This window comes from Coenobita brevimanus, chromosome 102 (genome assembly GCF_032717465.1).
Source record: "Coenobita brevimanus isolate Jiangsu-jjx chromosome 102, ASM3271746v2, whole genome shotgun sequence".
In the NCBI taxonomy this organism is placed as follows: Eukaryota; Metazoa; Arthropoda; class Malacostraca; order Decapoda; family Coenobitidae; genus Coenobita; species Coenobita brevimanus.
This window is the reverse complement of record NC_137055.1, coordinates 37,000,003-37,061,707: the sequence shown is the minus strand read 5'-3', so window position 1 is coordinate 37,061,707 and position 61,705 is coordinate 37,000,003. Positions and strand designations below refer to the sequence as shown.

The 61,705-nt window shown below is 40.9% G+C and overlaps 2 protein-coding genes across 2 annotated transcripts; one reads left to right on the top strand and one right to left on the bottom strand.

The window, feature by feature from the left end:
* The first annotated feature begins 5,447 nt into the window (after nt 1–5,447).
* Nucleotides 5,448–36,289, top strand: rempA (intraflagellar transport protein rempA). Its single transcript, XM_080284741.1, has 25 exons — nt 5,448–5,594; nt 7,447–7,674; nt 8,072–8,214; nt 8,686–8,828; nt 9,776–9,951; nt 10,834–11,026; nt 11,330–11,475; nt 12,326–12,424; nt 14,072–14,261; nt 15,788–16,007; nt 16,860–17,144; nt 18,161–18,323; nt 19,247–19,396; nt 19,674–19,828; nt 24,767–24,944; nt 27,209–27,374; nt 28,343–28,463; nt 29,603–29,767; nt 30,176–30,303; nt 30,593–30,891; nt 32,565–32,750; nt 33,414–33,632; nt 33,869–34,026; nt 34,371–34,554; nt 36,083–36,289. The coding sequence occupies exons 1-25, from the start codon at nt 5,448–5,450 to the stop codon at nt 36,287–36,289; spliced, it is 4,449 nt and encodes a 1,482-aa protein (XP_080140867.1).
* Nucleotides 36,290–52,657: 16,368 nt separating this feature from the next.
* LOC145415308 (uncharacterized) lies at nt 52,658–57,089 on the bottom strand. Its single transcript, XM_080284580.1, has 5 exons — nt 57,080–57,089; nt 56,213–56,382; nt 55,779–56,015; nt 54,536–54,642; nt 52,658–53,623 (listed from the first exon to the last, which is right to left on the bottom strand). The coding sequence occupies exons 2-5, from the start codon at nt 56,364–56,366 to the stop codon at nt 53,588–53,590; spliced, it is 534 nt and encodes a 177-aa protein (XP_080140706.1). The 5' UTR covers nt 56,367–56,382; nt 57,080–57,089; the 3' UTR covers nt 52,658–53,587.
* Between the last annotated feature and the right edge of the window lie 4,616 nt (nt 57,090–61,705).

The window sequence follows — 61,705 nt, the reverse complement described above, 5'->3', positions numbered from 1 at the left end:
AAGTAAAATGGAAAAAAGAATAGGAAAATAAAAGAAAATGGAATTAGTTAGAAGGGTAACAAATATAAGTAGGAAAAAAATAAAAGAAAACGTAATTAGTAAGAAGGGTAACTTGAATATAAATACGTACGTCAAAGGAAAAAAAAATAAGGGACCATTTTAATATGCACCCTATTATCCAGGCGGAGGCCCCCGCTTCACGCCGCGCTGCCCCCGCCCTTTGACTGACCGACGACGATAACTTTAATTAAAACTTAATCAAACTACGACGAAAATAGAGAGGAAAAACACGGGCCGAAACTTGCGCTCGTTTCATGACTGAGAGGACCGAGTAATTAGATTCCCGCGTAATCTACCGGGGCGGTCCTGATGGCTGGGGGGAAGAGAGGGGAGAGGGAGAAAGAACAGGTGAGGGGAGAGAAGGGAGGGAAAGGGGAAGGGAGGGGAAAGGGGGGAGAGGGAGAAAGAACAGGTGAAAGGAGAGGGAAGGGAGGGGAAAGAGGGTAGAGAGAGAGGGGAAGGGAGGGGAAAGAGGGTAGAGAGAGAGGGGAAGGGAGGGGAAAGGGGGGAGAGGGAGAAAGAACAGGTGAGGGGAGATAAGGGAGGGAGAGGGGAAGGGAGGGGAAAGGGGGGAGAGGGAGAAAGAACAGGTGAAAGGAGAGGGAAGGGAGGGGAAAGAGGGTAGAGAGAGAGGAAGGGAGGGGAAAGGGGGAAGAGGGAGAGGGGAAAGGGGGGAGAGGGAGAAAGAACAGGTGAAATGAGAGGGAAGGGAGGGGAAAGGGGGGAAAGGAGAGGAAAGGGAGGACAGGAAGAAAGAACAGGTGAAAGGAGAGGGAAGGGGGGGGAGAGGGAGAAAACAAGTGATGGGAGAGTAGGGGGGGGGAAATACTGAGAGGGAATAGACGGAGATATGGATGAGGGGGAGGGGGAGGGGGAGAGGGGAAAGAATAGGTTAGGGAGATGAGCGGATAGGAGACTGGGAGGAGTGTGGGGAGAAGAATATGTCGGGGAGAGGGGAGGGAGGGGAAGAGGAAGGGGAAATGTATGAGGCAGAGGGGAAAGTGGGGAAGAGAGAGAGAAAACAGTTGAAGGAGGATGGAAGGGAGGGGGAGGAAATAAATGAGAGAGGGGGGGTGAGGAATAGGTTGGGGGGATGAGCTCATAGGAGAATGTGAGGGAGAGGGGAGGGAAGGGGAAATAATGGGAGAGAGAGAGGGGGGAGGAGGGGGGAAAACGGTTGCGGAGATTGTGGATGGGAGGGGGGAAAATCGGAGAGAGAGAGAGGGAGAGAGAGAAAGAGAGGAAAGAATATGTGAGAGGGATGAGGAGTAAGAGAGAGGGTAGAATGTGAGGGGGAGGAGAAGGGGAGAGATTGGAAAGAATATAGTGAGGGAGAGACGAGGGAAAGTTTAAATAAAGGGAAGGGGGGAGGGGAAAGATTAGGTGAGGGAGAAGGGGAAAGAATGGGTGAAAAGAAGGGGAAAGAGGAAAAGGGTGAAAGAATATGTGAAGGGGAGGAGAAAGAGGGGAAATGAATAGGTGAGGGGTAGAGGAAAGGGGAAAAGAATAGGTGAGGGGGAGAGGAAAGAGGAAAAGAATAGGTGAGGGGTAGAGGAAAGGGAATAGAATAGGTGAGGGGGAGAGGAAAGAGGAAAAGAATAGGTGAGGGGGAGAGAAAAGAGGAAAAGAATAGGTGAGGGGAAGAGGAAGGAGGAAAGGAATAGGTGAGGGGGAGAGGAAATAGGAAAAGAATAGGTGAGGGGGAGAGGAAAGGGAATAGAATAGGTGAGGGGGAGAGGAAAGAGGAAAAGAATAGGTGAGGGGGAGAGGAAAGGGAATAGAATAGGTGAGGGGGAGAGGAAAGAGGAAAAGAATAGGTGAGGGGGAGAGGAAAGGGAATAGAATAGGTGAGGGGTAGAGGAAAGGGAATAGAATAGGTGAGGGGGAGAGGAAAGGGAATAGAATAGGTGAGGGGGAGAGGAAAGAGGAAAAGAATAGGTGAGGGGGAGAGGAAAGGGAATAGAATAGGTGAGGGGGAGAGGAAAGAGGAAAAGAATAGGTGAGGGGGAGAGGAAAGAGGAAAAGAATAGGTGAGGGGTAGAGGAAAGGGAATAGAATAGGTGAGGGGGAGAGGAAAGAGGAAAAGAATAGGTGAGGGGGAGAGGAAAGGGAATAGAATAGGTGAGGGGGAGAGGAAAGAGGAAAAGAATAGGTGAGGGGGAGAGGAAAGAGGGGAAAAAAGTTGAAGGGGAGGGAAAAGAGGGGAAAAGAATAGGTAAGGGGGAAGGAAGTGCGAGAGGGAAAAGAGATGAGGGGAGGGGAAAGGGGAAAATAGGTGAGAAGGAGAGGGGAGAATGAGTGGGTTAGGGGAAAGAATAACTGTGGAAAGGGGAAAATGCATGAGAGGGATGTGGGAAGGTGGATGGGGAGTGTGATAGGCGAAATAATAGAAAAGAGGGGAGAGGAAGAGGGGGTGGGGAAACGGGGAAGAGGGAGGGAAAGGCGAAAGGAAGGAAATGGGGATATGGAGACACAGGAGAGGGGCTGGGATGAGAAGAGAGGAAGGGAAGGAGACAAACATGGCTGAGGAAGTGAGGAGGGAGAGAAGAGAGACATAAGAAAGGGAGGGAAGTGGAGGGGAAAGAATGGGTGAGGAGAAGGAAGAACGGGGAAGAAAGAAACGGTGGGAGAGGGGAAAGAATAGAGGAAGGAGAGGGGAAAAGGGATGGATGAGGGGTAAGAAATGGATGGGGAGTGGGAGGGTTGGATAGGAGAGAGGGGAATGAATGGGTGGGGTGGAGGGGAGATAGGGAGGAATGAGGAAGGGAGAAATTACAGAGAGGGGGAGGAGGAGCACGGGAAAAATTTTGAGGGAGAAAAAGAGGTGAAAGGGAGAAAGGAGGGAGGTAAAGAGAAGAAAAGAAGGAGAGAGCAGTGAAAGAATTGGTACGATGATGAAAGAGGGAAGAGTAAAGAGAGGAAGAGAGTGGGAGAGGTATGAAGAGGAAGAAGCAAGGAGACGTAGAAGTAGAGACGGAATGGAGGAGGGGAATAGAAGGGGAGGAATGGGAGGGAGAAGAAGAGAGGGGAAGGATGGGGGAAGGGGGAGGGGGAGGGGGAAGAGGAAAAATGGGAGATCAAGGGTGGATCTAACATTTACTAAAAGGATAGACACAGCTCTCTCTCTCTCTCTCTCTCTCTCTCTCTCTCTCTCTCTCTCTCTCTCTCTCTCTCAACCCCGGAAACGCAATCTCCAGGTAAATTTAATCACCATAGAAGATATTTTCATCATGGAGGGGTTACATGCTTCTGGCCTTGGGTTCCTTCTTCCTTGCATTAAAAAAATAGAATCATTCACCTCTACTGTACAGTCCAAGAGTATTTTCTTTAGATACATAAAATCGTCTGGAGGCAGCTAGAATGGTCCAAAAATAAAAATCCACCTAAATAAAGGAATTGAGGATCCTGTTTATTACCTTATTACTCTTACGTTAATTACTTCTGCTCCCTAACATGTTCCTTAGCGATTTATTTTCAGATATGGCTGGTTAATATCCTTCTGCATGTTATTTAAGTGGAGTAGGGCGATATTTAAAGGATTCATGTAATACAGAAGAGGACAGTAAGGTGTAATAAACAAAATAAATTGCTTAGAGAATATTGACCATGGAGTATTTATTTATTTTTTCTTACTTTTTCCTTCCGTCAGCGTGAACAAAAATAAGCCACAGGTGAAACGTGAAAAGGAGGAATTTTGGGCCATATTCATAAAGGATCATAAACCCTTCTGCCCGAGGAGGTAATTTCCTTTCCATTCTTATCCCCAGACGATTTTATTCGTCTTGGTAGAGGCCTTTCCAACTGGAGGGGTATGGCTCTGGATTTCATTATTTGAGTATAAGGAGGCTTTCCTAACTTAACCAGTTTTTACAACACCAGAGTCCCCAGTGCAGCAAAAACAATAATAATAATAATAATAAATAATAATAATAATAATAATAATAATAATAACTCCACAGAATGTAGAGCTCAGTGATAATCATGTCCATGAGGTTAACCTAAAGAGCATAAAACTGGACGTGTTTTTTTCATACCTCTAATTATTTGTGTGTGTGTGTGTGTGTGTGTGTGTGTGTGTACATTTACTCGAAAAAGTGTACACGTGCGCCTTCCTGGGTGAAAAGGTAGGAAAGAATCGAGACTGTGCAATATGTCAAGGTTACTGTCTGAAGACCTTACACTCACTCCTGGCTCTCCATCTCCAACCCTCTCCTTCCACCTCCGTGGTTCCACCTCCCTTCCAGCCATTTCTCTTTCCTCTTACTTTCCACCTGCTGTATTTATCTCTCCTCCATTTTACTCGGTCTACTTTCATCTACTGCCACTGAACCACCTGCCTTTCGCGTTTTCGTCCTTCACGTCTTTTTATTTTATTTTTTTTTCTTTCTGTATGTTGCAAGTTCCATTCCCACGAACATCAGTGGTTTGTGTTTTTAATTTTTCATCATCGTAATTATCAGGAGAATAAAGTTAATGTACTCCAAAGTGTAATATGAATATATTTACGATATTAGGCAACTACTCGAGCGACCAAAAAACAGCTGGCAACTGTTGTGTTTACATGTGCGTTGCCATAACTACCGGCAAACGCATTTAGTAGAAGCTGTACATTATATCATATGTTCGTTAGTTTGATACGGCATGGAATATTAAGTTGTCGATTAACTGGCCTTGAAATAAAACCATCAAAATAATTTATTGAACATGATGATACCTAGAAACCACTTGACGTAGTTTAATGTGTATGGAAATGTTGTTATATGTGCCAATAATCAGTTATATTCGACTTTCGGACAATTTTCTTAGATAGAATGTGTATTTGAGATTTTACAATTTCTGTAAGTTTTTCAAATGAATTAAAAAGCCATGTATGAAGAAAAAATATTCTTGTGGATATTTACGACTGACATTCCACCAAAACAAAACTCTGTTGTGGTGTAGTTTGGGACAATACTTGTAGTGCTGTTCTTAATTTTACTGTCTGATACGTGAATTTACACCGTAGGAGCTTGGTGGGAACATTATGGATATTTAAAGAATCACAGCTACGTTATTAACCCGACTGTCTTTCTGTACATTCTTGGAAATGTCTTTATGTGTAACGTCGGGACTTGCATCCTTTGAGTAAGGTACCATAATTATACTTTGTCAGAATACATATTTATATATAATATTTTGGGTTGATATTCATAGAAATAGACTGACATTAAAGGAAAGGTCTTCATCATTTTCTCCATTATTATTTTTCATGTAAAATATAGTCTACGAGTCGTTCCTTTTCATCCAACACATCATTGGTTAAAAATTGGTACAAAAATTTTTGCCATTATCTAATAAGACACAGACAGGTAGGCTACTAATATAAAATACTGCATTGCAGGTGAAAGATGTCACTGTACTTTGATTGTATAGTTGACAGTCCCCACACCAGTGCCATCAACACCCAGGTGGCCTGGCACCCTCAAGCAACATGCCTGGCAGTGGCTGCCTACAGTGAGGAAAAAGGAGGAGCAGTCAACGTCTACACAGGAGAGGTAGTATTTTATGTGGATATATTACTATATGGCATTTTGTCAAGAAGGCTATTAGGGTCCATGATAAGATACGGTAACTTGTAAAGGGCATACCAGTACAAAACTTACTAATCACTGCACTGGCCGAGATTCAAACATGGACCTGTGTCCTCCACATGTGAACGTGTTGCAGTTGAACCTAAGAGAGATTCCCCACATTGCCTCTGGTAGTGCAGGCTTATATAGACCCCATTACAAACTGTGTGGCAGACTCTATAATAAATACCAGCCCATCCTAAGTCAGTTTGGTGAGGTATGACCTGTCTCTCCTGTATGATAATGACTGATCCTGCAGTGGTTCAGACATATACCGGTACAGGCTGTCATGATGACTGTTAATTGTATACAGTACCATAAGGTGCCCTTGTGGCACGGTAGGAAGAAGTTTTGGGTCAAAGGAGAGCATGTGCTAATAAACCATAAATTCAATCCAAATGGTAGCCAGAGGATTTTATATAAATGCTGCCAGGGATGTAGGATGGTCTTCTACAGGATAATTAGTCTGGACTACAGCCAGGGATGTAGGATGGTCTTTTACAGGATAATTAGTCTAGACTATAGTAGCCTAGCCTTGGGCCCTCCTGGTCACATGGTCCTCTGGGACTCACAGGAGGAATGCTAGTAAAGGCATGGTTATTTGTTGTTATAGGACTTTAAAGCACTGACTGCTTGAGATTTGCCACTGAAGAATTTAATCATCTGGCATAAGCCAGAATTCAGTACATAGGTATGACAGTACCAGTGAAAGGGTTAAAGTTAATGTCACATATCATTGTTTCATAAAGTAATTTTTGATATGTTAAGCTATTTGAAATGTGTGCAGAGCAGTAAATAGATACAATATTATTATTGTCTCCTTCAGCATTTCAGGTCAGGTATTTAGATAATTAGAGGTAAATTTCTTAATCCCATCAGTCTTTAGGTGCATGTAAGAATTTTATTCTGGCTCACATCAGATTTGACAAGCCCTTATCAGTGAAAGGATTAACTATGTAACCATAGTCCGATCGTGTGAACATCGTAAAATACTCTACAGTACTGTGCAGTAGCTGATCACTAAGTTTTTAAATATTGTTTGATTCAAAGAGTTTTCTTATATACAGTGGCAGGGTGAAAAGGTTAAGCAAGGAGCTGTTGATGTTGATTATTACTAATATTTTGACTATGAGAGGTCAGTCTTAATCTGTTGAAAAGTCATCTAGGTTTGGCAAGAGTAGCCTATTATTCCAAATGACATAATCATTGTGATGGTGTTCATACAAGTTATGCTGTATTCTGTCAGCCATTTTCTCACTCACAGAGGATGAAATGTGACTGCAAGCTTGGTAATTGGCCACATAGTCATCACTCTTAGGCACAAAACATTCAGCCACAAGTACAGTACAGTCACTTAGTGATCCTTTGTCTGAGTGATTGTACGTAGAGTCAGAGTTCAAGCGAAGACACTCCCATTGTTACAGATCACATTAAACATCTCAGTTTTCTTTTTTTCCAACAGCCATCAGTAACTGTTTGAAAGTAATTAGCTGTTTTTGTCAGATTAGCTTCCACTCCATAGAAAACAGCAGCCATACTATGACCAACACCAGTATGGGGATTCTTCAAGAGGAAACATATGGTGTCATTTTGAGATAAGATACAGTATTACAGTACAGTACTAAGTTTTTGAAAGTTAGTAAATGATAGACTGTTGCAAAAATATAATCCTACTTTCCATGTGTGCAGCATTCTTCATAACTTGAATTAATTAAGAAAAGTATCATAGTATAGCATTCAGTTATTTGTGAGCTAATGGTGTATCACATAATTCCAGGGCAAGTTGTGTGATGAAGTTGAGATCCCTCCTCACCCTACAGCACAAGTCACTTCAGTCACTTGGCATCCCAGCAAGAGGATATTGGCAGTTGGCTGGGAATCTGGGGAACTTTTCTTATGGAATGACCATGAACATGAACTTCATGAAATACAGAGTCTTCATCGTGCTCCTATATCCATCCTTATGTTTAGTTCTGCTGGAACTAGACTTGTATCAGCGGATGGAGTAAGTTTTTATTGATATTCTCTTATTTTTATTTATTACTATTTTGCTAGCTACCTGTGAAGGTTATGATAGAATTAAAATAAGTTGTGGAAAGAGAGTTGGAGATGGTGATTAATGTTGAAAACTGGACTACTGTAGATTTATTCATCAACCCTGTCCAATTTCCTACAAGTAATTGAGGTGTTCATTCAAGTGACTGAGACTCATTTAGATATACCCTTAATATTAACCCACATAATATTATAACTGAATATGTTTGGGATATAGATGTGGTGAGTTACAGTATTAACATGTGAGTCTTGAAATGGGATATACTGTAGTAGCTCTTGCAATACCTATTCATAGTTATAGGGAATATTTATGAAGTTTTGCTTTTCATTTGTTTTTTCTGTTGCAGTCAGGTGCCACCGTTGGGTGGCGTGTTGACAACTCAGGTAATCTGCAAACAGTGTTTACCCATGAGCTGAAAGATCCACTGGTGCAGGTGGTGTATAGAGTCACCACCAGCACCGACAAGAATATACCCACACTTGATATCAAGTAAGTCTTGGATATGTGCTGTGAGCAGAAAACCTAAGTTACCTAACCCAAACACTCCCTCAAACTTAGACCAATAGGGGCCACCTTTTTTATGCCTTTCTTTAGTATTATCATTCCTCAGTAAAGCATGGAAATGTTGCTGATTTACCAGTTCCCTTATCTTGCAGAACCAGCTGTATAGAAAAGTTTAATATAGTATGTCTTGACACTACAGTGAAGAAATACACTATTTGCTCACTTTCCTCCTCCTCCTCCTCCTCCTCCTCCTTTCTTTCTTTCTTTCCTCCAGACACTTCGCTTTGGTGTCATTTGTAATGATGATTAATGATGGCTATATCTGACATGCCCAGTGTGTAAAATCTCTCATGAGCTAAATGGAAACATCTGGTGGTAGCAGGAATGAAATACAGAAGATGGCACAACACTGAAGAAGCTAAGCAAGTAAGCAACATAATTTTCCATTTATCTCAGTGGTCTGGCACGAGCAGCAGTGAGTGGGGATGAGCGAGCACTGGATATCTTCAGTTCCTGGAGACCACGGACAGGCCACAAGCGCTTGAGTCTGGCTTCTGGTGGCAAAGACAACCTCAGCTTCTTCTTAGGGTCATCTACTGGTGAGAGGCTGCACTCTGTGTGAAAGACATCTTTGTGCTGAAGTGGTGTTGTGAGTGTTGAAAGAGAGAGAGAGTGATTGATTGATTGTTTGATTGATTGATTGATTAATTCAGTCTGACCTGGAGAGGAGTCAGACTGTAAGTATTGTATCCTCACAGTAAATACTGTTTCCTTATGTTGATAGAAGTAATCCATTTCAATAATCTCAACACTGTGAAACAAGCAAAAGACCATACACTGTTTTCTGTAATGTGCTTGCTCAGATATGGCTCCACAGTCTTAATTAGTATTTAGAAATTTGTACAGGAAATACAGCCTATGCAATGTACCATGTATACAATGATTTTTGTACGTTTCCCGCATAATGTACAATTCTTCACTGATATATACCGGTATATTACTGACTTTTTCTACTTATTTTGCTAAGATTCCAAAGATTCTATGGTAATGAGAATTAAGAGACTTACCACGATCACCACACAATCTCTTTTCCATAACAGAATAAGGTGATAAAGGCAGTTTGTGAAAGGTAGCTGTCAATATACAAACCTTAAAATGAATATATTACTGAACTATTTAAGATACAAACCTTAAAATGAATATATTACTGTACTATTTAAGATACAAACCTTAAAATGAATATATTACTGTACTATTTAAGATACAAACCTTAAAATGAATATATTACTGTACTACTTATGGCAGTGGACAGATGTTTTTTTTCCTCATTTGTGTGTGAAACTTACAACATGTAATGGTGTATGTAAGTGTATGTGTTTACATTTGTGTTGTGTGTTTGTTTATATTTGTATTTGTAACTATACATTATTTGTTTTTGTATGGTAGGTATTCGATATGTAATGGTGTATGTATGTGTTTACATTTGTGTTGTTTGCTTGTTTAAGTGTGTATTTGTAACTATACAGTATTTAATTTTGTACGATAGGTGTACTTTACCACGTGAGTGAGAATGGAAGCTGTGTTGAGGTGCTGCAGGCTGATGGAGGCATCAAGCGGCTGCTTCACCATCAGTCACGTAACCTCCTCGTGGTCATAACGGAAGGCATGGTGCTCGGCCAATTTTCTGTTGCCCAGGATGGCTCAGTTACAGAAGTTAATAAGGTGAGTCACTCAAAAGATATAACACAATTAGTCCTCTTCCAATATTAGGGTGATGTTTTTTTTTTTTTACCTCATGTGCAACAAATATCATATTGGACAAAGTTAAATTCGGTGTACCTGTTAACTGCATCCTTGGAACCTAACAAGAATGGTTGATTGTGTTAATTGTCTTGGTATGAATGATTGGTTTGGACTAAAGCAGTGAATCAGACTTAAATGTGAATTTGAACATCCTTGCCAGGTAAAGACAGCTGCTGAAAATTATGAATATATGTATTTTTTCTGTACTGTACCTGTTGAGTGAAAATAACCTTTTTACTTTTATACAAATTGATACTGTATATGTTGCAAGTTTATAACATGGATTAGAAAAGTACCACCACTTTATTGGCAATACATTGTGCCTGCACATAATCATGTGCTACACGGGCATCTGGTAGCGCTCATGACTGGAATGTCACTCAACCATATTGCAGAACTTCCGCCTATCAGAATTCTTTCATTCCCTGAACTGCATCTCCTGGAACTCGCTTCCCCAGAGTTGTTTTCCTCCAAATTTCAACCTACAACTGTTCAAGTCTAACTGTTACAGATATTTTATGAACAGAGGACACCAGTAATCTGGTGTATGGATTTTTTTTTTTTCCCCCATTTGTTTTTCCTTCCTCTGTTCTGTTATTTAAAAAAATGAAGAAAAGAAAAAAAAATGTTAATTCGTGATAATTTTTAAAAAGTTTTATTTCATAAGTTTGTCTTCAGTGTACCATTAGTAAAATTATCTATAATTAGCCAAAATAAAAAGCAAAGTGGTTACTTTGTAGCAAACTGTAAAATTATTAATGTTTAAATTAGTTTATCCTTAAAGTGAAGTGACTATTTCAGGTAAAATTGAGTGGAAGAACAACAGATATTCAGGTGACATGGGCAGGTGCTGGGTTACTGGCTGTGGCAACAGGAGACAGTTCAGTGCGACTCTGGAATCTGGACTCTGGAGATAACTATGTGCTCAGCTTAAATGGCCCCAGCTACCGAGACCAAGAGTACATCATGTGTCTCAGCTATTCACAGAATAAACGTAAGTGACCTACCGATACAAAAAGAATATTTCGTGTCTCAGCTTGTATCTCACGTGCTTCAGCTATTGGCAAAAGAAATGCAAGTGGTTTTGAGTTACTGAGACCAAGGGTTTGCTGGCCCATGTCTCGGCTGTATGGGAATACAGTATATGGTAATTCTTTCAGATGGACAATTCATGGCTCTGTGAAACCAAAACACTTTAATGTTCATGTTAGTTACCATGTGATTCTGTTAAGGAACATACCAAGTAACCTGACTGTATGACATAAGCATTAAGTTTCATTGGATTTGTACTTTGCAGAAATCCTGTGTGCAGGAACCAGCCTAGGCAGTGTAGCCATGTGGAAGTATGAGCAGAGTCCCCCAAAAGAAGAGGAATATATCAGGGACCCAGAGAGGGATTGGAAACTTCAGAATCCCACCGTCATCTCTGGTGCAGTCAAGCAGGTCTGTCCCATGTACTGTTTGGCATTTAGTGATTACAGTAAATTGATTTTTGAATTTTCCTCAATATATGCAGTGTAAGCATGTTGTTATATTTTCACATTAAGGAAAAAATTGTACATTGTTTATGTGAGAAATGTAAAGCTTTACAGTAGGTGAAACTTAAGTAATTAAGGGAAATAACAGAGCTGCAAAGGACACAGTTGCAAAATAGGAGGTGAGCGACCAGCTACGAATTGAATGCACTGGTAATTTGATGGATAGAGAAAGACTGAGGTGGTTTGGACAAGTAGAAACAATGGAGCATAATGAAAATTAGGTAAATTGATCATAGAGTGTGAACACAGAAAAAATCCAGATCTGCGAAAGCAGTGAGAGATCACGAGGCACACCCGAGAAGACATGGTATGAAGGCCAGAAAAATTAAAAAGGACTTTAGGGTTAAAGGATTAAATAGAGATGTTGCCAAAAATTGTGGCTCATAAAGAGTCATAAACAGGTGAACAATGTTGATGCATGCAAGCATGTACAAGGTATTGAACAATGAAATCTTTAATTCAGTAATATAGATTTTATTAGGAAGTGGAGTTCCTTAAAAATAATTGTCAACATAGACAACAGAGTGGCAACCCAGAGATATTAAGAGGAAGAGGCAGGCAGAGAACAAGACTGTGTGATGAAATCCATAAATATGGTAGACTGCAATGGAATAAGCTGATAATCATTATGTTAAAGGAGAAAACATTGGGAGAATTCTTTGTTATGTGGTGGATTGATGTGATCTGAAGGTGATGATAATGAATAAGTGCCACAGTGTTTTTGAATGCTCTATACATATTTTTTACTATTCCAGGTGACATGGGGCACCACTCAAAACTTGTTGGCTGTAAATACTGTTCGGGATGTGTACATACTGAATGAACAACACATGGTGGCCAGCTACAAGGACCAGGCATGTTGATATTTGTTTTGTTTTGTGACTGTTGATTACCTTATCTGTATGAACCCTTAGAAGTAATTTCATTGACATTTCATTGCAGAGTTGTTAAGTTATCTTAGGAAGAGACTATGCAAGACTGTGTTTATTGAATGTAAATCCTGATGTGCAGCTGACCCATAATTTTGATATGCCCACTTCCTACAAATACATGTACTGGTATGTATAATTAAAACTTTAGCTTGTATACATTCTCATGTGGAATAAAAATAAACCAGAGAAAGTAATTTTGATAACACTTACATATATGAAGGTAAGAGCATCATCATCATTCCAACATCTACGTTAAGTGAATGGCTGAGTCACCACCATCTACCACCAGCTAATCACATGTACAATCAGTAAAGTAAATAATGTGTGGAAGTTTGTCCTGGATGAACTTTTTTAATGTGTTTCAATTTGTCTCATAATTCCTGGAAAACAGAATTCATATAGGCTGGATGAATCACTCTTGCGTGATAATCAAAGACGGTGAATAAAACCCACACTTGTAGACGAAGAATATAATTACAAAACAGTTTCGGTGGACACTGCCACCATCTTCAGTGGTCAAGATAGTGAGAGGGAATGACATATTAACTATACAAGAGTTCCTTTTTATGCGTGTGTGTGTGTGTGGAAGGGGGGGTAAAGGTGGGGTGGGGTAGATTGTAAGCGGGGATAAACCCCAGGGGGGACATTACCGGGCAGTTCAGGTGTAATTCCTATCTGTGTCTTAGCAGGAAGGGACATTTCCACTAGGGACCTTGTATTATTGGATCTAGGTATGTACAAGCTAGATCCAATAATGAGGTCCCTAGTGGAAATGTCCCTTCCTGCTAAGACACAGGTAGGGTCAGATAGGAATTACACCTGACCTGCCCGGTAATGTCCCCCCTGGGGTTTATCCCCGCTTACAATCTACCCCACCCCACCGTTACCCCCCCGTCCACACACACACACGCATAAAAAGGAACTCTTGTATAGTCAATATGTCATTCCCTCTCACTATCTTGACCACTGAAGATGGTGGCAGTGTCCACCGAAACTGTTTGGTAATTATATTCTTCGTCTACAAGTGTGGGTTTTATTCACCGAATTCATATACATATTGCATGATGAATTTGATTGAATGAAAGAATAGGAAACAGTGGATGACTGATATGCACACACTGAAATTTTTTTATTGTGGGGTTGCAATAGTTTGAACCGAGCTTCGACCCTCATCTTGTGTAAATGAAGACAGAGACGTTGAAGAGGCTTGAATTCAGGCTGAAACTTGTATCCTCTCAAGAAAGTTATTTCAGTATACCTCCATATGAATAGTAAAAGGTACTGTGAAACAAGACACAGTAGGAAATAGAGCTTATTCATTGAAATCAGATAAACCTAGAAGTACTTCAAATTGTTTCATCCTTTTTTTCAGGATGTAAAGTACTTGAGAGTAACACATATTTTTATGATTGTACCAGATTTCAGTGATGCTGATGTAGTTAGTGAAGCTGACTGTAGATTACTTTTCTATGGGAAGCAACTTGTAGCCAGAGGCAGAAATGCAAGATTGTCCTTTTCCTTTAGAATAAGAACAGAAGATTAATAATACTTTTTTGTTCATGATACCAGGTGTCAGTTGTTCAGGTGTCACCCACGCAGTTATCGGTAGATGTCTTTTCTGGGGGAAACCACTTGGAACTGAGGGCAGAGATCCAAGTACGGGGTGTCCACAACACTTTGGATCACCTTCTGCTCTGGAACATGAAGAAGATGGTTGTTTATGAGATCACTTCTGATGCTACACGCCTAAGAGTTATAGGTTCGTAGTTTTGTAACCCCTTCTGTTGGAGATCTTTCTTATGCCAAATAAAATTTGGAAGTAGCAGGAATAGAGTAAAATAGGAGAAGGCCAAGAAAACAACATGACTGGATGTATTGTAGTCAATGAAAATGTGATAAAACTAGGTATGGAAACTGAGGAGGCAAAAAAATCAACAAACAGTAAAATGGATGAATGCATTAGAAATGGAAATAGACATAATAAGAGTTTGGCTTTTTTTTTTTTTTTTTTTTTAAGTTGACAGAATGACTTTGTCCCACAAGTTTTTATGAAGTGGCTCAATCGGTAGAGAGGTGGCTTGCGGTCCTACCGGACCCAGGTTCAAATCCCCGCTGGTGCAGGGAACAGTTTAAGGATTTGAATTTCATTACGGCAGAGTTTACCGATCTACCAGAAGACCCGCCGACATGTTGTAAAAATACCCCCGCTAATACCAATACACCAGTCCTGTATGAGACAGCCCTAGCATGTATTCAATATGGACGGTGGGTGTTAGCGCCGAAGTGGTGACATGTAGAGGTGTACGATATGTAGGAGGACTACTGGGCCTTGGGAGCAGGCTGAGAAGCCTATGCCCAGAGTCGAGCACAAAAAAAAAAAAAAAAAAAAAAAAAAAAAAAATCATCTAAATTCATTCATTCATCAACCAATCATACGTTGCCCCATGAGGAGCGTAGGAGCCCGGAGCTAGGCAAGTTGGTCCTGGTACTTAAGATGAAAGTGACCAGCCTCACTCATCCCTGAGTGGCATTATGTGAGCAATAAACCCCAACCACCCCTTTGATATAAACCTGCACAGGCTCAATCCAATTGGAATGCCGTAATTACCCACTAAACCACCAGGCGCCAAAATTTGGTTATATGGTTACCACCCATGTAGGAAATGGTTTCCTGGTGTACAGGAATACATTTGGCTCGTTACTCAGTGTAGAGTCACCCACAGGCAGAAGTAAGAGGAAAGAATGAAGGAAAGAAAGACAGGAGAGGGAGTGTAAAATCACCCGTTGGCAGAAGAATGAGGAAAGAATGAAGGAAAAAAAGACAGAAGAAGATGGAAGGAAAGAAGGTTGGAGGAGAGGAAAGGGCAGACACCCGAGAGCAGCACTACATCGAGTGAGTAGATGGTGAGTACCCCCACCTACCACATTAAAAGAAAAAAAAATGTGGATAGTTTTTGCATGTAGGGTGGAGTGAAGATTTTGTCGATTTAAATGATGATAGGATGCTTTTGTGGTCCATTGTGCTGGGAACTTTGGTGATAGTTTTACTTCTGTGCTTTCTCTTTTCAGTTTCTAGATCCTACACACCTGATTGTTTAGTGGCATTTCAGTGATGATCATAATGATGATGATGATTATAATTTTATGATCATATCTCTGTAGTACTTGTGGAATTTTAAGAATATTTAATGGGAAATTTCAGTATATTAATTATATTTTGCAATCCCAGCCATATTCTGAGGCTTGGTGACATTCCTGATGGGCATTTAACTTATTCCTCTACAGCATCTTTTGCATGCGACGCTGAGAGTGCAGTAATTCATGAGGGCAGCATATATGCCATAGAAAATGGAACTGTACAGGTGCGGTCATTCCAAGGCACTGTGAAGCAGACCCTTAGCTTCCCAGAGAGTGAGGGTCAGCCTATTACACTCGATGTCTGTGGAAATTTCTTGGTGACTGGAACTCTTCAGGGAGTTGTTAGACTCTGGGACCTGTCAAGGAGGTAAGTGAGACAGGATATTGTAAGGAAATTGTACTTGGAGCTGTCTACATCACCTAATTAATATTGGTTGTGAAGTGAAAAAACTAGGCTCTTTCTTACCCTGCCTGATGTTTCATTCATCATTCATCATCTAACCCAGTGTTGCCCCATGAGGCGTGTAGGAGCCCGGGGCTAGGCGAGTTGGTCCTGACATTTAAGATGTGATTGACCAGCCTCATGCATCCCTGAGTGGCATTGCATGAGCAGTAAACCCCAACCACCCTTAGATATAAACCTGCACCAGCTCAATTCGATTGAAGTGCCATAATTACGTAGTAAACCACCAGGCACCATAATTTGGTTATATGGTTACCATCTAACGTAAATGGTTTCCAGGTGTACAGGAAACCATTTGGCATGTCACTTAGTGTAGTGTTACCTGTAGACAGAAGGAAGAGGAAGGAAGGAAAACGGTAGGAAGGGAGGAAAGGGCTGGCACCTGAGGACAGCACTACATTGAGTAAGTGGATGGTGAGCGCCCCCACCTACCATGATGGTAATGTGGGGGAAATTGAGTTAGAATATTGTTTATGATGTTCTCTGAACATTGTATTATTAAAACTGGTCATGACATAACATGGACAAGCCTCCAATTTTGTTACGATAAATCCTGAAGCACATGACGATGTCAGAACATGCCTGATTTTTCTTTATCGTCGGTGACTACACTCTGTAATGTGAGATTCAGGCTTAGCATATCTGACAGTTACAGATGTTCTGTGAATAACCATAAGTGATTAGGGGGTTGCTTATTTCTTTGCATACTCAGTTTTAATTATACAGCAATAAGATTAATTCTGTGATTTGATGCAGAGAAGCCAAGGCACACACACAGGGGAAGCAACTAAGTGACTCCATCAAGGACTTCGGTGAGATCATATCAGCTCGATGCAACTCAGCTGGCACCCGTGTCTCCCTCTCTGTAGCCCAGACCTCCTTGATGCCTGACCCCAAGCTGTATATCTGGGATGCAGAAAATGATTCAATTACCTATTTTAATTTTGCTTCTGGTCGCTGTGAGGATGATGATGTGGATGGATCTGCGCCACCAAATTCTGCAGAAAGCTCCAGTTCTAAGGATGGTGATCTAAATCATAGGTGAGAGAGAATGTTTAATTAAATGAGATGGGGGGATGGAGTGGAGAGGTATATGAGAGAGAGGGGTGTGAGTTGGGAGCAGGGCAGTGAAATGGTGGGGGACAGGGCAACATGGAGGCAATTTGTTTGTGGCCACCCCGCATGGGATGAAGGCGTCTGGCAATAGATAGATAGATTTTTATTAACTTAAGATGCCTATTTTTTCATGTAGTAGTCTGATAGTTTTGCTGGCCTAAGTGCTGGGTGAGGGGATGTATGACCTACCGTTATAGTATTTTACAGGATGCCATTGGTAAATGAGGTCTCCTTTTATCTTCCAGTTCTTTGTGCTGTATCCAACCTTTTCCATTTATTAGTGGAAAGTAAGGGTAAAATGGTGGTGGTGACAGTATAAGTTACTGTGGTCCCACATCCATCTGAACTTAAACCCAATGGACTGCAGGCTGCATCTGTCCCCCTCCCCCCCTTTTTTGCTTTTTATTTTTAGGGGAGAGGGAGTTGAGTGGCATTTGTATAAGCAGTTATTTCAATATTGTTGCCCATAAGTTCAGGATCAGAAATAAGTAGATTTTTGAAGTAACAAGACTTGAGGTAAAAATTAATTACTGTTTTGATTACAATTTTTTTTTCCCCTGAAGTCATGAGAAGCCACTCAAACATGAAGTTAAAGTACACTATGCATTATTTTTTCATGGTGTCACAGCAGATTTTTAATATGTATTATGTAATTAAGGAATGGATACACTTTGGTATATTTAGCATTTATAAATTGTCATGTGTAAGAGTGAATTAACATATTTTTGCTGTCTTAGGAGTGAGTTATTGTATGTATAATCCTGATACTCTGTTATGTAAGGTATTTCTTTGAATTGCACACAAAAGCATACTCTATTAATTAGCCATATGCAGAGGTGAATCGTTAAGGAAAAGGTGCCATGGAACCTTAAGCCCAGAGAAATTGGCCTATTGTAAATTGCTATTATACTCGAGGGTTGTGTTTTCCCATATCTGCACAGGGCTAAGAGAGAGACAGCGAGGGAGGTGGGAGGTCGTTTTGTGATGACCCATATGTGGGATGCCGATGACCCGCGCTTGCTGGTGTGTGAGGCTAAATCACTCCATATATCCAAGAAGAATAGTGCTAACCACTACCTCTCTTCTAACAACAAGGAAGAAAGAGTAAGTTATTAGTATGTGGACCATAAATTTAAAGTTGATTATATTACCTAGCAGCTACAATACTGTAACATTCAGCCCTGAGACTTTTTTTTAAAATTTATCTTACTTTTTCCAGATGATTCTCGTCAGTTTAAGAGAGCACTCCAGTAGTGAAGGGGTTGATAAAGGGGCATCCAACCCCATCAACTTGAAAAGTCTCTTCTGAGTTCAATAAAATCCTTCAGATGTTAGCAAGAGTGAAATGAGAAAGACATCATAATACATTAGTGAGGAAATTGACACCCTGTTGTAATGTCTGATTGGGCTGGTTGACTGATGAAACATTGGCAAAGAATAAAATCTAAGTTAATGGTCTGGAAGGTTAGATTGAGAAAAAGATCAGAGAGTGGAGAAAAGAACGGTGAATATTATAGGGCTGAATAAAAGGGTGTATAAATGTAAACAGAGTCTGCATTATCAGTAGGTCTCTCTCTCTCTCTCTCTCTCTCTCTCTCTCTCTCTCTCTCTCTCTCTCTCTCTCTCTCTCTCTCTTTCTCTCTCTTCCTTTTTTCTTTTCATCCTTTTAGGCTCTTAAGTCCACAGTAAATTAAAGAAAAATTGCCTTTTCAAAGTTTTGCCATTGAAGTTGATTTGCCAGTTCCCTTTAGTTTACAGTACCAGTTGAATGTAAGTAATTGTGATACTATAGAACTAATCCATTTCTTATAATGGAGATTGCCTTTATTATCACTGTTATTTATTTCCAAGGGGTGGTTGGAGTTTATTGCTCACTTAATGCTCCTCTGGGATGAGTGAGGCTAGTTTCATCTTAAGTGTCAGGACCAGCTTGCCTAGCCCCGGGCTCCTATGCTTCTTATGGGGCAACACTGGATTAGGTGATGAATGAATGAATCACTGTTATATCATTGTACTTCCTGTTGCAGCCATACGTTATGCTGGTTTCTCTGTTTGTGAGTGCTGATCATGGCATCATAGTCCAGGACTCCTTCCCTCTCTCTCCAACCTTCACTAGGCTTATGGGGGTACAGGTCCCATATTTCTACCTCCTCAATGCCCACAATCCAGAGAAAAAGGTAATATTGACATGTCTGTTCAAACTACTGCTCAGTAGCACAGTGTTAGTACAAACAGTTCTATGAAAAAGTTGTAGAATCATAGCATTGTGTTTTTCTGCCAGTAAGATATATGAAATAAACTGCAAAAGAATGAAAATCCGGGCCAGGTTAAGGCAAAAGAACTATCATTATGGGAGTGGATGTTACTGTTTTTTGCCATTCCATGTCTGAAAAGCATATAGTTAGATAGGTAGATAACTAAATAGCCTTTCTTAATTTATATCTAACCTTACAGACAGAGGGAAAGTTGGTGACACAGAGGGTGATGCGTGACTTTGTTGGGTTGGAGAACTGTGATAAACCCACCAAGGATGCTATGCTTAACTTCTCATTCTACCTCTCCATTGGCAATATGGATGACGCATTTAAGGCCATAAAAGCTATTAAAAGGTATTATTTTACGGGGGGAGTTATTTCTTTCATTTTTCGCTGTCAGCCAGATATAACAAAGTCTTCAAGTAGCCTCCCTTTGCCTACAGATTTGTAGTCCAGTTTTCCCATTATTAGCTTCAGAAAATGACACACACCATCTATCCTGTGTAAAGCTAGCTTGAATTGGTTAAATTTTAACATGTTTCCACATACAGTACCTTATATTAAATACATAAACTGGTTGTTTTGTATGACATCATCTGGTTTCATTACCTCTTGAAGCTAAGGAAGGCCTGTTTATTGTCTTGATTTTTCATGTATGCTTCAGATTATTAGATCTCATTATTGTTCATTATTTATGTACTTAAAATTGATGTATGATCTTCAGTATCAGCTGTCCATTTTATCTTCAGTAACATTATTATGAATACCTGTAATAGTGTACTAGTTTTATGTGTACAGTCATCCCTGTGCAGTACTATCCGGAAGCCCACTTTCCGGACACCCCACTTACCGGACATTTTGGTCCCAGGATTCAATATTCCTAAAATTGCCCAAAAAGCGCAAAAATTTTAAAAAAAATCCGACATTTTTCCCCCGGAATTTGAACTCAGCGTGCCCGGCCCGGACAAGCTGTGTTTTGGTGCATAGTTCCGCCGCCGTCCGATAGAATGCCCCTGCATCCTCCCCACTTACCGGCCATCTCTTGTTGTGAGTGCACGCTCATCATCATGGCCGTCCATGGCTGACTTCTCGTCGAAGAACAAACGCAACATGGAGAGGAAGATGATGTTTACTCCCCGGTATGCTGAAGTTGACTGTTCCATGTTGATTTGGTATCGACAGCAACATGCTGCTGGTGTGCTGGTGCGTGGCACGGAGCTGAATTCTGCTGCTGAGAAGCTCGCAAGGCTTCACGACGCCCCAGACTTCAAGGCATCCGAGGGTTGGCTCTTCGCGTTCAAGTTATGACATGGCCTTATCAACTGTAAGTCTCATGGCGAAACTTTGGATGCCAACGAGGATGAAGTAGAGGAGTTTCGGCACAAGGTGAAGGGCTTGATCGACAGGGAGGGCCTCACTCTCGGTCAAGTCTACAACGCTGACGAAACTGGTTTATTCTATCGTTCTTTGCCAACAAACACTCTAGCCGACAAGACGGAGAAGCATGTACTTGGCCGCAAGCTCTGCAAGCTTTGTGTTGTGCCAATGCTCACGGCATGCACTGGCTCAAGCCCGTTATTGTTGGCCGTGCAAAGCTGCCTCGGTGTCTTCGTGGGGTGATGGATGTCCTTCTTGTCGTTTGGTACCATTCTGTGAAGGCATGGTTCACTGTCCAGATCTTCAAAGACTGGTTCCACGGCCATTTCATCAAGGAGGTCATCAATTACCAGGCGAAGACACCGGGAATCCCGCGCGACCAGGTAAAGACCCTCCTTCTCTTGGATAATGCACCTGCTCACCTGTGCGACAAGGACTTGGTGGCTGAGAATGGGCACATTAGGTGCATGTTTATGCCACCAATTACGACTGCTCTCTTCCAACCAATGGACCAAAGAGTGATCGTGGCAACGAAGAGGCTACCGAAGGAAGTTTTTGGACGAGGTGATAGTTGTCCTTGAGGACGAGGACGAGCGCAGGGAGGAATGGGACACTCGAGACCAGCGGACTTTGGAAAACATTCGCCACTACAACATTAAGTCTGCAATCTACAACTGGGCCAGTGCATGGAAGGAAGTCCCTGTCAAGACTCTAGAAAATGGTTGGTCTTGTCTGCTTCTTGTAACTGATGTGGAGAACGATTTCCTAGGTTTTGATGTGGACGATTTCCATGCATGTCTACATGCACATGGCGACGATGTTGATGTGGACAAAGTACGTGAGTGGTTGGACGACGATGAGGGCGATCCTGGGTATCAGACCATGTCTGATATTGAGATCGCATCTGCAGTTGCAGATGTTAGTACCCAACTTGAAGATTCCAACAAGGACGATGACGATGATGCGGACTCCTCTCAGCGTGACACTACTCCAGCCATCCCCAAGCTGAGCGCACTCCGGGAACACATAGATTTCGTTCTCGACTACCTGGAACACCCGGACTGCAATAGGGAGATGGGGCCCTTGGGACTTGTGGAGGAAGTGCGCGCTTTCAGGCAGCGCATCATTAATCGTCAGAATCGTCGTTCCTTGCATCAATCAACCACTGACAGCTTTTTCAGACCTGTGACCCCCGCTGTGCCCAGCCCTTGCTCCAGACCATTGCATCCCCAAGACAAGCCCTCATCCTCCAAGCCACAGCCCAGCACATCAGGCACGGTGGAGTCACCACTGGACTTGAGTTTGCGCCTCTCTTCAGAGTCGTCTGCAATGGGTAGTCCATCACCATGTCCCAGTGACACACCCCTAGGCCACCTGCATCAGCTACTCTCAGACTCTGACAGTGAATAAACAGCAAAAACTCGCCACTAGACCACACGGGAATTTACAGTGTTGTGCAGTGAAAAAAGCAGTGTGCAGTGTTAAGAAATTAGAATTATGAGTGCAAAGATTTAAGTGCAGAGTCCAACACTGATTTTATTGACATTCAGTGGAGTGCAAATTAGACTAGAGTGTGTAGTGTTAAGAAAATGGATTTATGAGTGCAAAGACTTAAGTGCAGAGTGCAACACTTGTTAAGGTACAATGGAGCACAAATTAGACTAGAGTGTGTAGTGTTAAGCAAATGGATTTATGAGTGCAAATGACTAAGTTCAGTGCAAGACTTCATGTACAGTGTACTGCAGGTGCTTCAGGTACTCCTTTTTACTGTCAGAGTCTGAGAGGAGCTGGATTATTCATCGAGATGGCCAGGGACTTGTTGTAAGTACCCAGAATGTGTCATACTGTACTGTACTGTATTTTCCATACTTACCTCTCAAACCTCATTTCACTGTTTTATGTCCCTTCTTGGTGTGAATAGGGTCATAGATGCTATGCATGTCCAGTAGGGAGGTGTTTTTCTGAGTTAGGCTAGGTTAGGGTCCATAAGTAACCAGTCCAGGAGCCAGGGACTTCTTGTAAGTACCCAGAATGTTTAATATTGTATTTACTCACCTCCAAAACCTCATTCTCTGGTTCTTTTGCATTTATTTCATTTTTTTATGTCCCTTATTGGTGTGAATTGGGTCTTAAACAGGTGCTATGCATGTCCAGTAGGGAGTTGTATAGGCGTTTTTCTGAGTCAGGGTAGGTTAGGGTCCATAAGTACAAGTCCAGGAGGCTAGGGCCCACTATCCGGACGGGACCACTTTCCGGACTTGCCTTTGGCTCTGTTACAGCAGATAGTGGAGGGATTACTGTATTTGTGTTATTTCATTTAGCAATATCATGTGCATCCTTGCTTATATGATCATGATCATCACAGAACCATTGTATAGTGAGACAGTTTTGGAAACATATCAAGGATGTGTGTAAAGCAGCTGTTTTATATGTACAGTAAAAGTCCATTAATCCGAATGGCAGTGGACCAAGAATCATTCAAATTATCAGTTTTTTTGGATTTTTGGGTGGGACCCCTAAGACACTTAATTTCATGTTCAAACTGAAATTTTACTGAATGGATCACTTTTCATTCATTCATAATACAATATGGAACATATTAATATTATGTACATTATTACACAAATTTTTTACTTAATAATGTATTACTGAAGACATGAACTGTAATTGGTAAATTAAGAGATGTTATGAGTTGTTTAACTCACCAGTAATGCATAGTGTTGAAAACAGCAGCTGTAGGCAGGTAAATCCAATTAGAGGTTGTAAGTACAGGGTTAATAATAATATACACGTATTATTTGGACATGTGGAGAGAATGGAGAATGAAAGACTAACTAAGAGGGTGTATGTAGGTGAGGTGGAGGGAGGGAGAGGGAGGGGTAGACCGAGGATGAGGTGGAGGGATGGAGTTGAGAGGTATATGAGGGAGGGGGGGGTGAGTTGGGGGGAGGGGAGTCAAATGGTGGGTGACAGAGTGACTTGGAGGCGTTTTGTCTGCGGCCACCCTTTGCGGGATTAGGGCGTCGGGCTATAGATAGATAGATAGATAGACATATTGTAAAAACACAATTCGCCGTCAAAATATGGACGATTCCCCGTCGTTTATTTACATGTCAGTTTATTTAGCAAGTACACTAGTTTTTGAATACTTGTACCTCTTCAAAGTCGTCTTAAAATATACCCAGGATATTGTAGTGCCAATGGAAATTAATGAAGACGGCTATGGGTGGCGTTAGATTATAATTCAAAGTCAACTACAGCAAGGTAGAAACAAGTTAATTATTGTTTAAAAGTGCAGCATATAAATGATATCCAAAGCCTTCACTATTGAATGAACATAGACTTTGATTGATCCCCTTGAAAATTAGTTATTAAAGTATTAATTAATCAGTACAAATTATATTTATAGAATGACGGGGAATCGTCCAGGGTGCAAATTGTCCTGACAGCGAATTGTCTTGTTATTGTTGTGACGGTGAATTGTCCCAAAACCATCAGTGGATTTACCTGCCTGGTTGCTCATGCACTTCAGCCAGTCACGGATATCAGCCTGCCTGAGAGCCTGCGCACATATCTTGTAGAACTTGTTACGCAAGCTGTAGAAATTGATCGCCTCAGCCCCATTGTAATGATTATTTTGTTCGATGAAATGCACCAGTTTATCATAGTATACAGAAGCTTCCATCCATGAAACTTCCATGACCGCACTGCTCGGCACTTTGGCGCATTTGGCGCCCAGTTTGAATCTTTTACTTTTGGAATTTTTGTCAGCCTTCATTAAAAATTCGGATTATTGGGATTTTTGGATTATCAGTGTTCGGATTAATGGACTTTTACTGTATTTATATTCTTGTATTATTGATGCACCCTTGCCTCTGATAGCATCATTATAAATCTGTTATCTTTCCTATTTAGTGAGACAGTGTGGGAAAACATGGCCAGGATGTGTGTCAAAACTAAGCGTCTGGATGTAGCCACCCTGTGCCTGGGCCACATGGGTCATGCCCGAGGTGCTAGGGCCTTACGATACGCCATGAAAGAGCCGCAGTTGGATGCACGAGTGGCAATGTTGGCACTACAGCTAGGCATGTTGGTAAGGATATTGACAACTCACCTGAAAGTGCTGCTTTGATGGAGCTCTAGGTTTATCTGAATATGAACCTTGTTGACTGCAGGCTGAAGTTAACTTTCTCCTGCCCACCATCCTCTTTTTGGGGGATAGGGAGGAAGTAGAGAAACATTTGCATAGTTAGGCAGCAGAAGCACCTTGGTACTGTATATTATTGCCACCTTGTGAAGGCATTCCTCATAAGCACCATAAGAGTACTGATGCTTGTTATTGAACCCCTTCTGTATAATGACATTTTTATATTTTGTTCTAGCAATTTATTTTATTCATCTCATGGTTGTTTACGAGTCTTATTTGCCATTAAAGTAAGAAATGAGCATCTTGTTTGCTGGTAGCCCCTAAATAATGAATCAGAGACTTATGCATAATTTAACCCCATCACAATAAGAAGTGTGCTAAGGGAACAAATATTATCTGGCACTAGTATGGATAACCTATACTGGTGACTGCCTCAAACCCCATTGTTAAAATAGAACTGCAAAAGGAGTATTACAATGTATATTATCACTTGGTTATGAAATTTTGGTTCGTTTGTTCATTCATTTCTGAAGGCTCCAATATGCATGCATGCATTGGCCTTGGTCACCTAATGGCAGCTGTCCATGCTGCTCAATCTCTGGTAGCTTCCCCATTCAGTCCCTTATCACCGAGGTCATACTCAATGACCTTGTCCCAGGTCTTTTTCGGCCTACTTCTCGCAACCCTACCCCTAATACTAACACTTCTCACTTTCTGCACCCAGTTATCATTCCCCATCCTCTCCACATGCCCAAACCTCTCAATCTACCTCTCCTCATTACAACACCAATACACTCCAGTCCCATCCTACCCCTCATCTCTTCCATTGTAAACCTAGCCCCACCAGACCTTGCACTCAGGGATGCACAGCACATCCACCCAGTCATTGTCATTTCTGTACATTTGAGCCTGCAAATATCCTCTTCCTTTACTACCCAGATCTCACTACCATACATCATTACACTCCTAACACATGCTGCATACAAAGTACCTTAGCACGGAGGGAAAGCCCTTTCAGTGTCAGGAGAGGCAGCAGCTCCCTGAACTTCTTCCAGCCACTCCTCACTCTAACCACAGAGCCAGCTCCAGCCCCACCTCCAGCACATAACATGTCTCCTAGATAACAAAACTCTTCCACACACTCAAGCGAATCACCAGCAGGTTCAATCCTTTCACGTCGGACAATCTCTGCATGCTCTCCCCGACTCACCACACACGTGAAATCTGCATTATCTCGTAGTCTACATCCAATACCACTACATCTGTTATGCACCCACTTATCACAAACACTGCACAAGATGGACTTACTTCCCATGCCCTTGTGGTAAATTGCACATGGCCACTCTCCCTCTTCTTTGACAGTACCGCCTCCAGCCCTAGATTTTTTTTTTTTTTTTTTTTTTTTTTTACAGAACAGAGGAAGGAAAAATGAATTTAAAAAAAAAAATCCATACACCAGATTACTGGCATCGTCCATTCATGAAATACCATTGCTTTTGTTTTAGCTGTATTTACTTTTAAGCCCTTGTTCCCCATACCATCTCTCCACTTCCTACATAAATATGAAAATTCAGTTTTGAACCAGTGGAAATGGATAAGTTCTGTGAAGGATTTGGAGCAAGGATGTTGACTGATGGGTAGAAGAGTGTGTGTTTAGGTTGTATTGTTACATATAGAGAATGGATCTGGCTAAGATAAAGAAAAAGATGCAGTACAGTATGTGGAAGTGAGGGTGGAAGTAGTTTGAGGCACTGAAGGTTAAGAAGACGTGAGAGTGGGGGGGGGGGGACAGTGTTAAAGAAGTAAAAGTCTTGACAAAGAATACAGCTGAAAGTACAAAGTATGAAAGGATATGCAAATGACATAGGTTGCACCCCATTTTAAACTAGACAGTTTGTGTACCATAATAGCTCAGCCTCATACATGTTACAAAGATCAGAGATGAAATTACATGTATATGGTACTGTACTGTATAGCTTGTGGAATGCAGTCAAGCATTTTGAATGTGTGAATGATGAGTGGCTAAATAGATACATGATATGGTCCATTTTGTTGGACATTATGTTGACACCTCTGACTTTTGTGTTTTGTCTGTTTCATGATCCTACTCATGGTGTGGAGATAGTGGGAAATTTGGTTAGGGTAATGGTATTGATTTTGTCTGAGTTACTAGGAACTTGCATCAGTTATAGATATTTGTTATTTGGCAGAGTGAAGCTGAGCAACTGTATCGAGGCTGTGGCCGTTATGATCTGCTCAACCGATTGCATCAGGATGGAGGCTTGTGGTCCCGGGCGCTTGAGGTTGCAGAGAATAATGACAGAATACACCTTCGCTCCACACACTACAATTATGCAAAGCATCTTGAAAGCAAAGGTAAAGTAGTTTATAGGCCACCTTGCTGTATGTTTGTGTATCACCAGTAGCTACATGATGTTTTGTACTATTATTCTTTTTGTGAGCATTACCATATAACCAAATTTTGGCGCCTGGTGGTTTAGTGGGTAATTATTGTGCTCCAGTCGATTTGAGCCGGTGAAGGTTTATATCCAAGGGGTGATTGGGGTTTATTGCACACATAATGCCACTCAGGGATGAGTGAGGTTGGTCACTCTCATCTTAAATGTCAGGACCAACTGCCTAGCCCCGGGCTTCTACGCTCCTCATGGGGCAATGTAGGATTGGATGATGGATGGATGGATGCTTTATTGTATAGTAGATAGTACTAGCAGTTCAGTTTAGTATTGTATTCTTAGTATTCAGTTCTTGTTGTTGAGCCACCCTGGTCATTCTAGCTCAACAGACCCATCAGCCTCAGGCAAGTAATTGACCCTGCAGAGCTGTCCCATGCAGTGAACTGATGTTCCCTTGTGGCAGACAGTGCTATGCCAAAGTGAGGCATGGGGAAGAGTGTGTAGGTTTTGCTCCCAGATGGATGCATCATTTGCATCTCCCCATCCATTTAGCAGGGGCACCATAGTGGGCCCCACATTGCCATTGTTTGGGTATATGTTTTGGTTACAATCCAGTGTTGTAAATGATTTCTTGGGTTACAGGAAACCATTAGGCTTGTCTGTCAGTGTAGAGCCAGCTGAAGTGGAAAGAAAGTGACCAGAAGAATGGGAGAAGTAGAAAGTTTGGAGGGCAGGCACAGAAAAAGAATGATAAAGGTGAAGGAAGAAGTGGGCAAAACTGCGTTAGGTGAATGGATGATGGTTGTCACCACTAACCTGTTATGTATTTAGTGGTTACCTAAAGCATAATTAACTACACATTAATGGTTGTTAGGATAAATTATGGACATCTGAAAACCATTGACAAATTTTTACTGCATTTGTTTACAGGTGACTTCACTGGAGCAATAAGCCATTATGAAAAATCTGACACTCATCGATTTGAAGTACCTCGGATGTTGTTTGATGACCTTCCTGCTCTGGAGGATTATATTATGCACACAAAGGATAAGTAAGCTTATTCAGTTATACTTTATTACTAAGCACCACAGTACAGGCAGTTTTCAGCATGAGAGATGTTTTTATTTATTTATACAGTATTTTGGAACTGTACAGCGAGGTTGGATGGTGAGGAATTGGAAAATGTGAGTACATTTAAGTACTTGGGTAGTGTGATGAGTAAGGATGGAGGTTTGGAGGATGAAGCGCTTGAAAGGGTACAGTAGGGAAGAAAGGTTGCTGGTTCTTTGAAAGCAGTGATAAGAAACAGGGAAGTGAGCATGGAAGTGAAAAAGTTACTACATGACAGTATTGTGATACCAACTCTAACGTATGGAAGTGAAGCTTGGACGTTGTTGGAAGGACACAAGTCAAGAGTGAGAGCAGTGGAAATGAGTTATTTAAGAGGAGCCTGTGGAGTCACATGGAGAGACAGGGTGACGAATGAGGATATAAAGGAGCGTTGTGGTGTGGATGTGGATGTGATAGGAAGCGTTATGAGGAACACACTGAGGTGGTATGGCCATGTGGAGAGGATGGAGGGTGAAAGACTGACGAAGAGAGTGTATGTGAGTGAGGTGGAGGGGGGAAGAGGGAGGGGGGGGCCGAGGATGAGATGCAGGGATGGGGTGGAGAGGTATATGAGAGAGGGGGGTGTGAGTTGGGAGGAGGGGAGTGAAATGGCGGGGACAGGGCGACTTGGAGGCGATTTGTTTGTGGCCACCCCAAACGGGATTGAGGCGTCTGGCAATAGATATATATAGAAGTTATGTGGAATTTGGTAAATCAGCTTTGTAGGTACGAATAGATTGTAAGTGGGTAGTCTTCCTGTAACTTGCATTGGGCTTCAGAGTAATATGTTAGAAAGATGACTCATGAGGAGGACTTGATGTAGAGCTGTGGAAATTAATCCATAATGTATGGTAGATAAAATTATTGCATAGAAACTAGAATTTTGTCTTGGCAAAGCCTGCTCCTTCATGTTCACCAGCTGTTTCACAACCCTGTTCTTCTTTGGCAGCTAGCACATTTGAAGCACTACGTTCTTATTTTATGCATCTTCAGTCAAAGTCATGTGTACCACCTCTGTTTAATAACTTATATGGTCTGAGGAAGTATATGGTGTAAACTTGAGCATCACATTTTATTCAGATCTCTGAGGCGATGGTGGGCCCAATATTTGGAGTCTACAGGAGAGATGGAAACTGCTCTACAATTTTATGAAGCTGCCCAGGACCACTTGTCACTGGTGAGAGTGTATTGCTACTGCAACAACCTCCAGAAGGCTGCTGACATTGCTAATGAAACTGGTGATAGGTAAGAGGAGACCAGTGTTTTGTGATTAGTGGAGGAAGGAATTTGTAAATATAACTGGAGAAAAGTAATGTTTTATAGTAATAAAACATAGAGAGTGAAGGAGGCTGACATTCATAGGCCAAAGCATATAGAGAAAAGAATGGGTAGTAGGATGCGCATTGCTTCCGTGCATGACAGAATTGCAAAGAGCAGAACTGCTAGTGAGCAGCTGAGAGGTCAGCATTGGTGATGATTTGATGGATAATGGAGGAAAAAAACATTAGGGGATTAAACCGAGAATACAGCATGCTAACAGAAAATCCATTTGTTGTGCATTGTACTTCTTGCTAAAACACAAGCACAACCTTTCTTTTGTCACACCAAAGTGAACCTACGCAATTCTGATCCACTGTACTGTTTTTTCAACAGGGCTGCTTGTTATCACTTAGCACGGCAGTATGAGAATGTAGCACAAGTAAAGGAAGCAATACATTTCTTCACAAGAGCTCAAGCGTATGGAAATGCTATCAGAATCTGCAAGGAGAATGGCTATGAAGGTAATTGATACATTGATTTATTATGTGAATGAATATAGTATACAACAGTCCCAGCTTTTTCATACCAACCTTTTTTTCTCACCCTTGAATTCCAAATGGATTGAACAAATTTTCTCAGTAAGCAGATAGATTCCATGAAGCATTTTTGTGGTAAAGCACCGGGATCTGCAAGAGTACAGTTACTGGAAATTACTGCAGTGCTTTAACACCCATTCTTATATTACCCCCTTCAAGATTAAGCTGCAATAGCCCAATCCATTTTCTTCACCAACCTTTGTGTTGTTTACAGACCAGCTGCTGAATCTCGCCTTAGTAGCGGGACCTCAGGAGCAGCTAGATGCAGCCAGATACTTCTCAGTTTCTGAACGTCGCCAGCTTCCCAAGGCTGTTATGTTGTATCATAAGGCAGGATTTCTGTCCAAGGCTGTTGATCTGGCCTTCAAGTCTGGCCAGATCAGTGCTGTTGGACAGATTGCCGGAGACCTTGATGAAACTGCAGACCCAGCACTCATCCAGAGATGTGCTCAGTACTTCATATCCAATGGGCAGTATGATCGTGCTGTCTCACTCCTTATCACTGGGAAGCAGGTTTGTACTGCAGTTTCGGTTATGTTTTGTATTTGTAGAAGTTAACAGAATTGTGATGGTTCTTTAAGATGGTGAATTGTTTTAACTGATCAGTTTTCAGAACTCCTTGTCTGTCTTCCTTGTTTGTGTGTGTGTGGGGGGGAGGGGATGGAATGAGAGTTTTACATGTTGTGCAAGTGTGTGTTTTTGGCTCAGTTTGATGTCAGTGTCTCCGGCGAGGAAGAATAGGAGGGCTTGATCGGCTGGAACATCTTCTGACCCTCTGAAAAAATGAAGATATGTACATCAGGAGTAAGGCTTTGTTCCAACACTGCAGCCCACCATCCCCTTTTTGGGGAGATTGGGAATGGGTTCAGGGGCAGTTGATTAACGGGGCAGCACTAGTCACCATGATAACCATACCTGGTATACAGTAATCAGGTAATGGACACCAGGGGGTTTCATAAGATAAGTTGTTCCAAGCAAATGTGGCCCAAAAGGATTAGAATGGAGTAGGGGTTTATTGCTATCATAACATTACTCAGGAGCAAGTGACTGATCACCCTTGCCACATGTGCCTATCTTTAGACTACTACACTCCTGATTTCAGGGACAGTAGAGGATTGCATGATGTATGGATGGATGGATATTCAGTGGTGACCAAATAAGAGAAGATAATTTAGTGAGAAAGCTTATTCTGTTTATTGGGATATATTATTTTGGTACTTTTAATGCATGAAATTACACATATATTGAGTCATGTGTTCAGTATTGAGGGTACTGTAATTTATGGTTAATGTGGACTGATTGCAATAATTATCTTTATCTGAATCAGTTCTGAGCCACACAAAGTGTTCATGGTTTCTAAGAAACAAGTTTTCAGTTCAGTAATACCACGCCATAAGGTCTCCCCCTCTATGCGATACGGTGCCTTTGCCATGTAAAAAAATTAACGCCCTTCCCTGCCTATCGATGGCTAGTCCCAGGTTATCCATTTTTATTTATTTATTTTTTTAAAATGATTTTGATGATATTTTAGAGAATTTTTGTGTTCAGGTTCATTTATAAACTGTTGTAGACTTTCATTAATATTTTTTAGTCATAGTTCGGGTGAACTTTGTCATTTTTGGGTACAATTTACTAAGTTTGATTTTTTCCTAATTTGTTTTGAAGATTCTCACATTTTATTTTTGGGTTTAGGTGAGTTATAATCTGCTTTTAGGTTTAGTTTAGCTTGTTTTAAAGCTATCTGGCTGTTTTGGTGAGCCAGAAACTTGGTTTGGGGCTCATTTTGGTGCATTTTAGAGTTGGTTGGGGGAGGATCCCAAGGCTTCCAAACGCATCCCCATCGTGTACTATACTTTCTGTATTGACATCCCTGGTAACCGATTCCCTGGCCCAGCAATGGGTTTTCCCAAGTGCATCTCGTCATTATAATCGGGATTCCCTGCATGTGTGCAGTGATGTGAGATGTATAAAGGAATAGCTATCCTACTTGATCCATGAGCTTGCCTGATATGGAGTAGTTAATGCAGTCACACGTGTTGCGGCCTGATAAAGCAATTCCCACCTATTACATCTGATACTGTTATAGTTTGTACTTGTAAATATTATTCTTTCAGTTTAGTAAGCACGAAACTGTCAAACAAGACACACTTAAGTACACTCGTATTTTACGCATTTTTTCCTTTCAGTACTTTGATGCTCTGGACCTGTGTGTTGAGCATAATGTATGGGTGACAGAGGAACTTGCAGAAAGATTCACACTGCCTAAAGATGAAGAGGCTCGTAACCAGATCCTAGAGAAGGTTGCAGAGTGTGCCTATGCTCAGGAGAACTACAAACTGGCTACTAAGAAGTTTACTCAGGCTGGAAATAAGGTTTGTGTTATAACTTTTATATAATGAGACAGCCATCATCAACTTTATATTCAGTTCACATTTTATGTTAAGTTTCAGCATCCAAAACCTGTTTTGCATAATCTGAGAATGGGTCATAAATTATAGAGCTTAGAAAGGGAATTTAACACCAAGATAGGGAGATATAGAGCTTAAAAAGATAATTGTACAGTACACCAATAAGGGGAGATACAGAGCCTCACAAGGGAATACAGCATGAAGAAAGAGAGATGTGAAGCCAAGAAAGGGAGTTTGACCCTTGATCCTACCACAAGTGCTAGCCTCCTAGGCTCTTTAACTTATCTGAAACAAGAATGAATAGAGAAGAGAGCCTCCCTCCAATATCCCTTACTTAGCGGGTATGTGTCATAGGAGCTGCAAGATTGCTTGCATTGAAAGGTAGATCATCAGATTGAAAGGATCTTAGAATATTTTTGGTATCTACTGTACTGTGCATATCATAACTCAAATCAGATTAAGTACTAGTATGTTTTATTTTTAAACCACTTTGTATTCTAAATTTTTTTCTGGTTAATAAATTATTTGTCTATATTTGTCTGTCTCTGTTAATGAACTGTATCTAACAGTGTCCTTGTATATCTATCATCTGTCTATCTATGTATCTAATTTTTTTTTCTAATTCAGGTCAAGGCCATGAAGTGTCTGCTCAAATCAGGGGACACTGAACGCATTGTGTACTTCGCAAATGTGTGTCGGCAGCGAGAAATCTACATTATGGCGGCAAATTACCTCCAGAGTTTGGACTGGCGCAAGGAACCAGATATTATGCGGAATATTATCCAGTTTTACTCCAGAGCTAAGGCAATGGGTCTCCTGGCTGGCTTCTATGATGCTTGTGCTCAGGTCAATATCTTTTCATTCTTATGCAGGAAGTCATTGTTTTAAATCAAGGATTTGTCCCAGAATATTTCAACTTGCATGTAATATACTGTACTGGTCAACAGTATAATGTAAACTGGGGAGAAATGGCATATCAGCATTGTAGATTGGAATCTTTCATGATGTTCTATAAAATGATACCAATCTAGATCCAGTGTTACAGTCATGACAGCATTACTGAAAGATGCTTATATTTTTAGGTGGAGATAGACGAATTTCAAAATTACGAGAAGGCCATGAGTGCACTTAACGAAGCTTACAAAGCAGTGACCTCTAGCAATGAGGTTGAGGCCCAGGAGAAGCTTCCAGCACTGGAGTACAAACTTGAAAAGGTTAAGCAGTTCATTAATATCAAGAGGTAAGTCAATAGTATATGTAGAATTTATAAATATTTGCTTTTTCTATTTGCTCAGTCACTGCCACTTCAGAGAACAACAGCAGTCTGTCCTGTTTTCCCATATTGATTTGGGGTGAGGAGATCTAAAACTACAAGGTTGCTTTTAGCTTGGCTGTTGGGATGAAGGGATCAGAGGTTTGTCAGTCTATCACTTCCACTTCATTTATTTATAGTTTCCTCATCTGAAACTTGACATGTATATGGGTAGTATTCTTTTTCCCTTTTCCTCGCATACACACATTATTCCATATCTGTAGAATTCTGTAGACGAATAGAACAGGCCTTAATTTTTTCTTCATTTTCAGGATGTTTGACGCAGATGGAGATTCAGCTATTAGGGACCTACAAGAGATGTTGACTGATGCCAACATAGAGGTTGCAGTGAGACAGGGAGACATATATGCTGTCATAATAGAATACTATGCTGCTAAAGGTAACTTCCAGTCTGCTTTGGCAGCCCTACAACAGATGAAAAATAAGTTACCAAAGGTGAGTACAGGTATAATTTCCAGTTCCTGATGAATATCTGACCAAAAATTGTTCGTAATATGATACAGTCCTTTAGTTTTAAGTAATATATATATTTTTTTTACTATACCCCAGTTTATTATTTCCTCTTTAACTGTGTGTTTTTCCATTAATTTATGGATTCTGAGCCATTATTCAGTGTTATATGTCTTTACGAGGAATGAGGTCACTTTCTAGTTAATGAATGTCCATATGGGGACTGGTGTTAGGATGCTGCTGCTGCTGTAGCTCTGCTCCTGTAGTCTGAAGTGTATTTCTTATTATCATCATTTTGATGATAATATGACCTTCCTGAGAACCCCTGACAGGATGGCCATGACAGAACTTCATCCATGCTGCTGTATCCTGTTGCACTTTAGACCTTCATGGTCAATCCTTTTCATCCTCTTTTTCCCTCACAGGTTTGCTGCTCCACTCTTCTTCCATACTACATATCGTCTTCCTCTTTCAGCATTACCCATAATCTCATTTTGGAAAACTGTTATACTATGTGTGTCCAGTCTTTGAATATGCCTTTACCATCTTCATATATTTTACTTTTTTCATTTGATATTTCCACATCCTACTCCTGTAACCCTTTCATTTGTTTCAAAACATTTCTGAATTTCACTTCTTGCTTGTACTGTCTATCCTGCTTATGTCTACAGTAGTTCTAGAAAAGATGGTTGTTAAGGGCTTGCCCCTATCACTCTCAGGTATTCTGAATGAGACTTGACACCTCACTTCTGTCATCAGACTAAGTAATGTTTGTTAATCAAGGATGGTTTGTATAATATTTGTGTGGGAGAAAAAAACATAGCAGCCAGTAAAAGATGTATGTGTATGTATAAAGTAATGTATACAGCTATCAGCATCATAAATTGCTTGGGCAGCATAAGCAACACCCATAGATCCAAGTATGGTGTAATCAAGAAATTTCTGTCACTAACTTACCATATAAAAATGCCAGACATAACACACTTTCATGCAGAATTCATTCCACCATCCTACTCTCTGTAGTACTAACTTTTTTTTAGTTACTCATCTCCACTGAAATGATCTCTTTGCCCTCACACTGCATTATATGGTGTTAGCAAGGATAGAATTTTAGAGATGTCATCATACTGAAAGTACTGATATAGACAATGTCTAACCTTGTCAGTCTTTTGATCTCACTTGACTTGAATTAAATGATCTGATAGTAGCAAAAATAAAGTAAATGATGAAATACCATTGTCCTGAAGTATTTTACAATGTTGATTCATTTGATTGTATATAATTCTCTGGGGTGCTGGAAAGAGATGCCTTCACACAGTGGCACAAGTATAACCATGTAACTATATCGTTCAGTTATATGAAAAGATGTCGCTTGACTTCATCTCCATCGTCTGCAAGGAAGAGTATGAGCTGCAGGAAAGGGGCGGCTTCAGTGTACAGCCCATTAGGTTTACATGCAGATGAGCCTGGGACCACAACAACAGTATAATTCTCTGATCGTCATTTTCCCTAGGCCAACCCAAGTTACTATGTGGATGGGCAGACACTGCAAGCCATTTCAAGGGCAACGGGTATGAGCTTTGGTGGGGTGGAAAATGGGATACAAGATGAGGGAGGAAGTGAGGAAGAGGAGGAAGAAGAGGTTGTAGAAGAAGAGGAAGAGGTGAGACCACAGCCACCTCCCTATGCAGCACTAAATGGATCAGCCAAGTTCTTTTAGGTTTGTACTGTATGTGATATTGGATATTCTTGCCGGTTAGAGAAATATCGTAGCATCTCTTCCTTGCCAGTTTATTTCTGCATATGGCACACAAATATTCTCATATAGGTTGTATACACAGTCTCTGTTGACATTAGAAAGACATCAATAACATGCAGCAGAATAGTTGGGTGTAGTATGCAGATATGTCACAAAGGAAAATGCTAGATAGCCTACTAAGCAAATGAGAATATGATCTATTTTCATCATCTGTCGCAATAAATGGTTGTATTTATTTTTTATTAATAGTATTTTCCCATCAGTTCACATCTCTGCTACATGAAGCTCCCTTATAAATATTGCATACCAGGATTTTTTTTTTTTTTTTTTTTATAAATGCCAGAATACAAAGTGAAAAATAGTTTTTTTGATACCAGAAAATATTTTTTAAATCCATCAGTTTATAATAATTTTAAAATGAAGTACCTGTACACATAAGTATGATGCACAGTAGCCTACATTAATAATATATAGTAAGAAGTATTAAGTACTGTACTTTAATTACGTATAATATATACTGCTGTTCTTTGCTAGCCAGCCAAGGTCATGTAATCATACAAGCATCAGTTTTAACACGATGAACTTCAGACCTAGCATGGTTTTACTGTTGTGACCTCTCTTTAACAGAGACACTTAATTGCATAATGTCATTCAGAGAGAACCTCGTGAATTTGAAACCAATAGAGTAACTTATTACAGTGTCAGAACAGTGGATGGAAAACTGAGTCAGGGTGGTGATAATAAGGTTAATTCTGTAGTGTCCGTCCATACACAGTACTGTGATCTGAAGTGCAGCAGTAGACTTCCATTTTAATAATCCTAATATAGTTGATATAAAGGACAGTATGGTAATATGGTTGATATAAAGGACAGTATGGTTTGTATTTGTATTTTCTTCAAGTTCTCTGCATTGCTACATCATTCCTACCGTTGGTTGTTTATAACTTGTAGTGTAGCTGCAGTCAAAGCTCTTGTTTGTTTTTATTAAGTGCCTTCTGTAATCTGTCCAGTAAAATGAAAGTACTGTAAAGAAGAGAGTGTAAGTATATAATGTATATATAGCATACAATGCATATGATATATTTTGCTTCAGGCAGTGATGACTGTAGGTAATATATAGGCTTTGCAGGTGGTGTGTAAGCCATTGTTGAAGAAATGAATGCCATAATATATTTATTTACTTGTAGATAAATTGACAAAGGATCAAAAATGGGTGGATGTAATATGTTGGAGATGGATGTTGCAAAAGTTGCAGCCCTTCTTATTAATTTTATTAGTCGTTGAAATGACTGTTCCATTCCCACATTTGTGTATGAGACTAATCAATAAAGAGATAATTTTTGTAATATGTACTAAAGGTTATAGCATGAGAGTTGGCATCAAAATTTCAAAAGTTTGAGTGGTGTAAATTATTTTGTGGTCCATTTTATTCTTCTGTAGTTCTCTTACTTTTATGATTTCTTATTCTTTGCTTCTGGATCCTTATGTTAGCCCATGTCTTTTGTAGGCTTTAGCAGTGGGATATAAAAATATTTTATTTTGCTTTACATATACTGTATATATATATATATATATATATATATATATATATATATATATATATATATATATATATATATATATATACTGTATATATATATATATACTGTATACTGTATATATATATATATATATATATATATATATATATATATATATATATATATATATATATATATATATATATATATATATATATATATATATATATATATATACTGTATATGTATATAGATCTATCTATCTGTCTATCTATCTGTCTGTTGCCAGACACCTTAATCCCTTATACGGGGTGGCCACAAACAAAGCTCCTCCACGTCACCCTGTCCCCCGCCATTTCACTGCCGTGTTCCCAATTCACACACCCCTCTCTCATATACCTCTCCACTACAACATACTTGATCTCTTCCTTACAACTAATCCTTCTGCTTACACTGTTAATCTTTCCTCTCCGTTGGGCTCCTCCGATCACAACCTTATTACCTTAACCTGTCCTATCGCTTCGGTACAGCCTGTGGACCTTCCAAAGAAATGGCGACTATGGCACTTTGGAGCTGCAGATTGGGAGGCCCTCAGGCAGTACTTCTTTGATTTTCCCCGGAATGATTATTGCTTCCATGGTCGGGAGCCGTCTGAGTGTGCCTTGTGCATTACAGAGGTTATTCTCTCGGGCTTGGAAGCATACATTCCTTTCTCATATCCTTTGACTAATGCAAGAAAGCCTTGGTTTAATCACGCTTGTTCTAATGCTGTCCGCAACAAGGAGAGGGCCAATAAAAGGTACCAGCGCCAACCCACCCCTGAAACACATCTTTTTTATGTTTCTGCCCGGAATCTTGCTAAGTCTGTTCTTCGCTCTGCTAAAAATAATTTCATCCGCACTAAATGCTCTCAACTCTCCAACTCAAATTCTTCCCACTCCTTCTGGCACCTTGCCAAAAACCTTTCTAACAACTTTACCTCATCATCCTTCCATCCTCTTTTCTACTCTGATGGCTCTGTAGCTATTTCTCTACTGATAAAGCAGATCTTTTCGCTCAGACTTTCTCCTCCAATTCCACCTTAGACGATTCCGGTGCTGTTCCTCCATCACTTCACCCCTGTGACTTCCTCATGGCTGACATTAAAATTTCTTCAGCTGATGTATTTTCTGCCATCACTGGCCTCAGTACTAACAAGGCATATGGGCCTGATGGAGGCCCTCCTGTTGTCCTCAAGAACTGTGCTTTTGTGCTTACACCCTGCCTAGGTAAACTCTTTCGCCTTTGTCTTTCAACTTGTACCTTTCCTTCTTGCTGGAAGTTTGCTCTCATTCAGCTTGTCCCAAAGAAGGGTGACCATTCCCAACCCTCTAACTATTGTCCAATTGCTTTAACATCCTGTGTCTCAAAAGTTTTTGAGTCAATTCTTAAGAGAAAAATTTTAAAGCATCTTTCCTATCACAACCTTCTTTCTGATCATCAGTATGGATTCCGTCAGGGACGCTCCACTGGCGATCTTCTCACCTACCTTTCAGACTCTTGGTCATCCTCCTTTCGGGACTTTGGTGAAAGTTTTCCCATTGCACTTGACATCTCAAGGGCTTTCGATCGAGACTGGCACAAATCTTTAATTTCCAAACTGCCCTCTTACGGTTTCTATCCTTCCATCTGTGCCTTCATCTACAGCCTCCTTTCTGGTCGTTCTGTAGCTGCTGTTGTAGACGGCCATCTTTCTTCTCCTAGATCTGTTAACAGTGGTGTTTCTCAGGGCTCTGTCCTATCACCAACTCTCTTCCTTTTATTCATCAATGATCTTCTAAGCTGTATTTCTAACCCTATACACTCGTATGCTGATGATTCCACCCTTCACCTTTCCATTCGGTTCCTGCAACATCCATCCCTCCAGTTACTTCAACAATCAAGGGATGAGGCTGTGGCACTCCTAATGTCCGACCTGGCTCGTATCTCTGACTGGGTAAAAATAATCTTGTTGTTTTTAATGCATCTAAGACTCAGTTATTACACCCATCAACCCTACAGAATCATCCACAGAAGTACCCATTAAAATATAATATTATCCAGCTTAATCCAGCATCATCCTTGAACATGCTTGGGGTTTCATTCACCCGGGATTTATCTTGGAAATATGACATTACATCTCTGGTAAAATCTGCTTCCAAGAGATTAGGTGTGCTAAGCTGACTCCATATCTTCTTTACCCCTGCACAGTTGTTGACTTTATACATGGGATTTATTCGCCCTTGTATGGAGTACAACTCTCATGTGTGGGGAGGCTCCCCACATACAGCTCTTCTTAATAGGGTGGAGTCAAAGGCATTTCTTCTCATCAACTCAGCTCCTCTTACTAGCTCCCTTCAACCTCTGTCTCTTCGCCGCATTGTTGCCTCTTTATCTCTTTTCTGTCGCTGTTTCCATTGTCATTGCTCCTCTGAAGTGTCTGCTTGCATCCCTCCACCTTTACGACGCGTGCATAGCACCCGTCTAGCAATAAACTCTCTAATGCAAGAGTTAACTGTTACTCCCAATCCTTCATTTATGCAGCAGGTCAACTCTGGAACTGTCTCCCTCTGTATGTATTTCCTACTTCCTATGATCTCCAGTCTTTCAAACGCAGTGTGTCCAGGCATCTCGAAATGAACAGATCTTGTATTTGGCTCTCTTTCGTATTGTTTTTTTTTTTCTTCTTCTTAGAAGGAACTGTTTTGCGGGCTCATAGCCTTTGGTTCCTTCTTCCTCGCATTAAAAAAAAAAAAAAATATTCCTCCATCTCATCCTTAGCCTTCCCCTCCCTCTCTCCCCCTCCACCTCACTCACATACACTCTCCTCATCAGTCTCTAACTATCCATCCTCTCATCATGACCAAACCACCTCAATATGTTTCTCCTGACGCTTCCTATCACATCCACACCACAACGCTCCTTGACATCCTCATTTGTCAGTCTCTCTCTGCATGTGACTCCACAGGCTCCTCTCAAGTAACTCATTTCCACTGGTCTCACTCTTGACTTGTCCCTCCAACAGCGTCCAAGCTTCACTGCCATATGTTAGAGTTGGTATCACAATATTGTCATGTAATAACTTTTTCACTTCCATGCTCACTTCCCTGTTTCTTATCACTGCCTTCAAGGAACCAGCAACCTTTCTTCCTTGTTGTACCCTTTCAATCACTTCACCCTCCAACCTTCCATCCTTATTCATCACACTACCCAAGTACTTAATATACTCACATTTTCCATTTCCTCATCATCCAGCCTCACTGTACATTCACTGACTTCACCACTCTCAAAAACCATAACTTTATTCTTCCTTACATTCACCTTTAGATTCCGTTTCTTACACACTCTCCCAAACTCATCCACCAAGCCTTACAGCTCCCCTTCATCTTCACTTAATAACACAGTATCATCTGCAAACAACAGTACAGGACATTTCCAAACACTGCCCTCTCTCATTAGGGCCACTCCAACATCCACCGCCCTACCTTGTATCTCTTTAATAACCCCATCCATTTACAAATTGAACAACCATGGAGACATGACACATCCTTGTTTCAACCCAACCTTCAAATAGAAAAGCTCACGCAGTTCACTATCCACACGCACTGCAGCCATAGCACCCTCATACATACTTTTCATAGCATTCAACAACTTCCCATCTACTCCATATGTTCTTAATACATTCCACGGTCCTTGTCTATCCACCCTGTCATATGCTTTCTCCAAATCTATGAAGACTGCATACAACTTCTTTCCCTCCTCTAGAAACGTTTCCACTAAAGATCTAAGAATGAATATCTGATCTACACAACCTCTTTCCTTCCTAAAGCCTCTCTGTTCTTCTCCAACTAATTCCTCTGTTTTTTCCCTAACTCTGTCAGTAAGTTTCTTACCATATACTTTTCCTATTACACTAAGAAGACAAATGCCCCTATGATTATACACACTTCTTTTTTCCCCTTTCCCTTTGTACAAGGGAATAATTATACCTGACTTCCAATCCTCCGGGACTCTACCATCCTCCCAGGCCAATCTGCACATCTTCCACATCCATTCTACTACTATCTCTCCCCTATGCTTCAGCATTTCACCACACACTCCATCAATTCCTGGGGCTTTCCCCTTTTTGACTTTCTTCATTGCTTCCACAACTTCCATCCTACTGATTTCTTCCTGTCTTCTCACCTCCCTCTTTCTCCCAGCCATTCCCCAGTCGCTTATACTCGTATTACTTTTATTCTTTGTGTTCAGCAATTCATTAACGTGTTCTCTCCATCTGCACACTTTTTCTCCCTTCTCAACTACAGTAGTAATCTACCATTTTTAACTTTCACTCCCTTACTAACTTCATTGCCACCCTGTCTGACTCTCTTTACCGCTTTCAAAACATTTTCTTACATTCCCTCCACTTGACACTCAAACTCCTTCCAAATTCCTGATCCACTCTCTTCTCACTCTCTTACTAATCTTTTCACCTCTCTCTTCCTTTCTACATGTAACTCTTTCTTCCGTCTCTCAACTTCTTCCACGCCCCTATTTGTCATCCACTCTCTATATGCTTTTTTCTTTTGTGCCACAGCCTGTCTCACCTCTTCATTCCACCATGCTGTTCCTTGCACCCCTTTCGTCTTCTCTTCACCCCAGATTCCACCTCACAAGCTGCACATATTTCTTCTGTCAATATCTTGCACACACCTACCACGTCCCCCATCTGCTCCATCCACATCCCCCATCTGCTCCAATTCATATACTGTATATATATATATATATATATATATATATATATGAATTGGAGAGAATGGATAATGAGCGATTGGTGAAAAAGATAACTAGATCTGATGTGAGAGGTGTAAGGCTGAGAGGAAGACCACGAATAGGATGGATGGACAGTGTGAAGAGAGCGCTGGATGCGAGAGGGATGTCTGTTGAGCAAGGAAGAGTGGCTGTGCGTGACAGAAATAAATGGAGAGAAATTGTGAATGAATAAGTGATGACGCAGCCCTGAGGGGATATTCTCTCACATTTGGTCTGATCAGCTAGTCAGGTCAGGTGCGGGTAAGGGGATGGGTCTGTTATGATGTGGCAGGGGTAAACCAGTTCTGCTGTCAGGCCCTGCTGCGGATGTCACTGATTGCATTGCGCAGTTGACCCTTGTGCGGTGTGGTGCGGTGAGGATTTGTCCGTTCTCCCCTTTGGGGCTAAGATGTGAATGAATGTGTTTGAATGGATGAGTAAATGGAGAGTATGTCGTCCTGTCTCGGCTACCTCCCTTTCCTTGGAGGAAGCAGCCTAGGTATATAGATAGATAGATATATATATATATATATATATATATATATATATATATATATATATCCATCCTCTTCTGTCTTTCTTTCCTTCATTCGTTCCTTGTCCTTCTGCCTACGGTTGACTTTACACTCCCTCTTCTGTCTTTCCTTCCTTCATTCTTTCCTCTTCCTTCTGCCTGTGGGTGACTCTACACTGAGTGACAAGCCAAGTGGTTTTCCTGTACACCATGAAACCATTCACTACGTTGGTGGTAACCATATAACCTAATTTTGGTGCCTGGTGGTTTAATGGGTAATTGTTGTGCTCCAGTCAGATTGAGCTGATGAAGGTTTATATCCAAGGGATGGTTGGGGTTGGTTGCTCATGTAATGCCACTCAGGGATGAGTGAGGCTTGTCACTCTCATCTTAAATGTCGGGGCCAACTGCCTAGCCCTGGGCTCCTACGCTTCTCATGGGGCAATTTAGGATTGGATGATGGATGGATGAATGGATGGATATATATATATATCTATCTATATAGATAGATAGATAGATAGATATAAAATGGTATTTTATTTATTTTTCATATAATAGGATGTAGGCTTGCCCAGCAGTGACAAATATGTTTTTAAATTTATGGTAATTGGTCTGTAATAAATACATCCCACAAGTCCTTGCCTCTAAAATGGAAGATGATGGCAGAAGAAGGACAACTTCAGCCTGCTATCAGTAATGTTAATATCCAGATAAACTTGGCAACAACAGCTACATGATAACTTGCAAATATCAGCAGTGAATATCCAGTCTTTAGATCCCTCTTCACCCTCAAGCACTTCCCAACAAGTCCTTGGTTAAGCAACCTGTTTATACTGCAATGTAACCTTGCTTTTCCTGGCTGATTGAAGGTAGTTGCATTCTGGATAATAGAAAAGATCAAGGTAATCAAAGTGTTTCCCCTCTGGCCTCTTCCAGAGATAAAGTTTAGCCAATGCTTTTGATCATTATTAGAAAAAATACCCTACTAAATGTTCTGGGTATTCAGGTATTCATCATAGTTGCATCTTCATTCGATTTTCAGCAATGTTATGGGATGGGAAGATCCAAAGCTGTGTGATCTTTTGGGAAACTTGAATCAGAAGAGAAGAAAAAGCCCAGTGTATAATTTTACCATTCCCCTATATGTGCTGTACTTGTGTCAGGTGTATTAACCTTTTTGCAACTTGAAGTGCTGGGTGGTGGGGTTGCCGTAATGCTTTGCCAAATACAGCTGACTCCTGTATCACAAGCAGCTGAATGAAATCATCTTGTGGTAACTGGAACAGAATACTACAGTTATCCCAGCCCGCTCCCCACTCCTTCCTCATTTGTATCCCCTTCACAGAGTTTGTATCATGGTAAATGGTTTATGAAAGTTAGCTACTCATTGGGTGGACGTTGCACAAAGTTATTGATGTAGTGAGAGAAAACTAAACCAAAGGCTGGTATTGTGGCCTATGAACTTCTTTTATCCCCATGGACTAGGATATAAATCTGACATAATATACTTTGTTTTTCACAATAGAGTAAAATTTGCACTGTGTGTTGTAAAATCAACTTTCTTTGTTCACTTGGGGTGAGGAAATCCAGAATAAGGCTCTCTGATCTTACTGGGGAGACAATTCAGTAGAGAAAGGCAGCTTTAGTTATAGTTTCCACCATTTGGTACAAAGGTGTCTGTAGCTTAGTTTCCTCCATTTGGTACAAGGGTATCTGTAGCTTAGTTTCCTTCATTTAGTACAAGAGTATCTGTAGCGTAACACCTTCAATCCAGTTTTTTTTTCTCACTACCTCCATGTGATTTTATTCAGCTTAGGGAGAGATGTCTGGTTGTGAAAGGTTAATGGAGACTGTTTTTAACCCCTCACAAAAGGTTCTTTTCATGTTTAAAAAAAAAAAAAAGCAGCTGGTGGCAGTAAGGATAAATGATTAAAAAACACCACTGGACTCAAGGGATTAAGTGCCAGATAGTTGGATGGGTACAGCACTTGAGGCCAGTACAAAGATAGGGGACCCAGGCTGGCAGCTGCCACCTCTTTTAGTCACCATATACTCAAGTGGACGCCTGGTGGTCTACTGGGTTAAGGTACTCTGACCAGATGTGGCTTATGAGGGTTTTGTATCCACAGGGTAGCCAAGGTTTATTTCACAGATGCCTCTCTGGTTAGCAACTGGTCATGTACCTTAAATCTTTGGAGTAAGTAGCTTTGCCCTTGGTTCCTTTATTGGGACGGTAAAGGATGGAATGATAGCCAAATAGATTACAATGAAGGAATGGTGTATGCAAGTAATGTTGCTTTTCCTCTGTCTGTGTGGAAAAGCTGTTACCCCAGTAACCAGTAGAGCAGAGAATTGGATAAAATAAAGGGACTGAGTCATCTTTAGTAGGGGATAGGAGCAGAAAGAAAAAAAAAGGGGCTTGTGAGGTAGCATAGTCACGTACTAATTTATGTGCTTTGTCTCACAGTAATATCAGTCGTGCACATTATTACACTCTTTTACTTTTGTCTTCTTTCATACTCATTCAAGTTTCCTGTATCTTAAGCACTCATTTAAACAAGTTTTGATCATGAACTTGGTAATTAAATTATAATTCTTTCACACATTCACTTCTCATAGTCGTGCATTTAGCAGCAAAAGTAGTTGTGATCATTGTCATCATCATCATTATCGACTTCATTATCATCATCATCAGTTGTTATCATCACCCTGTTTCCCTTGAGCATATGGGATGGGGAGATCTAGGGCATGGATCTTCCCTTCCCGTTATGTTGGTGGAGCTGTGGGGCTGCTTGTACCAGTAAGCAGAGGGTTTACCATATCGTTACACCAAAACAAGGAGGGAGAGGTTTCTTGTTTCCAGTTCCTGCCATTTTTATTCATTTCGATGACACACAAGACATAGAGAAACCAGAGCAGTTCACAAAAAAATTAAGAAAAGAGAGAGGAAAAGTATGTCACTTCAGAGAAACAAACACTTCTGGTGAATTTATTACAGGTACAGGACAATATTGCCTTTTTCTCCAGTCCGGAGGAATGTAAAATAGGGTGCCATATACTGTATCCGCTTGTGGCATAATTATTTCATGCTTTTTCTTTTTTCCAGTAATATACCTGTTATCAGTACTATTGATACTTAAAAATTTCCTTTGCTAAACATACTGTATTTGTACTGCTGTTCAAAATGCTGTTATAATATGGTAAATACATGTCAGTTTCATTGATGTGCATCTGAAGCCGGTTTCATTGGTAGCAAGTGTAATATTAATTTTAAGTGTAGGCAAGTCAGTTTTGCCATATTCTTCAAGTAGGCTACTAGTCATTATTTGTTATCTGTAGGTAAGAAACATACTTGCTTATAGCTTATGTATGTACCCAGACATTGTTTCCCAGTTACTCTTTTTTGTTTTATACAGTATGTCCTCATTATAAGTTTCCCCTTTTGCTGTAATCCCACATATGTTTTAAAAATTTTGATTAAACTTTGCTACTTGTAAGACTTGAATTGCCATTTCTCCTCAATTTACAGTACCAGACATATGCAGAAGTTAAACAGCTTTCTTTTGGAACACATCCCTGACCTATAATGAAGACTGTCTGTATTGAATCTCCTTTATAACATATGGTGGTTCTGCTTTCCGGAGTTGGAACATATTGGTGTGTGGGAGTAATGAGAATTATATAGAGGGACTCATCCACTAAGAGAGTGTACCTTTAGCTGAGTATAATTGTTGTGTGGTTGGAAATAACAGAGTATAATGGTTTAATGATACTGAAAGGGTTAAGAGTATATAAGTGCATGAATATCATAATAATTTTAGTCAGGTTATGTGGGCATTCATGCGAAGCCAGGTGATGCAGAGGCATTTCACTCCATCCACTTTAATGTACAGAAGCTGTACATTTTACCGCAACTTCCGTGCTTTAACTGTGGAGTGTTTAAGATGGTGCCTCAAGTTTATTGTTGTACATTATGATATAGGTGCTAATAATGAGCCGTAGAATAATATACCTGATGATACATTGTCCTGCTGCCATTATAAACTCCATTGCAACTTATGTGCTTTGTATGAGGGGCTCATATGGTGGTATGTACCATATTTGCTCTTAACCATTATCCGATTATTGTTTCTGAAAACTGCATGATACACTTTTAAAAGGGACCAAAATTTCTGAGGAAAAGAATCTTAATATGTGCAGTAGAACCTTAATTCATCAGACTAATGAAGGCAGATTTTCTTCATAAACAAAACAGAACACCAGCAAAATTACGCCAAAGGTGTCTAGTAATTCAGGGATTGTTTTTCTTAGTTCATAAATTACTACAAACCATATCCTGTTAACTGAGGAAATAACATACAGTAGTTTGTTTGCATGGAACACTGTTACCACATTTATTATATTGAGGATCTACTGTATATATATTTATACAAGCATATATCATACAGGAAAGTGAGTTAAGCCATAGCAAGTTAGTAAAATCGATTACACAGAACTTTTGTACAGCGAAGTTGCCATCTATTTGGTACAGTAATTCCAGTCCAAGATCACACCACATAGGTGATTAAGCGAGTCGTTGTTGCTACTTAACCCCACTCTGTTTGGCTGAACAGGCCCATTGACCACAGGTAAGCAACTGTTTCCATGGGGCTGTCCTACAGGTACAGTACAGTACATATTGTATTATGTAAGAAACCAGGGACCTCATAAGGTAGTTAGTGTCTCACCTGGGTTGGATCAGTGCCCTTCTCCATAGCAAGGTGCAGGGAAATTTGAGAAGGTTTGGTCCTTCTGTACCTTACAGTATCAAGACACATTCTGATAGGTAAAAATCACAAACGTGGAAGACAGTGAGTGGCAAGCCCTAATATACAAACATAAAATTTAAACTTCAGAGCCTGGGGTTTACAAACAGTTGTAGTGGCATTACCCACACACACTCACATCATCACCCACATTGCAACAGGTTATTGAGGGTATAAATTGGCCATAAAAGTACCCCCATTTGCTAGAGAGGTTGCATTCATGTGGTGGCACTAATGCCACCAGTAGCATGGCGATACAAATGCCCTTTAGATTCCTCTGTATCCCAGAAAAGGAGGATAGTGGACTACAAGAATATGACAGCTTCAGCTTGTAGTCCATTGAACTCGCACTCAGATGATCCTACTGGTAGGACCAAAAGTACACCATCAACATAAAAGGTACACCCATATAGACAACTCCATACCCCAGCATGATAGTTTCAAAATTTACAGCATTTTGCATGAGAAACACTATATACATGTAGTTTATTGCACTTTTTACACATTTTCAGCACACCATACCCATTAGATGATCATCCACATGGATGAAGTTTTGCATAGTTGGTGACTTCACTGTATTGATACTAAAAGCTGTTGTATTGTAGTACTGTTCTATTGTACTGCTAATATTTTTATGAAGAGTATATATTTAACCTGTAACTTAAGAAAAACATAAATTATCCATACTGAAATAATGACTGAATTATCCTAATGCACTTTTACTTGCTTAAAGAAAAAAAGAAATGGAATATAGAACTTTATTCACAGTAGTGAGACAACATTTTTTGGCTATGTAGATGGTCATTGATCTGTCATGAAAAAAAAGCATTGTTTATTTATATCAGAAGAATGACACTGAAAAAAACAACCTTTCATCATCATTCCATTTTGTTCAGTATTTGTGATATGTGGGTGCATTAGAAATGTGTTGTTATTAGAGGTAGACTGCAAGATAATGAAGATTTTTAATGTGCAGAGTGTTGAGGAGAGCGTGTAGAGATTGCTGGGCAGGAAAGGATTGATCCTACTGCAGAGTCTCTTGAGTGTGTGGAAGAGTTTTGTTTTTTGGGAGACATGTCATGTGCTGGAGGTGGGGCTGGAGTTAGCTCTGTGGCTAGGGTGAGGAGTGGTTGGAGGAAGTTCAGGGAGCTGTTGCCTCTCCTGACATTGAGAGGGTTCTCCCTCCATGCTAAGGGAGCTTTATATGTGGCAAGTGTTAGGAGTGTAATGCAGTATGGTAGTGAGACCTGGGCAGTAAAGGAAGGGGATATTCCATAAGCTCAAATGTACATAAATGACATTGCTTGGATGTGTAGTGCATCCCTGAATATGCTGAAAGAGTTGAGAGGAAGGATGGGACTGGAGTGTATTTGTGTTGTATAAATGACACTACCTTCCTTTTCGCATGGAACTTTCCACTTGGAGATGAACCTGGCAGAAATCCTTCATATTTTGTCCATTAATTTTTTTTACCATTACACCAAACTCATACAGAGAAAAACCAGTATGCCTAAAGTTTAGAGCTTATAATTCTAAGTAACTTTTATAAACATATGCTGGAGAGCCAAAGTTGAGCTCCAAACTTAGGAGTATTGTGCAAGGCCCCACGTCACTCCCATGGAAGTCTGACACCTCCAGAAACTATGGTAACCATCCACCTACTTCCTCTTTGGTGGACTAACGGGTGCTATGCTTTGCCCAGGGGTGACACAGGACCTTGCAGGACAGGAATAACCAACTTCTCTGAGCTGGATACGTGCTCCAGCTGCATACCCCATATATGTAATAAGAGCAATAGCCTGTACTATTACCATGACGTTACAGAAAAATATTAAACATGGGCTAAATTTAAAGCTTCATCAAATGTATCAGGAAGACCAAGAACTGCCCACCAGTTAAGCAGTAAACTTTCAAAACGATCAAAGAGCTGCTAGAGAGGATAGACAATTTTACCAAGAAAAGTTACGAAAGGTTCAAGAAAAGAAAGAATCATACCTACAGTAGTTTATCCTTGAAACTATTCATTTTCTTTGATGCTCTTTTGTGTTAGATGAAAGAAAATGTTCATTTGATATATAGTAGTAGTAAAATTTCTTCCATCAGGACCTCTGGGGAAGGGGAAAGTGCTTTCCAAGTTTCCCATCTTGACGTAAGAAGCAATTAAAAAGGGCCTTCTCTCTCTCTCTCTCTCTCTCTCTCTCTCTCTCTCTCTCCTCATGTCCTACCTGTCTTCTTGATATTTCCTTGTCCCTTCTGGCCTTTAGTTTCCCGCATTTCTTATAGGTTAAACATGGTTTCAAGACATGAATAGTTTAAGGACCTCCCATTTACATCGGCCCTTCCTCCTTTCCAAAGTCAAGCCTTTTAACAAACTTGACCAGTCAAGCCACTTCAACGCCAAGCCACTTCATCACCAAGCCACTTCATCACCAAGCCACTTTAACGCCAAGCCTCTGCATCGCCAAGTCACTTCAACGCCAAAATCACTTAAACTCCAAGACCACCGCAACGCAAAGGCCACTTCAATGCTAAGATCTCTTCAACGCCAAGACCACTGCAACGACAACACCATTTCATGCCAATATCATTTCTACACCAAAACCACTACCTTCCTCGCTTCAGTTTCATTGCTAATCATACATCTTTGCTTTGACTTGGTACCATATGGTATTTGATACTACAGTCTAAGTAGCAATTATTCAAATCACTTTCCTCTGTCAGGAACCTGCGGCTCAGCTAGTGAGTCCAGACGTTTGGAGTGCTGCCCCCCAAACATTATTATTATTTTTACTTCATAGTCATGTTCATATGTAAATGCGTCAGGAAACTGTGAAGTATCATTTACATTCATACATGTATTCCTATGTGTGTGTGGCACGCAGTCATTGATTTAAAGAAATTCGTACTCGGTGTCTGAGCTTTGCATCAGCACCTGGCAACACTGACGGTCGGCCATCTTAGTTTTTCGTTTGTTTGTTTGCAGGAGGGGATGAGAGGAGATGTAGAGTGAAAAGAAAGGCAAATTAACCAAATAGACGTACTTTGATCTTCGAAGACAAGTCTGGAAATCTTCAAGGTTCACTGAGACCAAGTAGTGATAGGAATAGTGCAAAAACAAGGCTAGACGAGCCAGGGTCTGCATCAGAACCTTGAATAGTACTAGAAGACTGACAAGCAACCAATCAACCTTCCCTTAGTCAGGTAAAAATGCAGTGTTTTATCTAGTTAATAAGGTTATGCACATAAGTCATGGGATTACCAAGGATTTTTTTTTTTTTTTTTCATGGAACCAGCAATCAGGACAGCTTTTAATCCATTACAACTGTGGTAGCTACCGTAATTGTTAATGTCCACCGTCAAATTTGGACGTGTGTTTTCAAAGATTAGGACCTCCAGATATCGGAAAGTCAGTGAGTTTGTTAGGGGCCTTTCTACAGTTTAAGCAGCAGAAATACCTATTCACTTCTTCAGTGGTTTTCCATATTTTTAAAAATAATTTTTGTGATGGTAAATGTTTACTGCTGATTTTCTTTTCCTGTTTATGTCTGCCTATTCCGATCCACTCTTTCTTAAGCGTAGTGGCAGACATTATAAAAACTCAGGTAAACCGAAATTTATTATTATAGCTGTACTACTCTTAAAAACCTTACCAAACAACAACTTAAAGCCATATCCTAACTTAACCTATCCAAACACAAAGCAGTAGTTTACCACCATAAAAAAATAATTTTAAAAAAGCAGTCTGTACATTTAACTCCCATTTGTTAAATTTTGAGCAAATATCACGTTACGTCCCATTTTCCTACATAAGTTATATCCTAGGGAAGTGTGGGATAGCTCTGTGGCTTGAAGATATTCACCATATGCTGTGTTTAATGCAAATATTTTTAAAATGATACGGTGGTGAGTGACGTTTAGAAAAAAAAAAAAAATCAACACCCTGACTACGAAAAGCAGCCTCTGGTTATCATAAGTGATCACTTGTAACACGTGTGTGATCCGTTTAGCGCTGCAGCTGCTAAATCATGGCACTAGCGTCCTATAAGTTGATGTAGCTTACTTTCATCACATAATCTATTAATGAGCAAGAAAAAAAAATGCGCAGTGATTGTAGATCAGATTTGTCCTCCCGTAGTTTACGGATTAGTAAGCAAACCGTGCTGTATATGAGTTACGGTATACTGTGTCCTTTGGTTTCCGATGTGGAGGGTTGAAAACACTCACCTGGCTAACACAGCCACCTGTAGTAGCCTGTGCTGTAAAACACGGATCGTCCTTTAAGCCAGTGACATCTTTTTCCATTTTGTTCGTTCTACCTCCAGATGATTTTATTCGGCGTAGGGAGACCTCTTGTAGTGAATGGGTAAAGAAATGATCAAACCTCCATCCGAAATGTCTTCCCTGAGCATAATAAAAGTGTCTGGAGATAGGATGACTAGCATGTTAACTACCGGTACGTGATCAGGGTGAAAGGCATAAACTTCCAATGGAGTTGCCTGACGTGTGCACCCACATCGTGGCCAGATGCTAAAGTATTCTTTACCGTATATTCATTAAATAGGCTATATCACACTGTGGAGTGCAAGGAAACGGAATCAACAGTTTCAACACGACCATTACCCAGTAACTATACTTATATCATAGTGGTAATGAAGGTAACGGATAGAAACACAATTAATTTATTCATATTTACTTGCGAAATAGAAAGAAAAGCGTGTACAGTGGTTCCAAAAGAGTTGCAAAGGCAGAGGTATGAACTGAGTTGCTGTTTGATATCTTCTTAGGCAAATGGTTGTTGCTCTTTGGCATATTTAAAAAAAAAATTTGTTTCATTATTACTCATTGATAACCTTGCTGAATCCTCCAGTTTCTGCCTTTTGTTGTTGTTGTTGTTGTCTTTCAGTGTTACCATGATTTATTAACAGTTTACCACAATCGTTTCTTTAGGTTTTTCATTATGCCTTTTTAATCCAGTCATGGATGGATGGATGAATGGATTGTTCATTCGTAGTTCCACTTGTTGAATTATGTTTTTCATTGTTGTTCTTGGCTTCAGCGAGGGTCATGATGGAGTAGGAGAGTGGAATTTACTTTGAAAAGAGATGTTGACTATCAAGTTATATTCCACTGTGAGGTAGGAAAGGGGAAAGAAGTGGTGCGAGATGCGTGTCTGGAAATGGAAAGATGGTGCATACGTGGCCAGTGATTGTTGAAGGTACAGAGTAGGGGATAGGGAGATGGGAGGAGGGGTCAGGGAGAAAGGAGAGTAATGAGGAAACTAAAAACCGGGCAGGAAAAGAGGGAGTAGAAAGATGAGCAAGCAGAGAGAGAGGGACCGCAATATCGATGGTTCAGGAGGTTTGTTCACTCTTTCCTCCGGTATATTTTGCACAGCGGACAGGACAGGAGACCACTGAGGTGTAATATGCAAAATAAATCGCTAAGGAATAGGTGTTAAGTAACCTCCAGTGCCAACGCAAATACGGATTTTAGAGGGAGGGAAGCGAGTAGGAAGTTTCGTGTCTGTATTCATGTTCTTCTCCCTTGCCCATCAGCCCCTTGGTGGTGATTAGGGAGCAGTGGGAGCTGGGTGATTGGAGGGAGGTCGTTAGTTGCCATTGACGCATTCGGTAAGGCCCGCCAGCTGTTTGGGAGAGAGGGAAGGGGGTTAAAAAGATGATGAGTAATGGGTTAAAAAGATAATGGGGAGGGAAAGGGGTTTAAAAGGTAATGGAGAGGGAAGGGGGTTATAAAGGTAATTGGGAGGGAAAGGGGTTTAAAAGGTAATGGAGAGGGAAGGGGGTTATAAAGGTAATTGGGAAGGAAAGGGGATAAAAAGATAATGGGGAGTGAAAGGGTTAAAAAGATAATAGGGAGGGAAAGGGGTGAAAAAGATAATGGGGAGGAAAGGGGTGAAAAAGATAATGGGGAGAGAAGGGGATGAAAAAATAATGGGGAGGGAAGGGGGTGAAAATAAAAAAGATAATGGGCAGGGAAGGGGGTGAAAAAGATAATGGGCAGGGAAGGGGTGAAAAAGATAATGGGAAACGAAGGGGTGAAAAAGATAATGGGCAGGGAAGGGGGGTAAAAAGATAATGGAGAGGGTAGGGGGTTAAAAAGAAAATGGGGAGGGAAATGGTTAAAAAGATAATGGGGAGGGAAAGGGGGTTAAAACGATAATGGGGAGGGAAAGGATTTAAAAGAGAATGGGGAGGGAAGGGGAGTTAAAAGATAATAGGAAGGAATAATTGGCCATGAAGGAAATTCTCTTTGATATGAAACAGCATGGAAAGGGTTCAGGACTTCAGGCACGTCACTTAGTAAAGAAAACATTTAGGCACGTAACTCAATAAGGAAAACAGGCAAGAAACTCAATAACAAAAACATATAGGCCCAAAACAAAGGAAACAGGCACGAAACTCAATATGGATAACGTATAGGCACGAAACTCAACAAAGAAAACATTTAGGCATGAAATCCAATCAGCAAAACGTTTAGGCACGGAACTCAATAAGGATATCATCACAAAACTCAGTAAAACAGTTAGACACGTTACCTTGCCGTCCTTCTCCAACAGACATTTCATCATGGGCACCAACTGCTCCTGGGTCATGCCTATTTCTTCCCTAATTGATGTCGCATTGTCACACAACGCACGTAGTTCTGGGGGCAAGTGGGATCAAAATAGGTTAGCGTCTTGCTTGGCTTGAACTCATTAGAAAGACATGTTTTTGTGTGGCCTGTGTGTGTGTGTGTATGTGTGTGTGTGTGTGTGTGTGTGTGTGTGTGTGTGTGTGCGCGTGTGTGTGTGTGTCCTGATCCTTCGTCCTATCAGTCCCCTACCCTGGTCTGTCTGCATCCACCCTCCTGCCTCTTCTATCCTTATACATCTTTCATATTATTTTCAACGGGGGGGGGGGTGGAATACTTCCCCAGTATCTGTGCTTGTCATAAGAGGCGACTAAAAGGGGCCTTTTTGTCTCCAGTCTTTCTCTCCTTATTATCCTCTTCTACTCATCTGCCCTACCTCTGCTCTTGATATTTCCGTGTTTCTTCCGGCCCTTATTTTCCCTCAACTCCTACAGTGCCATATAGCCATGTTATGCCTTGGTACTAATTCTTCATTATTCCTTCCTTCCTTCGTATTATTCCGCCCTTTTCCAATACTGTCTTTATCCTTTATTGCTCTTATTCTGTCATAATCATTCTGTCAGCACTCCCCCCCATTCTGTTTTTATCATTCCTCTCTTCTATTTTTTTATCTTCCCACTTTCTCTATCCTTATCCCTCCTCCCTCTTCTCCCGGTCGAGATCTTACCATCCATCCTCCCCCTCCCCTGTCCTTTCACTCCTGCCCTATCCTAATCCCTTGTCCTGTGCCATCTCCTTCCCATCCCATCTATCCTTCCTCCCTCCTCTCCGAGTGGAGTTTTTACCATGTGTCCTATTCCAGCCCAGTCCTTTCCGACCCTGTTCTAATCCTTCGTCTTATCTTTCCTCCTTCCCTTTCTACACTTATCCATCCTTCTCCTATCCCTGTTGAATCTTTGCTATCCATCCTATCCCAGCCATGTCGCTCTGCTCTCCCATCCTTCCTGTTCAACCCTTATCCATTTCTCATCACAGTCTAATCCTTACCTTTCATCTTATCCCAACCATGTCCCTCTGCTCTTCTATCCTTCCCGTTCTACCCTTACCCATCCTCCTCCTATCCTTCCTGTTCTGTTCTGAGTCACCCTCCTCCTGTCCTTCCCGTTCTACCCATATCCATCCTCCTCCTATCCCAGTCGTGTTCTTACCTTCCAAGGTGGTGGGTGGGTCAGGGAACTTCGAGGCGTCAATGTTGGTGAAGCCCAGCTCGGAGGCACACTCCTGCAGGTGGGTCTTCATCTCCGTCATCTTCTCCGCCACCTTGTCCAGTGGGCTCCCCCCTAACTCTGGCCGCGATGGCCTCTCCGGCTTCAGGCTTCGGTGACATTGGCGGATCCTTTCTACGCACGTCGAGGTGTCTTCCTGGTTGGTGCATACTTCGATGGCTGAGGAGGTCAATGAGGTTGAGTGATTTGGGGTTTAATTTGGGTGGTTTGGGGTTTAGTTTGGGTGATTTAGGATTTCGTTTGGGTGATTTGGGTTTAGTTTGGGTGATTCGGGGTTTAGTTTGGGTGATATACAAATTACCATAGACACAGAGATACACAAATTACACGTACAGGACAGCCAACACTATACTCACTTATATTTTGAATGACCTCCCTCATAAGCTCCCTGTCAAGTCCAGGGATACACCTTCCTCTTCCTCCCCCCCCGCGCCCTCTCCATTGTGGGTGGGCCTCCGTCAGCACTCCCACCATCAGCACGACCAGAAGGACACAAGCCGCGGTTCTCATTATGCCGGGGGGGATTCTGTGTGAGTGAAGAGGGGGCTGTGAGGTGGGGTTGTAGTGAGAGAGAGAGGATATCAGCAAGAAAATAACAGTGACAAGGTACATAAAACTTAATGAGAGAGAGAGAGAGAGAGAGAGAGAGAACACCAGTACAACGTAGAGTTTTCATAGTTATGGGGATCATCAGTCGGGGGAAAAAAGGGATGAGGAAGAAGAGCTATGTGCAGCTGAGATGAGGGAGAGAGGTGAGGTAAAGTGGGAAGCGAGATGAGTGTGAGAGATAAGGTGAAGGGAGTGATGACGTGAGAGTGTGTTGGTGAGAGGTCTTGTGAAGTGTGTTGGTCAGAAGTGAGTAAAGAAGTGTGTGTACATTAGCCATTGTTGAGAGGTGAAGTGAAGGGAATATTGAAGTGTGTTGATGAAAAGATGAGGGGAGTGGTGAAGGGTGTGTGTGTTGGTGAGTGGTGTTGTGAAGCGAGTGTTGGTCAGAAGTGAGATGAAGTGAATGATGAAGTGTGTGTATTTGTGAGAGGTGAGGTGAAAGACAGGATATGTGTGTGTTGGTGAGAGATGAGGTGAAAGGAGTTAGGGAGTGAGTGTGTGTTGGTGAGACGTGAGAGGTGAGGTTAGAGTCGACTATGGGCTCTTCCAGTTTCAAGTTGGACATGCTAACCAATACCCTATTATTTCCTCTTGTGGGAGAGGTGAGGGCTTACCTGTAGTGGACGGCACAGGTAAGGCGAGTGAGGCCGAATGTGGACAGCTTCGATCTTATATACCCCATGCCACCGGAAGAGAGAGAGAGAGAGGGGGAGGGGGGCGAATGAGAGGAGAGGGGTGTTAAGGAAGGGGATGAGAGGAGGGGTTGAGCGAGGGCAGAGATAGAGGGAAGGAAGGGAGGGAGAGAAGGGGAATTGGGAAGGGGAGGGGAGGGAGGGAGACCAATGAGGGGGTGTTAAGAGGAAGGTGACAAATGGGGAGGTAGTTCCGGCCTGTGGATAATGCTAGGGCCCCCCAAAAAAAACTTTTATCTTCTCCTCCCATTGCCCTCCCCCCTCTCCCCCTTCCCTGCCCGTCCACTCCCCTCCCCAAATCCCCTCGCTCAACCACCCCTCTTTTCTCGCTTGTCATTTCCTCCACCATCAATCCCTATCTGTCATAGCATTGTATTCATAATTTTCTCTCTCTCTCTCTCTCTCTCTCTCTCTCTCATATTTTCCTTTTTCATTTTTTCATAGCATAGATTTGACAGTTTTCCCTGCGTCCAAACAGTCCTCTTTCTTTCTAATACAAATCATCTATACTGAATACATGCCGGGGTTTTGTCAATGAGAACTGGTGTGTTGGTGTTATTATTATTATTATTTTTTTTTTCATCATCATCATCATTATTATTACTTTCGGAAGATCAGTAAAGTTGGTTTTAGCGAAATTCGGATATCAAACCGTTTCCTGCCCCTGCCTGAGATAGAACTCGCGAACTTTCCAACAACAGACAGGTTTTCTTACTATCCCTGCAGCTATAGAACAGTTACAACCAGGCCATTGCGAATATGAACGTGAAGAAATACGACAATATAGATATACTCTTTTTACTCTCTGCCAAAAATTGCCTTCTCTCCATCTTGAACTCTGCCTAAAATTGCCTTCTCTCCGTCTTGAACTCTGCCTAAAGTTGCCGTCTCTCCATCTTAAACTCTGCCTAAAATTGCCATCTCTCCATCTTGAACTCTGCCTAAAATTGCCATCTCTCCATCTTGAACTGCCTAAAATTGCCATCTCTCCATCTTGAACTCTGACTAAAATTGCAATCTCTCAATCTTGAACGCTTAATTGTAACAGTAGATTAACACCAGAATATGATGCTAGTCTCGATGAAGTAATGTGGAAAGGATATAGAGCCGCAGTATTGTCTTTATTTTGGAATGGATGTAGAGCCGTGGGGATAGCCTTTTTCTGGAAGGGATGTAGTGCCGTAGTTTTTATTATTATTATTATTATTATTGAGCAATGGGAAAAAACTGTAAAAGGGCAAAAATCTGGCCCAAGTTTATGTGAAAGGACTATACGAAAGACTAACTAGCGAGAGCAGTTAAGTATGGCCATGAAAAAGTACCGGTAAGTCCAGTTTAAATGACTTCTAGCGATAATTTAATCTTTATCGTCAAAACTGGCTGTGATTTTTTTTATTGATTTAATCATTTTACTTATTTATTTTTGGTTTAATATTTCGATTGATTTGAAGCGGAATGAATCGTTATCCTGTACCGATTATTAAGTGTGCTGCGTCTGGTCATTAAGTCCTTCCTCTTGTTAAATATTCAAGATACTTCACGAGTTATAGCATCAGTTTTCAGTGTGCGCTAAGGTGTGTGTTTTCCTGAATGTGATACATTTGGTGATGATATACGGTACTGCAGTTGTTATATGTTCTAAACTTCTAATGCCGGCACTTCACACACCAGGAGCGCGATAATTGTCCTGTTTTCGTATAACGTCCCATGAAACAAGAAACTGATGATGATGATGATGATGATGATATTATATTATTATTATTATTATTATTATTATTATATTATTTGCTATTACGGTAATTAATATTATTAATAACAAGAAGCTGTGCCAAGGCACAACATACCCGTCCTCAGCAGTCATTTTAGTGCTGACGTATAAACACAACAGGATATCTAGTCAGGGATGTCACATATCAGATTTGGAGTAAGTCGGGTGAAAAGTGACGATTTTATGCCCATTTGAAATTTTAGGCCCGACCCACGTGACATTGACCCCCCTACCGCTAACTGGGGGTGACCCCCCTGATGTAATGAGACATGTTATAGGATGCAGACTTGAAAAATGCACCTTTAGGTTTTGGTTTTATGTTGATATGAATTTGAAAGGAGTTCTGGCGAGAAAAAGTTTTTTTTTTTTTTTTTTTTTTTTTTTTTTTTTTTTGCGCCTACAGCCTGGGCCTTGGCCCAATTTGGCCTACAATTTAATCAGGTGATGAGAAGGTCATAGCCCATCATTCCTGTAATTTTAGTCAAAATCGCACCGACAGACAAACCGAGTGAAAATACCCATCCACGAGCCCCTCCGGGGCGGGGACGGGTAATAATAATAATAATAATAATATTAATATTAATAATAATCACCGATTTGGGGGTAACACCAAGAGACACAGCTACACTTCTTCCAACTCGATGCACGCGGATCCTTCCAAGCAAAACTCCAGACAGCGACTCTGTCACTTCCTTCACCCCCCAAAATATTTCGTGACGAGCGATCAACTTGTTCCGGCCATGAGTTTCAAGCCTTCTCTTTGGCGTCCTCCACCACGGTTTGGCTGTCACTCTGTGTGTAGAATCAACGTGAAGGAAATACACCAACTGGTTATATAACTGGAGATGGTGTCCACAATTTAGGACGTACCAGGTCTTCAGTCGTAGGTTGGGAACGAGGGTTGGACATGAATAATTTTCTAAAGCAGCCTGTGTGTGTGTGTGTGTGTGTGTGTGTGTGTGTGTGTGTGTGTGTGTGTGTGTGTGTGTGTGTGTGTGTGTGCACGCGCGCGCGTAAAGGATGAGTCAAAAGCCAGCAAACAAGGAAAAGACACGTCAGAGGATAACCTGAGCGTGACGTCATCCTGTTCAAAACATAGCCAGTCATCATGACCTTGCAGGGGTATTGGTCCTTAGCTGGCACAGGCGTCAAGAATTTTCTCCTTGATGGGTAGCCTTCAGGAGGGAGTTGTAGCATTGACAAGCACCGCATCGGTATATACCTTACTGGATCATACATCCTGAAACACTGGATGAGGAGCATTAAGCGTTGTTTTAGTACAGTAGCTACATTTTTTGTATCGTATCAGTATTCCTGTATTTTCTCTTTTGTTACTTATTATTACACAACCCAAAGTTTTATCAACGCATCTTGTATTCTGTATACTATATCAGTACTGCTGTTTTGTGTTACTCATTACAACGTGAATTTTTAGCCACGGGCTCGTATTCTTTTCATCTGCAGATCTTTTTTTTTTTAGTACGATAACTAAGTAGCAAGGTCGTGGCAGACTTAGGAGTTGTGTCGGTAGCCATATGCAGGTGTCAGTCGCATTTAGATCCCCCTGAAATAGAAGAATCGGAATCCATTCATTAAGTTGTAGAGCAGCTTGTGACGGCCAGAAAAGCGTACTTTAATCAGTGTGCATAGATAGATAGATAGGTAGATAGATAGATAGATAGATAGATAGACAGACATATAGATGAGTTAGGTAGGTAGGCAGATAGGTAGACATGTAAACAGATATGATAAATGGTATATTCATAAACTCTCATAGGTGACACCACACGTCCTTCGGTGAGGCCAGTGTCGAACTACAGAACCATTTTTTTCTTTTTTAGGGGGGTCACTTAAGCATGGTAAGTAGCATGATTTTTTTTTTTTTTAGAATGCTAAATGAATATTAAAGGTGAAAAACTGCCGCACCAGCTGCTGCTGGTGCTCATTGCTTTTTTGCAAGTCTTTATTATGCTGCTGCAGGTTATTATTGTTATTATTTTTATTATTATTATTATTATTATTATTAATATTATTGGGTGGGATAACATGTGCCCCGAATCCTCCCCCCCCCTTGAATCCACCATTATCAAAGTTAAGTTACGAAGTTAGGATAGTCACTGTGGATCCTTATTGATCCACTCAGTATGGCTTGACGGAATCTGTCGTTGCAACCAAGTAACTAACACTTCATTCCGGTAACGCATTTATTATTATTATTATTATTATTATTATTATTATTATTTTTATTATTATTGTTGTTGTTGTTGTTCTTGTTTCTATTACCACCATTACTACTTCTACTACTCTGCTGCTACTACTACTACTACTACTATTGTGATGATGATGATTTTTTTTTAAATCTGTGGTCAAATCTCTCGTAATGAAGGGGTTAATGAAGGCCATACAGTCCTCCAGCTCGTAGTGTCTCACCTGAGTCAAATGAAGTCGTTTTAAATTAGCAATGAATAAACAGAAAAAATATAAAAATAAGTGAATAAAATACATCGTCGAATTGAAGAGACTGCTTTGTGTGTGTGTGTGTGTGTGTGTGTGTGTGTGTGTGTGTGTGTGTGTGTGTGTGTGTGTGTGTGTGTGGTATAGGAGAAACGCAACACATTAAAATAGTTCTTGCTCGTCTCGCTCGCACGTATCATGTCTGACGTCATGGGTGGCCTAGGTTGCTTCATGTCCAGAATGTGGGTTGCAGCCAAAAATAAACAAATAAGAATAGTAATAGTACTTATAGTAGTAGTAGTAGTAGTAGTAATAATAATAATAAT

Excerpts from the sequence above, each read along its gene's own strand:
- rempA (XM_080284741.1), top strand. The coding sequence starts at position 5,448 with ATGTCACTGTACTTTGATTGTATAGTTGACAGTCCCCACACCAGTGCC. Across the intron at positions 7,675-8,071 it reads GACTTGTATCAGCGGATGGA|TCAGGTGCCACCGTTGGGTG; the intron begins GTAAGTTTTTAT and ends TTTCTGTTGCAG. Across the intron at positions 30,892-32,564 it reads TCCTTATCACTGGGAAGCAG|TACTTTGATGCTCTGGACCT; the intron begins GTTTGTACTGCA and ends TTTTCCTTTCAG.
- LOC145415308 (XM_080284580.1), bottom strand. The coding sequence starts at position 56,366 with ATGAGAACCGCGGCTTGTGTCCTTCTGGTCGTGCTGATGGTGGGAGTG. Across the intron at positions 54,643-55,778 it reads CCCACCCACCACCTTGGAAG|AACTACGTGCGTTGTGTGAC; the intron begins GTAAGAACACGA and ends ACTTGCCCCCAG. Across the intron at positions 53,624-54,535 it reads TGTTGGAGAAGGACGGCAAG|CTGGCGGGCCTTACCGAATG; the intron begins GTAACGTGTCTA and ends TCTCCCAAACAG.